We start from the raw sequence: 72,089 nt of genomic DNA, 5'->3' as shown, positions 1-72,089 counted from the left end.
GTGTTTGTGTATATCACCAGGTGTGTGTGTGTTTGTAAATCACCAGTTCAGTGTGTGTGTAAATGACCAGGCACTTTGTGTGTGTGTGTAAATCACCAGGTCAGTGTGTGTAAATCACCAGGTCAGTGTGTGTATATGTTAATCACCAGGTCCGTGTGTGTTAATCACCAGGTCCGTGTGTGTGTGCATAAATCCCCAGGTCAGTGTGTGAGTAAATCGCCAGGTCAGTGTGTGTGTAAATCACCAGGTTAGTGTATGTCTCTGTCTGTACATCACCAGGTCCGTGTGTGTGTGCATAAATCCCCAGGTCAGTGTGTGAGTAAATCGCCAGGACAGTGTGTGTGTAAATCACCAGGTCAGTGTGTGTGTGTGTACATCACCAGGTCAGTGTGTGTGTAAATCACCAGGTCAGTGTGTGTGTGTGTAAATCACCAGGTCCGTGTTTGTCTGTGTAAATCACCAGATCAGTGTGTGTTTGTGTAAATCACCAGATCAGTGTGTGTGTGTGTAAATCAGTGGGTCAGTGTGTATGTAAATCTCCAGGTCAGTGTGTGCGTGTAAATGACCAGATCAGTGTGTGTATGTGTACATCACCAGATCAGTGTGTTTGTGTAAATCAGTGGGTCAGTGTGTGCGTAAATCACCAGGTCAGAGTGTGTGCGTGTAAATCACCAGGTCAGTGTGTGTGTGTGCAATTCACCAGGTTAGTGTGTGTGTGTGTAAATCCCCAGGTCAGTGTGCACGTGTGTAAATCACCAGATCAGTGTGTGTGTAAATCACCAGGTCAGTGTTTGTTTGCGTGTAAATCACCAGGTCAGTGTGTGTATGTGTAAATCACCAGATCAGTGTGTGTGTGTAAATCACCACGCCTGTGTGTGTGTAAATCACCAGGTCAGTGTGTGTGTGAATCACCAGGTCAGTGTGTCTGCGTATAAATCACCAGGTCAGTGTGTCTGTGTGCAAATCACCAGATCAGTGTGTGTGTGTGCAATTCACCAGGTCAGTGTGTGTGCGTATAAATCACCAGGTCAGTGTGTGTGTCTAAATCACCAGGTCAGTGTGTGAGTCTGTGTGTGTGATTAAATCACCAGGAAAGTCTATGTGCGTGCAAATCACTAGGTCAGTGTGTGTGTGTAAATCACCATGTCAGTGTCTCTGTGTGTGTCTGTGTACATCACCAGGTCAGTGCATGTGTACATCACCAGGTCAGTGCATGTGTACATCACCAGGTCAGTGCATGTGTACATCACCAGGTCAGTGTGTGTGTGTTTAAATCACCAGGTCAGTGTGTGTGTGTATAAATCACCAGGTCAGTGTTTGTGTCTGTGGAAATCACCAGGTCAGTGTGTGTGTGTGCGTGCGTTCATCACCAGGTCCTTGTGTGTGTGCATAAATCACCAGGTCAGTGTGTGTGTAAATTCCCAGGTTAGTGTGTCTGTGTGTGTCTGTGTAAATCACCAGGTTAGTGTGTGTCTGTGTCTATACATCACCAGGTCAGTGTATGTGTGTACATCACCAGGTCAGTGTGTGTGTAAATCACCAGGTCAGTGTGTTTGTAAATCATCAGGTCAGTGTGTGTGTGTGTAAATCACCAGGTTAGTGTGTGTGTCTAAATCACCAGGTCAGTGTGTGAGTCTGTGTGTGATTAAATCACCAGGAAAGTCTATGATCGTGCAAATCACTAGGTCAGTGTGTGTGTGTAAATCACCATGTCAGTGTCTCTGTGTGTGTCTGTGTACATCACCAGGTCAGTGCATGTGTACATCACCAGGTCAGTGCATGTGTACATCACCAGGTCAGTGCATGTGTACATCACCAGGTCAGTGCATGTGTACATCACCAGGTCAGTGCATGTGTACATCACCAGGTCAGTGCATGTGTACATCACCAGGTCAGTGTATGTGTGCATATCACCAGATCAGTGTGTGTGTAAATCACCAGGTCAGTGTGTGTGTGTGTGTGTGTAAATCACCAGGTCAGTGTGTGTGTGTAAATCACCAGGTTAGTGTGTGTCTGTATCTGTACATCACCAGGTCAGTGCGTGTGTAAATCACCAGGTCAGTGTGTGTGTGTAAATCACCATGTCAGTGTGTATGTGTATGTAAATCCCCTGGTCAGTTTGCGCGTGTGTAAATCACCAGATCAGTGTGTGTATAAATCACTAGGTCAGTGTGTGTGTGTAAATCACCAGGTCAGTGTGTGTGTGTGTGTGTGTATAAATTACTGGTCAGTGGTATGTTTGTGTAAATCACCACGTCAATGTTTGTGTTAATCGACAGGTCAGTGTGCGCATGTAAATCACAATGTCAGTGTGTGTGTGTAAATCACCAGGTCAGTGTGTGTGTGTGTAAATCACCAGGTTAGTGTGTGTCTGTATCTGTACATCACCAGATCATTGTGTGTGTAAATCACCAGGTCAGTGTGTATGTGTAAATCACCATGTCAGTGTGTGTGTAAATCCCCAGGTCAGTGTGCACGTGTGTAAATCACCAGATCAGTGTGTGTGTAAATCACCAGGTCAGTGTTTGTTTGCGTGTAAATCACCAGGTCAGTGTGTGCATGTGTAAATCACCAGATCAGTGTGTGTGTGTAAATCACCACGCCTGTGTGTGTGTGTAAATCACCAGGTCAGTGTGTGTGTGAATCACCAGGTCAGTATATGTGTGCATATCACCAGATCATTGTGTGTGTAAATCACCAGGTCAGTGTGTGTGTGTACATCACCAGGTCAGTGTGTGTGTGTAAATCACCAGGTTAGTGTGTGTCTGTGTCTATACATCACCAGGTCAGTTCGTGTGTAAATCACCAGGTCAGTATATGTGTGCATATCACCAGATCAGTGTGTGTGTGAATCACCAGGTCAGTGTGTCTGCGTATAAAGCACCAGGTCAGTGTGTCTGTGTGCAAATCACCAGATCAGTGTGTGTGTTTGCAATTCACCAGGTTAGTGTGTGTGCGTGTAAATGACCAGGTCAGTGTGTGTGTTTGTGTTAATCACCAGATCCTTGTGTGTGTGCATAAATCACCAGGTCAGTGTGTGTTTATATTACCAGGTCAGTGTGTGTGTGTGTGTGTACATCACCACGCCACTGTGTGTGTGTAAATCACCAGGTCTGTGTGTGTGTGTGTGTAAATCACCAGGAAGTCTATGTGCGTGCAAATCACTCGGTCAGTGTGTGTGTGTAAATCACCAGGTCTGTGTGCGTGTGTGTGTGTGTTTCCACAAACTGGGGATTTAGTTCGTCAAACTAAGGATTTAGTTCCACAAACTGAGGATTTAGTTCCAGAAACTGGGGATTAATTCCACAAACCGAGGATTTAGTTCAACAAACTGAGGATTGAGTTCCAAAAATTGGGGATTCAGTTCCATAAACTGGGGATTTCGTTCTTCAAACTGAGGATTTAGTCCCACAAACTGAGGATTTAGTACCAGAAACTGGGGATTTGGTTCAACAAACTGAGGATTTAGTTCCATAAACTGGGGATTTAGTTCTTCAAACTGGGGTTTTAGTTCTTCAAACTGGGGATTTAGTTCCACAAACTGGGGATTTAGTTCCACAAACTGGGGATTTAGTTCCAGAAACTGGGGATTTTGTTCCACAAACTGAGGATTTAGTTCCACAAATTGATGATTTAGTTCCAGAAACATAGGATTGATTCCCACAAACTGAGGATTTAGTTCCAGAAACTGAGGATTTAGTTCCAGAAACTGCGGATTTAGTTCCACAAACTGAGGGTTTAGTTCTACAAACTGAGGATTTGGATCCAGAAACTGAGGATTTGGTTCCACAAACTGAGGATTTAGTTCCATAAACTGGCGATTTAGTTCCATAAACTGGGGATTTAGTTCCACGAACTGAAGATTTAGTTCCACAACCTGAAGATTTAGTTCCACAAACTGGGATTTAGTTCATCAAACTGAGGATTTCGTTCCACAAACTGTGGATTCAGTTCCACAAACTGGGGATTTATTTCGACAAACTGTGGATTTAGTTCCACAAACTGGGGATTTAGTTCCAGAAACTTAGGATTTAGTTCCACAAACTGTGGATTTAGTTCCAAAAACTGTGGATTTAGTTCCTAAAACTGGGAATTTAGTTCCATAAACTGGGGATTCAGTCCCACAAACTGAGGATTTAGTACCACAAAGTGGGGATTTAGTTCCAGAAACTGGGGATTTAGTTCCACAAACTGAGGATTTAGTTCCAGAAACTGAGGATTTAGTTCCACATACAGGGGATTTAGTTCCATAAACTGTGGATTTTGTTCCACAAACTGAAGATTTAGTTCCACAAATTGATGATTTAGTTCCAGAAACTTAGGATTTATTTCCACAAACTGAGGATTTAGTTCTACAAACTGAGGATTTAGATCCAGAAACTGGAGATGTAGATCCAGAAACTGAGGATTTGGTTCCACAAACTGAGGATTTAGTTCCATAAACTGGGGATTTAGTTCCATAAACTGGGGATTTAGTTCCACGAACTGAGGATTCAGTTCCACAAACTGGGGATTTATTTCGACAAACTGTGGATTTAGTTCCACAAACTGTGGATTTAGTTCCAGAAACTGGGAATTTAGTTCCAGAAACTGGGAATTTAGTTCCAGAAACTTAGGATTTAGTTCCACAAACTGTGGATTTAGTTCCAGAAACTGTGGATTTAGTTCCACAAACTGGGATTTCGTTCTTCAAACTGAGGATTTAGTTCCATAAACTGGGATTTGTTTCCACAAACTGAGGATTTAGTACCACAAACTGAGGATATAGTTCCAGAAACTGGGGATTTAGTTCCACAAACTGAAGATTTAGTTCCAGAAACTGGGGATTTCGTTCCACAAACTGTGGATTTAGTTCCACAAACTGAGGATTTAGTTCCACAAATTGATGATTTAGTTCCAGAAACTTAGGATTTATTTCCACAAACTGAGGATTTAGTTCTAAAAACTGAGGATTTAGATCCAGAAACTGGAGATGTAGATCCAGAAACTGAGGATTTGGTTCCACAAACTGAGGATTTAGTTCCATAAACTGGGGATTTAGTTCCACAAACTGGTGATTTAGTTCCACAAACTGAGGATTTAGTTCCACAAACTGAGGATTTAGTTCCACATACTGGGGATTTAGTTCCAAAAATTAATCATTTACTTCCACAATCTGAGTATTTAGTTCCAAAAATTGGGGATTTAGTTCCATAAACTGGGGATTTTGTTCCACAAACTGAAGATTTAGTTCCACAAACTGGGGATTTAGTTCCACAAAATGAGGATTTAGTTCCACAAATTGATGATTTAGTTTCAGAAACTTAGGATTTATTTCCACAAACTGAGGATTTAGTTCCACAAATTGATGATTTAGTTCCAGAAACTTAGGATTTATATCCACAAACTGAGGATTTAGTTCTACAAACTGAGGATTTGGATCCAGAAACTGAGGATTTGGTTCCACAAACTGAGGATTTCGTTCCACAAATTGATGATTTAGTTCCAGAAACTTAGGATTTATTTCCACAAACTGAGGATTGACTTCCACAAACTGAGGATTTAGTTCCACATACTGGGGATTCAGTCCCACAAACTGAGGATTTAGTACCACAAAGTGGGGATTTAGTTCCAGAAACTGGGGATTTAGTTCCACAAACTGGGGATTTAGTTCCACAAACTGAAGATTTAGTTCCAGAAACTGGGGATTTAGTTCCACAAACTGAGGATATAGTTCCAGAAACTGGCGATTTAGTTCCACAACCTAGGGATTTAGTTTCACAAACTGGGGATTTAATTCCACAAACTGGGGATTTAGTTTCACAAACTGAGGATTTAGTACCACAAAGTGGGGATTTAGTTCTAGAAACTGGAGATTTGGTTCCATTAACTAAGGATTTAGTTCTACATACTGGGGATTTCGTTCCTCAAACTGAGGATTCAGTTCCACAAACTGTGGATTTAATTCCACAAACTGTGGATTTAGTTCCAAAAATTGGGTATTTAGTTCCAGAAACTTGGGATTTGTTCCAGAAACTTAGGATTTAGTTCCAGGAACGGTGGATTTAGTTCCCCAAACTGAAGATTTCGTTCCACAAATTGATGATTTAGTTCCAGAAACTTAGGATTTATTTCCACAAACTGAGGATTGACTTCCACAAACTGAGGATTTAGTTCCACATACTGGGGATTTAGTTCCAGAAACTGAGGATTTAGTTCTACAAACTGAGGATTTAGATCCAGAAACTGGAGATGTAGATCCAGAAACTGAGGATTTGGTTCCACAAACTGAGGATTTAGTTCCATAAACTGAGGATTTAGTTCCACATACTGGGGATTTAGTTCCAAAAAATAATCATTTACTTCCACAATCTGAGTATTTAGTTCCAAAAATTGGGGATTTAGTTCCATAAACTGGGGATTTTGTTCCACAAACTGAAGATTTAGTTCCACAAACTGGGGATTTATTTCCACAAACAGAGGATTTAGTTCCACAAATTGATGATTTAGTTCCAGAAACTTAGGATTTATATCCACAAACTGAGGATTTAGTTCTACAAACTGAGGATTTGGATCCAGAAACTGAGGATTTGGTTCCACAAACTGAGGATTTAGTGCCATAAACTGGCGATTTAGTTCCATAAACTGGGGATTTAGTTCCACGAACTGAAGATTTAGTTCCACAACCTGAAGATTTAGTTCCACAAACTGGGATTTAGTTCATCAAACTGAGGATTTCGTTCCACAAACTGTGGATTCAGTTCCACAAACTGGGGATTTAGTTTCACAAACTGAGGATTTAGTACCACAAAGTGGGGATTTAGTTCTAGAAACTGGAGATTTGGTTCCATTAACTAAGGATTTAGTTCTACATACTGGGGATTTCGTTCCTCAAACTGAGGATTCAGTTCCACAAACTGTGGATTTAATTCCACAAACTGTGGATTTAGTTCCAAAAATTGGGTATTTAGTTCCAGAAACTTGGGATTTGTTCCAGAAACTTAGGATTTAGTTCCAGAAACGGTGGATTTAGTTCCCCAAACTGAAGATTTCGTTCCACAAATTGATGATTTGGTTCCACTAACTGAGGATTTAGTTCTACATACTGGGGATTTAGTTCCACAAACTGAGGATTTAGTTCCACATACTGGGGATTTAGTACCACAAACTGAGGATATAGTTCCAGAAACTGGCGATTTAGTTCCACAACCTAGGGATTTAGTTTCACAAACTGGGGATTTAATTCCACAAACTGGGGATTTAGTTTCACAAACTGAGGATTTAGTACCACAAAGTGGGGATTTAGTTCTAGAAACTGGAGATTTGGTTCCATTAACTAAGGATTTAGTTCTACATACTGGGGATTTCGTTCCACAAACTGAGGATTCAGTTCCACAAACTGGGGATTTAATTCGACAAACTGTGGATTTAATTCCACAAACTGTGGATTTAGTTCCAAAAATTGGGTATTTAGTTCCAGAAACTTGGGATTTGTTCCAGAAACTTAGGATTTAGTTCCAGAAACGGTGGATTTAGTTCCCCAAACTGAAGATTTAGTTCCACAAATTGATGATTTAGTTCCAGAAACTTAGGATTTATTTCCACAAACTGAGGATTGACTTCCACAAACTGAGGATTTAGTTCCACATACTGGGGATTTAGTTCCAGAAACTGAGGATTTAGTTCTACAAACTGAGGATTTAGATCCAGAAACTGGAGATGTAGATCCAGAAACTGAGGATTTGGTTCCACAAACTGAGGATTTAGTTCCATAAACTGAGGATTTAGTTCCACATACTGGGGATTTAGTTCCAAAAATTAATCATTTACTTCCACAATCTGAGTATTTAGTTCCAGAAATTGGGGATTTAGTTCCATAAACTGGGGATTTTGTTCCACAAACTGAAGATTTAGTTCCACAAACTGGGGATTTAGTTCCACAAACTGAGGATTTAGTTCCACAAATTGATGATTTAGTTTCAGAAACTTAGGATTTATTTCCACAAACTGAGGATTTAGTTCCACAAATTGATGATTTAGTTCCAGAAACTTAGGATTTATATCCACAAACTGAGGATTTAGTTCTACAAACTGAGGATTTGGATCCAGAAACTGAGGATTTGGTTCCACAAACTGAGGATTTAGTTCCATAAACTGGCGATTTAGTTCCATAAACTGGGGATTTAGTTCCACGAACTGAAGATTTAGTTCCACAACCTGAAGATTTAGTTCCACAAACTGGGATTTAGTTCATCAAACTGAGGATTTCGTTCCACAAACTGTGGATTCAGTTCCACAAACTGGGGATTTATTTCGACAAACTGTGGATTTAGTTCCACAAACTGGGGATTTAGTTCCAGAAACTTAGGATTTAGTTCCACAAACTGTGGATTTAGTTCCAAAAACTGTGGATTTAGTTCCTAAAACTGGGAATTTAGTTCCATAAACTGGGGATTCAGTCCCACAAACTGAGGATTTAGTACCACAAAGTGGGGATTTAGTTCCAGAAACTGGGGATTTAGTTCCACAAACTGAGGATTTAGTTCCAGAAACTGAGGATTTAGTTCCACATACAGGGGATTTAGTTCCATAAACTGTGGATTTTGTTCCACAAACTGAAGATTTAGTTCCACAAATTGATGATTTAGTTCCAGAAACTTAGGATTTATTTCCACAAACTGAGGATTTAGTTCTACAAACTGAGGATTTAGATCCAGAAACTGGAGATGTAGATCCAGAAACTGAGGATTTGGTTCCACAAACTGAGGATTTAGTTCCATAAACTGGGGATTTAGTTCCATAAACTGGGGATTTAATTCCACGAACTGAGGATTCAGTTCCACAAACTGGGGATTTATTTCGACAAACTGTGCATTTAGTTCCACAAACTGTGGATTTAGTTCCAGAAACTGGGAATTTAGTTCCAGAAACTGGGAATTTAGTTCCAGAAACTTAGGATTTAGTTCCACAAACTGTGGATTTAGTTCCAGAAACTGTGGATTTAGTTCCACAAACTGGGATTTCGTTCTTCAAACTGAGGATTTAGTTCCATAAACTGGGATTTGTTTCCACAAACTGAGGATTTAGTACCACAAACTGAGGATATAGTTCCAGAAACTGGGGATTTAGTTCCACAAACTGAAGATTTAGTTCCAGAAACTGGGGATTTCGTTCCACAAACTGTGGATTTAGTTCCACAAACTGAGGATTTAGTTCCACAAATTGATGATTTAGTTCCAGAAACTTAGGATTTATTTCCACAAACTGAGGATTTAGTTCTAAAAACTGAGGATTTAGATCCAGAAACTGGAGATGTAGATCCAGAAACTGAGGATTTGGTTCCACAAACTGAGGATTTAGTTCCATAAACTGGGGATTTAGTTCCACAAACTGGTGATTTAGTTCCACAAACTGAGGATTTAGTTCCACAAACTGAGGATTTAGTTCCACATACTGGGGATTTAGTTCCAAAAATTAATCATTTACTTCCACAATCTGAGTATTTAGTTCCAAAAATTGGGGATTTAGTTCCATAAACTGGGGATTTTGTTCCACAAACTGAAGATTTAGTTCCACAAACTGGGGATTTAGTTCCACAAAATGAGGATTTAGTTCCACAAATTGATGATTTAGTTTCAGAAACTTAGGATTTATTTCCACAAACTGAGGATTTAGTTCCACAAATTGATGATTTAGTTCCAGAAACTTAGGATTTATATCCACAAACTGAGGATTTAGTTCTACAAACTGAGGATTTGGATCCAGAAACTGAGGATTTGGTTCCACAAACTGAGGATTTCGTTCCACAAATTGATGATTTAGTTCCAGAAACTTAGGATTTATTTCCACAAACTGAGGATTGACTTCCACAAACTGAGGATTTAGTTCCACATACTGGGGATTCAGTCCCACAAACTGAGGATTTAGTACCACAAAGTGGGGATTTAGTTCCAGAAACTGGGGATTTAGTTCCACAAACTGGGGATTTAGTTCCACAAACTGAAGATTTAGTTCCAGAAACTGGGGATTTAGTTCCACAAACTGAGGATATAGTTCCAGAAACTGGCGATTTAGTTCCACAACCTAGGGATTTAGTTTCACAAACTGGGGATTTAATTCCACAAACTGGGGATTTAGTTTCACAAACTGAGGATTTAGTACCACAAAGTGGGGATTTAGTTCTAGAAACTGGAGATTTGGTTCCATTAACTAAGGATTTAGTTCTACATACTGGGGATTTCGTTCCTCAAACTGAGGATTCAGTTCCACAAACTGTGGATTTAATTCCACAAACTGTGGATTTAGTTCCAAAAATTGGGTATTTAGTTCCAGAAACTTGGGATTTGTTCCAGAAACTTAGGATTTAGTTCCAGGAACGGTGGATTTAGTTCCCCAAACTGAAGATTTCGTTCCACAAATTGATGATTTAGTTCCAGAAACTTAGGATTTATTTCCACAAACTGAGGATTGACTTCCACAAACTGAGGATTTAGTTCCACATACTGGGGATTTAGTTCCAGAAACTGAGGATTTAGTTCTACAAACTGAGGATTTAGATCCAGAAACTGGAGATGTAGATCCAGAAACTGAGGATTTGGTTCCACAAACTGAGGATTTAGTTCCATAAACTGAGGATTTAGTTCCACATACTGGGGATTTAGTTCCAAAAAATAATCATTTACTTCCACAATCTGAGTATTTAGTTCCAAAAATTGGGGATTTAGTTCCATAAACTGGGGATTTTGTTCCACAAACTGAAGATTTAGTTCCACAAACTGGGGATTTATTTCCACAAACAGAGGATTTAGTTCCACAAATTGATGATTTAGTTCCAGAAACTTAGGATTTATATCCACAAACTGAGGATTTAGTTCTACAAACTGAGGATTTGGATCCAGAAACTGAGGATTTGGTTCCACAAACTGAGGATTTAGTGCCATAAACTGGCGATTTAGTTCCATAAACTGGGGATTTAGTTCCACGAACTGAAGATTTAGTTCCACAACCTGAAGATTTAGTTCCACAAACTGGGATTTAGTTCATCAAACTGAGGATTTCGTTCCACAAACTGTGGATTCAGTTCCACAAACTGGGGATTTAGTTTCACAAACTGAGGATTTAGTACCACAAAGTGGGGATTTAGTTCTAGAAACTGGAGATTTGGTTCCATTAACTAAGGATTTAGTTCTACATACTGGGGATTTCGTTCCTCAAACTGAGGATTCAGTTCCACAAACTGTGGATTTAATTCCACAAACTGTGGATTTAGTTCCAAAAATTGGGTATTTAGTTCCAGAAACTTGGGATTTGTTCCAGAAACTTAGGATTTAGTTCCAGAAACGGTGGATTTAGTTCCCCAAACTGAAGATTTCGTTCCACAAATTGATGATTTGGTTCCACTAACTGAGGATTTAGTTCTACATACTGGGGATTTAGTTCCACAAACTGAGGATTTAGTTCCACATACTGGGGATTTAGTACCACAAACTGAGGATATAGTTCCAGAAACTGGCGATTTAGTTCCACAACCTAGGGATTTAGTTTCACAAACTGGGGATTTAATTCCACAAACTGGGGATTTAGTTTCACAAACTGAGGATTTAGTACCACAAAGTGGGGATTTAGTTCTAGAAACTGGAGATTTGGTTCCATTAACTAAGGATTTAGTTCTACATACTGGGGATTTCGTTCCACAAACTGAGGATTCAGTTCCACAAACTGGGGATTTAATTCGACAAACTGTGGATTTAATTCCACAAACTGTGGATTTAGTTCCAAAAATTGGGTATTTAGTTCCAGAAACTTGGGATTTGTTCCAGAAACTTAGGATTTAGTTCCAGAAACGGTGGATTTAGTTCCCCAAACTGAAGATTTAGTTCCACAAATTGATGATTTAGTTCCAGAAACTTAGGATTTATTTCCACAAACTGAGGATTGACTTCCACAAACTGAGGATTTAGTTCCACATACTGGGGATTTAGTTCCAGAAACTGAGGATTTAGTTCTACAAACTGAGGATTTAGATCCAGAAACTGGAGATGTAGATCCAGAAACTGAGGATTTGGTTCCACAAACTGAGGATTTAGTTCCATAAACTGAGGATTTAGTTCCACATACTGGGGATTTAGTTCCAAAAATTAATCATTTACTTCCACAATCTGAGTATTTAGTTCCAGAAATTGGGGATTTAGTTCCATAAACTGGGGATTTTGTTCCACAAACTGAAGATTTAGTTCCACAAACTGGGGATTTAGTTCCACAAACTGAGGATTTAGTTCCACAAATTGATGATTTAGTTTCAGAAACTTAGGATTTATTTCCACAAACTGAGGATTTAGTTCCACAAATTGATGATTTAGTTCCAGAAACTTAGGATTTATATCCACAAACTGAGGATTTAGTTCTACAAACTGAGGATTTGGATCCAGAAACTGAGGATTTGGTTCCACAAACTGAGGATTTAGTTCCATAAACTGGCGATTTAGTTCCATAAACTGGGGATTTAGTTCCACGAACTGAAGATTTAGTTCCACAACCTGAAGATTTAGTTCCACAAACTGGGATTTAGTTCATCAAACTGAGGATTTCGTTCCACAAACTGTGGATTCAGTTCCACAAACTGGGGATTTATTTCGACAAACTGTGGATTTAGTTCCACAAACTGGGGATTTAGTTCCAGAAACTTAGGATTTAGTTCCACAAACTGTGGATTTAGTTCCAAAAACTGTGGATTTAGTTCCTAAAACTGGGAATTTAGTTCCATAAACTGGGGATTCAGTCCCACAAACTGAGGATTTAGTACCACAAAGTGGGGATTTAGTTCCAGAAACTGGGGATTTAGTTCCACAAACTGAGGATTTAGTTCCAGAAACTGAGGATTTAGTTCCACATACAGGGGATTTAGTTCCATAAACTGTGGATTTTGTTCCACAAACTGAAGATTTAGTTCCACAAATTGATGATTTAGTTCCAGAAACTTAGGATTTATTTCCACAAACTGAGGATTTAGTTCTACAAACTGAGGATTTAGATCCAGAAACTGGAGATGTAGATCCAGAAACTGAGGATTTGGTTCCACAAACTGAGGATTTAGTTCCATAAACTGGGGATTTAGTTCCATAAACTGGGGATTTAATTCCACGAACTGAGGATTCAGTTCCACAAACTGGGGATTTATTTCGACAAACTGTGCATTTAGTTCCACAAACTGTGGATTTAGTTCCAGAAACTGGGAATTTAGTTCCAGAAACTGGGAATTTAGTTCCAGAAACTTAGGATTTAGTTCCACAAACTGTGGATTTAGTTCCAGAAACTGTGGATTTAGTTCCACAAACTGGGATTTCGTTCTTCAAACTGAGGATTTAGTTCCATAAACTGGGATTTGTTTCCACAAACTGAGGATTTAGTACCACAAACTGAGGATATAGTTCCAGAAACTGGGGATTTAGTTCCACAAACTGAAGATTTAGTTCCAGAAACTGGGGATTTCGTTCCACAAACTGTGGATTTAGTTCCACAAACTGAGGATTTAGTTCCACAAATTGATGATTTAGTTCCAGAAACTTAGGATTTATTTCCACAAACTGAGGATTTAGTTCTAAAAACTGAGGATTTAGATCCAGAAACTGGAGATGTAGATCCAGAAACTGAGGATTTGGTTCCACAAACTGAGGATTTAGTTCCATAAACTGGGGATTTAGTTCCACAAACTGGTGATTTAGTTCCACAAACTGAGGATTTAGTTCCACAAACTGAGGATTTAGTTCCACATACTGGGGATTTAGTTCCAAAAATTAATCATTTACTTCCACAATCTGAGTATTTAGTTCCAAAAATTGGGGATTTAGTTCCATAAACTGGGGATTTTGTTCCACAAACTGAAGATTTAGTTCCACAAACTGGGGATTTAGTTCCACAAAATGAGGATTTAGTTCCACAAATTGATGATTTAGTTTCAGAAACTTAGGATTTATTTCCACAAACTGAGGATTTAGTTCCACAAATTGATGATTTAGTTCCAGAAACTTAGGATTTATATCCACAAACTGAGGATTTAGTTCTACAAACTGAGGATTTGGATCCAGAAACTGAGGATTTGGTTCCACAAACTGAGGATTTCGTTCCACAAATTGATGATTTAGTTCCAGAAACTTAGGATTTATTTCCACAAACTGAGGATTGACTTCCACAAACTGAGGATTTAGTTCCACATACTGGGGATTCAGTCCCACAAACTGAGGATTTAGTACCACAAAGTGGGGATTTAGTTCCAGAAACTGGGGATTTAGTTCCACAAACTGGGGATTTGTTTCCACAAACTGAGGATTTAGTTCCATAAACTGGGGATTTAGTTCCACAAACTGGGGATTTAGTTCCACAAACTGAAGATTTAGTTCCAGAAACTGGGGATTTAGTTCCACAAACTGGGGATTTAGTTCCAGAAACTTAGGATTTAGTTCCAGAAACTTAGGATTTAGTTCCACAAACTGTGGATTTAGTTCCAGAAACTGTGGATTTAGTTCCACAAACTGAAGATTTAGTTCCACAAACTGGGGATTTAGTTCCACAAACTTACGGTTTAGTTCCACAAATTGATGATTTAGTTCCAGAAACTTAGGATTTATTTCCACAAACTGAGGATTTAGTTCCACAAACTAAGGATTTAATTCCACATACTGGGGATTTCGTTCCACAAACTGAAGATTTAGTTCCAGAAACTGGGGATTTAGTTCCAAAAACTAAGAATTTAGTTCCACATACTGGGGATTTTGTTCCACAAACTGGGGATTTAGTTCCATAAACTGGGGATTTGGTTCCAGAAACTGGGGATTTAGTTCCACAAACTGGGGATTTAGTTAGAGAAACTGTGGATTTAGTTCCATAAACTGAGGATCAGTCCCACAAACTGAAGATTTAGTTCCACAAACTGAGGATTTAGTTCCACAAACTAAGGTTTTAATTCCACATACTGGGGATTTCGTTCCACAAACTGAAGATTTAGTTCCACATACTGGGGATTTAGTTCCATAAACTGGGATTTGTTTCCAGAAACTTAGGATTTATATCCACAAACTGAGGATTTAGTTCTACAAACTGAGGATTTGGATCCAGAAACTGAGGATTTGGTTCCACAAACTGAGGATTTCGTTCCACAAATTGATGATCTAGTTCCAGAAACTTAGGATTTATTTCCACAAACTGAGGATTGACTTCCACAAACTGAGGATTTAGTTCCACATACTGGGGATTCAGTCCCACAAACTGAGGATTTAGTACCACAAAGTGGGGATTTAGTTCCAGAAACTGGGGATTTAGTTCCACAAACTGGGGATTTAGTTCCACAAACTGAAGATTTAGTTCCAGAAACTGGGGATTTAGTTCCACAAACTGAGGATATAGTTCCAGAAACTGGCGATTTAGTTCCACAACCTAGGGATTTAGTTTCACAAACTGGGGATTTAATTCCACAAACTGGGGATTTAGTTTCACAAACTGAGGATTTAGTACCACAAAGTGGGGATTTAGTTCTAGAAACTGGAGATTTGGTTCCATTAACTAAGGATTTAGTTCTACATACTGGGGATTTCGTTCCTCAAACTGAGGATTCAGTTCCACAAACTGTGGATTTAATTCCACAAACTGTGGATTTAGTTCCAAAAATTGGGTATTTAGTTCCAGAAACTGGGGATTTAGTTCCAGAAACTGGGGATTTAGTTCCACAAACTGGGGATTTAGTTCCAGAAACTGGGGATTTAGTTCCAGAAACTGGGGATTTAGTTCCAGAAACTTAGGATTTAGTTCCAGAAACTTAGGATTTAGTTCCACAAACTGTGGATTTAGTTCCAGAAACTGTGGATTTAGTTCCACAAACTGAAGATTTAGTTCCACAAATTGGGGATTTAGATCCACAAACCGGAGATTTAGTTCCAGAAACTGGGGATTTAGTTCCATAAACTGGGGATTTAGTTCCACACACTGAGGCTTTAGTTCCAGAAACTGGAGATTTGGTTCCACTAACTGAGGATTTAGTTCGTCAAACTGAGGATTTAGTTCCACAAACTGAGGATTTGGTTCCACAAACTGAGGATTTAGTTCCACAAACTGAGGATTTAGTTCCAGAAACTTGGGATTTAGTTCCATAAACTGAGGATTTAGTTCCAGAAACTGGGGATTTGGTTGCACTAACTGAGGATTTAGTTCCACTAAACTGGGGATTTAGTTCCACAAACTGAAGATTTAGTTCCACAAACTGGGATTTAGTTCTTCAAACTGAGGATTTAGTTCCACAAACAGGGGATTTCGTTCCACTAACTGAGGATTCAGTTCCACAAACTGTGGATTTATTTCGACAAACTGTGGATTTAGTTCCACAAACTGGGGATTTAGTTCCAGAAACTGGGGATTTAGTTCCAGAAACTGGGGATTTAGTTCCACAAACTGAAGATTTAGTTCCACAAACTGGGATTTAGTTCTTCAAACTGAGCATTTAGTTCCACAAACAGGGGATTTCGTTCCACAAACTGAGGATTCAGTTCCACAAACTGGGGATTTATTTCGACAAACTGTGGATTTAGTTCCACAAACTGGGGATTTAGTTCCAGAAACTGGGGATTTAGTTCCACAAACTGGGGATTTAGTTCCAGAAACTTAGGATTTAGTTCCAGAAACTTAGGATTTAGTTCCACAAACTGTGGATTTAGTTCCACAAACTGAAGATTTAGTTCCACAAACTGGGGATTTAGTTCCACAAACTTACGATTTAGTTCCACAAATTGATGATTTAGTTCCAGAAACTTAGGATTTATTTCCACAAACTGAGGATTTAGTTCCACAAACTAAGGATTTAGTTCCACATACTGGGGATTTCGTTCCATTAACTGAAGATTTAGTTCCACAAATTGGGGATTTAGATCCACAAACTGAAGATTTAGTTCCAGAAACTGGGGATTTAGTTCCAAAAACTAAGAATTTAGTTCCACATACTGGGGATTTTGTTCCATAAACTGGATATTTAGTTCCACATACTGGGGATTTAGTTCCATTAACTGGTGATTTGGTTCCACATTGAAGATTTATTTCCAGAAACTGGGGATTTAGTTCCATAAACTGGGGATTTGGTTCCACAAACTGAGGATTTAGTTAGAGAAACTGTGGATTTAGTTCCATAAACTGAGGATCAGTCCCACAAACTGAAGATTTAGTTCCACAAACTGAGGATTTACTTCCACAAACTGAAGATTTAGTTCCACAAACTGGGATTTAGTTCATCAAACTGAGGATTTCGTTCCACAAACTGAGGATTCAGTTCCACAAACTGGGGATTTATTTCGACAAACTGTGGATTTAGTTCCACAAACTGGGGATTTAGTTCCAGAAACTGGGGATTTAGTTCCAGAAACTGGGGATTTAGTTCCAGAAACTTAGGATTTAGTTCCAGAAACTTAGGATTTAGTTCCACAAACTGTGGATTTAGTTCCAGAAACTGTGGATTTAGTTCCACAAACTGAAGATTTAGTTCCACAAACTGGGGATTTAGTTCCACAAACTTACGATTTAGTTCCACAAATTGATGATTTAGTTCCAGAAACTTAGGATTTATTTCCACAAACTGAGGATTTAGTTCCACAAACTAAGGATTTAGTTCCACATACTGGGGATTTCGTTCCATTAACTGAAGATTTAGTTCCACAAATTGGGGATTTAGATCCACAAACTGGAGATTTAGTTCCAGAAACTGGGGATTTAGTTCCATAAACTGGGGATTTAGTTCCACACACTGAGGCTTTAGTTCCAGAAACTGGAGATTTGGTTCCACTAACTGAGGATTTAGTTCGTCAAACTGAGGATTTAGTTCCACAAACTGAGGATTTAGTTCCACAAACTGAGGATTTGGTTCCACAAACTGAGGATTTAGTTCCACAAACTGAGGATTTAGTTCCAGAAACTTGGGATTTAGTTCCATAAACTGAGGATTTAGTTCCAGAAACTGGGGATTTGGTTGCACTAACTGAGGATTTAGTTCCACTAAACTGGGGATTTAGTTCCACAAACTGAAGATATGGTTCCACAAACTGGGATTTAGTTCTTCAAACTGAGGATTTAGTTCCACAAACAGGGGATTTCGTTCCAAAAACTGAGGATTTATTTCCACAAACTGGGGATTTATTTCCAGAAACTGGGGATTTAGTTCCAGAAACTTAGGATTTAGTTCCACAAACTGTGGATTTAGTTCCAGAAACTGAAGATTTAGTTCCACAAACTGGGATTTAGTTCTTCAAACTGAGGATTTAGTTCCACAAACAGGGGATTTCGTTCCACAAACTGAGGATTCAGTTCCACAAACTGGGGATTTATTTCGACAAACTGTGGATTTAGTTCCACAAACTGGGGATTTAGTTCGAGAAACTGGGGATTTAGTTCCAGAAACTGGGGATTTAGTTCCAGAAACTTTGGATTTAGTTCCAGAAACTTAGGATTTAGTTCCACAAACTGTGGATTTAGTTCCAGAAACTGTGGATTTAGTTCCACAAACTGAAGATTTAGTTCCACAAACTGGGGATTTAGTTCCACAAACTTACGATTTAGTTCCACAAATTGATGATTTAGTTCCAGAAACTTAGGATTTATTTCCACAAACTGAGGATTTAGTTCCACAAACTAAGGATTTAGTTCCACATACTGGGGATTTCGTTCCATTAACTGAAGATTTAGTTCCACAAATTGGGGATTTAGATCCACAAACGGAAGATTTAGTTCCAGAAACTGGGGATTTAGTTCCAAAAACTAAGAATTTAGTTCCACATACTGGGGAGTTTGTTCCATAAACTGGATATTTAGTTCTACAAACTGGGGATTTAGTTCCACAAGCTGAGGATTTAGTTCCACATACTGGGGATTTAGTTCCATTAACTGGTGATTTGGTTCCACATTGAAGACTTATTTCCAGAAACTGGGGATTTAGTTCCATAAACTGGGGATTTGGTTCCACAAACTGAGGATTTAGTTAGAGAAACTGTGGATTTAGTTCCATAAACTGAGGATCAGTCCCACAAATTGAAGATTTAGTTCCACAAACTGTGGATTTAGTTCCACAAACTGTGGATTTAGTTCCAAAAACTGGGGATTTAGTTCCAGAAACTGGGGATTTAGTTCCATAAACTGAGGATTTAGTTCCACATACTGGGGATTTAGTTCCATAAACTGGGATTTGGTTCCACAAACTGAATATTTAGTTCCACAAACTGAGGATTTACTTCCACAAACTGAGGATTTAGTTCATCAAACTGAGGATTTCGTTCCACAAACTGAGGATTCAGTTCCACAAACTGGTGATTTGTTTCGACAAACTGTGGATTTAGTTCCACAAACTGGGGATTTAGTTCCAGAAACTGGGGATTTAGTTCCAGAAACTTAGGATTTAGTTCCAGAAACTTAGGATTTAGTTCCACAAACTGTGGATTTAGTTCCAGAAACTGTGGATTTAGTTCCACAAACTGAAGATTTAGTTCCACAAACTGGGAATTTAGTTCCACAAACTTACGATTTAGTTCCACAAATTGATGATTTAGTTCCAGAAACTTAGGATTTATTTCCACAAACTGAGGATTTAGTTCCACAAACTAAGGATTTAGTTCCACATACTGGGGATTTCGTTCCATTAACTGAAGATTTAGTTCCACAAATTGGGGATTTAGATCCACAAACTGAAGATTTAGTTCCAGAAACTGGGGATTTAGTTCCAAAAACTAAGAATTTAGTTCCACATACTGGGGATTTTGTTCCATAAACTGGATATTTAGTTCCATTAACTGGGGATTTGGTTCCAAAAACTGAAGATTTAGTTCCACAAACTGGGATTTCGTTCTACAAACTGAGGATTTCGTTCCACAAACTGAGGCTTCAGTTCCACAATCTGGGGATTTATTTCGACAAACTGTGGATTTAGTACCACAAAGTGGGAACTTAGTTCCATAAACTGGATATTTAGTTCCACAAACTGGGGATTTAGTTCCACAAGCTGAGGATTTAGTTCCACATACTGGGGATTTAGTTCCATTAACTGGTGATTTGGTTCCACATTGAAGATTTATTTCCAGAAACTGGGGATTTAGTTCCATAAACTGGGGATTTGGTTCCACAAACTGAGGATTTAGTTAGAGAAACTGTGGATTTAGTTCCATAAACTGAGGATCAGTCCCACAAACTGAAGATTTAGTTCCACAAACTGAGGATTTACTTCCACAAACTGAAGATTTAGTTCCACAAACTGGGATTTAGTTCATCAAACTGAGGATTTCGTTCCACAAACTGAGGATTCAGTTCCACAAACTGGGGATTTATTTCGACAAACTGTGGATTTAGTTCCACAAACTGGGGATTTAGTTCCAGAAACTGGGGATTTAGTTCCAGAAACTGGGGATTTAGTTCCAGAAACTTAGGATTTAGTTCCAGAAACTTAGGATTTAGTTCCACAAACTGTGGATTTAGTTCCAGAAACTGTGGATTTAGTTCCACAAACTGAAGATTTAGTTCCACAAACTGGGGATTTAGTTCCACAAACTTACGATTTAGTTCCACAAATTGATGATTTAGTTCCAGAAACTTAGGATTTATTTCCACAAACTGAGGATTTAGTTCCACAAACTAAGGATTTAGTTCCACATACTGGGGATTTCGTTCCATTAACTGAAGATTTAGTTCCACAAATTGGGGATTTAGATCCACAAACTGGAGATTTAGTTCCAGAAACTGGGGATTTAGTTCCATAAACTGGGGATTTAGTTCCACACACTGAGGCTTTAGTTCCAGAAACTGGAGATTTGGTTCCACTAACTGAGGATTTAGTTCGTCAAACTGAGGATTTAGTTCCACAAACTGAGGATTTGGTTCCACAAACTGAGGATTTAGTTCCACAAACTGAGGATTTAGTTCCAGAAACTTGGGATTTAGTTCCATAAACTGAGGATTTAGTTCCAGAAACTGGGGATTTGGTTGCACTAACTGAGGATTTAGTTCCACTAAACTGGGGATTTAGTTCCACAAACTGAAGATATGGTTCCACAAACTGGGATTTAGTTCTTCAAACTGAGGATTTAGTTCCACAAACAGGGGATTTCGTTCCACAAACTGAGGATTTATTTCCACAAACTGGGGATTTATTTCCAGAAACTGGGGATTTAGTTCCAGAAACTTAGGATTTAGTTCCACAAACTGTGGATTTAGTTCCAGAAACTGAAGATTTAGTTCCACAAACTGGGATTTAGTTCTTCAAACTGAGGATTTAGTTCCACAAACAGGGGATTTCGTTCCACAAACTGAGGATTCAGTTCCACAAACTGGGGATTTATTTCGACAAACTGTGGATTTAGTTCCACAAACTGGGGATTTAGTTCGAGAAACTGGGGATTTAGTTCCAGAAACTGGGGATTTAGTTCCAGAAACTTTGGATTTAGTTCCAGAAACTTAGGATTTAGTTCCACAAACTGTGGATTTAGTTCCAGAAACTGTGGATTTAGTTCCACAAACTGAAGATTTAGTTCCACAAACTGGGGATTTAGTTCCACAAACTTACGATTTAGTTCCACAAATTGATGATTTAGTTCCAGAAACTTAGGATTTATTTCCACAAACTGAGGATTTAGTTCCACAAACTGAGGATTTAGTTCCACATACTGGGGATTTCGTTCCATTAACTGAAGATTTAGTTCCACAAATTGGGGATTTAGATCCACAAACGGAAGATTTAGTTCCAGAAACTGGGGATTTAGTTCCAAAAACTAAGAATTTAGTTCCACATACTGGGGAGTTTGTTCCATAAACTGGATATTTAGTTCTACAAACTGGGGATTTAGTTCCACAAGCTGAGGATTTAGTTCCACATACTGGGGATTTAGTTCCATTAACTGGTGATTTGGTTCCACATTGAAGACTTATTTCCAGAAACTGGGGATTTAGTTCCATAAACTGGGGATTTGGTTCCACAAACTGAGGATTTAGTTAGAGAAACTGTGGATTTAGTTCCATAAACTGAGGATCAGTCCCACAAATTGAAGATTTAGTTCCACAAACTGTGGATTTAGTTCCACAAACTGTGGATTTAGTTCCAAAAACTGGGGATTTAGTTCCAGAAACTGGGGATTTAGTTCCATAAACTGAGGATTTAGTTCCACATACTGGGGATTTAGTTCCATAAACTGGGATTTGGTTCCACAAACTGAATATTTAGTTCCACAAACTGAGGATTTACTTCCACAAACTGAGGATTTAGTTCATCAAACTGAGGATTTCGTTCCACAAACTGAGGATTCAGTTCCACAAACTGGTGATTTGTTTCGACAAACTGTGGATTTAGTTCCACAAACTGGGGATTTAGTTCCAGAAACTGGGGATTTAGTTCCAGAAACTTAGGATTTAGTTCCAGAAACTTAGGATTTAGTTCCACAAACTGTGGATTTAGTTCCAGAAACTGGGGATTTAGTTCCAGAAACTTAGGATTTAGTTCCAGAAACTTAGGATTTAGTTCCACAAACTGTGGATTTAGTTCCAGAAACTGTGGATTTAGTTCCACAAACTGAAGATTTAGTTCCACAAACTGGGAATTTAGTTCCACAAACTTACGATTTAGTTCCACAAATTGATGATTTAGTTCCAGAAACTTAGGATTTATTTCCACAAACTGAGGATTTAGTTCCACAAACTAAGGATTTAGTTCCACATACTGGGGATTTCGTTCCATTAACTGAAGATTTAGTTCCAGAAATTGGGGATTTAGATCCACAAACTGGAGATTTAGTTCCAGAAACTGGGGATTTAGTTCCATAAACTGGGGATTTAGTTCCACACACTGAGGCTTTAGTTCCAGAAACTGGAGATTTGGTTCCACTAACTGAGGATTTAGTTCGTCAAACTGAGGATTTAGTTCAACAAACTGAGGATTTGGTTCCACAAACTGAGGATTTGGTTCCACAAACTGAGGATTTAGTTCCAGAAACTTGGGATTTAGTTCCATAAACTGAGGTTTTGGTTCCAGAAACTGGGGATTTGGTTGCACTAACTGAGGATTTAGTTCCACTAAACTGGGGATTTAGTTCCACAAACTGAAGATTTAGTTCCACAAACTGGGATTTAGTTCGTCAAACTGAGGATTTAGTTCAACAAACTGAGGATTTGGTTCCACAAACTGAGGATTTGGTTCCACAAACTGAGGATTTAGTTCCAGAAACTTGGGATTTAGTTCCATAAACTGAGGTTTTGGTTCCAGAAACTGGGGATTTGGTTGCACTAACTGAGGATTTAGTTCAACAAACTGAGGATTTGGTTCCACAAACTGAGGATTTGGTTCCACAAACTGAGGATTTAGTTCCAGAAACTTGGGATTTAGTTCCATAAACTGAGGTTTTGGTTCCAGAAACTGGGGATTTGGTTGCACTAACTGAGGATTTAGTTCCACTAAACTGGGGATTTAGTTCCACAAACTGAAGATTTAGTTCCACAAACTGGGATTTAGTTCTTCAAACTGAGGATTTAGTTCCACAAACTGAGGATTTAGTTCCACATACTGGTGATTTAGTTCCATAAACTGGGATTTAGTTCCACAAACTGAAGATTTAGTTCCACAAACTGGGATTTAGTTCTTCAAACTGAGGATTTAGTTCCACGAACAGGGGATTTCGTTCCACAAACTGGGGATTTAGTTCCAGAAACTGGAGATTTGGTTCCACTAACTGAGGATTTAGTTCTACATACTGGGGATTTAGTTCCACAAACTGAGGATTTAGTTCCACATACTGGGGATTTAGTACCACAAACTGAGGATATAGTTCCAGAAACTGGCGATTTAGTTCCACAACCTAGGGATTTAGTTTCACAAACTGGGGATTTAATTCCACAAACTGGGGATTTAGTTTCACAAACTGAGGATTTAGTACCACAAAGTGGGGATTTAGTTCTAGAAACTGGAGATTTGGTTCCATTAACTAAGGATTTAGTTCTACATACTGGGGATTTCGTTCCACAAACTGAGGATTCAGTTCCACAAACTGGGGATTTAATTCGACAAACTGTGGATTTAATTCCACAAACTGTGGATTTAGTTCCAAAAATTGGGTATTTAGTTCCAGAAACTTGGGATTTGTTCCAGAAACTTAGGATTTAGTTCCAGAAACGGTGGATTTAGTTCCCCAAACTGAAGATTTAGTTCCACAAATTGATGATTTAGTTCCAGAAACTTAGGATTTATTTCCACAAACTGAGGATTGACTTCCACAAACTGAGGATTTAGTTCCACATACTGGGGATTTAGTTCCAGAAACTGAGGATTTAGTTCTACAAACTGAGGATTTAGATCCAGAAACTGGAGATGTAGATCCAGAAACTGAGGATTTGGTTCCACAAACTGAGGATTTAGTTCCATAAACTGAGGATTTAGTTCCACATACTGGGGATTTAGTTCCAAAAATTAATCATTTACTTCCACAATCTGAGTATTTAGTTCCAGAAATTGGGGATTTAGTTCCATAAACTGGGGATTTTGTTCCACAAACTGAAGATTTAGTTCCACAAACTGGGGATTTAGTTCCACAAACTGAGGATTTAGTTCCACAAATTGATGATTTAGTTTCAGAAACTTAGGATTTATTTCCACAAACTGAGGATTTAGTTCCACAAATTGATGATTTAGTTCCAGAAACTTAGGATTTATATCCACAAACTGAGGATTTAGTTCTACAAACTGAGGATTTGGATCCAGAAACTGAGGATTTGGTTCCACAAACTGAGGATTTAGTTCCATAAACTGGCGATTTAGTTCCATAAACTGGGGATTTAGTTCCACGAACTGAAGATTTAGTTCCACAACCTGAAGATTTAGTTCCACAAACTGGGATTTAGTTCATCAAACTGAGGATTTCGTTCCACAAACTGTGGATTCAGTTCCACAAACTGGGGATTTATTTCGACAAACTGTGGATTTAGTTCCACAAACTGTGGATTTAGTTCCAAAAATTGGGAATTTAGTTCCAGAAACTGGGGATTTAGTTCCAGAAACTTAGGATTTAGTTCCTAAAACTGGGAATTTAGTTCCATAAACTGGGGATTCAGTCCCACAAACTGAGGATTTAGTACCACAAAGTGGGGATTTAGTTCCAGAAACTGGGGATTTAGTTCCACAAACTGAGGATTTAGTTCCACAAGCTGAAGATTTAGTTCCACAAAATGAGGATTTAGTTCCACAAACTGGGGATTTAGTTCCACAAACTGAAGATTTAGTTCCAGAAACTGGGGATTTAGTTCCACAAACTGGGGATTTAGTGCCACAAACTGGGGATTTAGTTCCACAAACTTACGATTTAGTTCCACAAATTGATGATTTAGTTCCAGAAACTTAGGATTTATTTCCACAAACTGAGGATTTAGTTCCACAAACTAAGGATTTAGTTCCACATACTGGGGATTTCGTTCCACAAACTGAAGATTTAGTTCCAGAAACTGGGGATTTAGTTCCAAAAACTAAGAATTTAGTTCCACATACTGGGGATTTTGTTCCATAAACTGGATATTTAGTTCCATTAACTGGGGATTTGGTTCCAAAAACTGAAGATTTAGTTCCACAAACTGGGATTTCGTTCTACAAACTGAGGATTTCGTTCCACAAACTGAGGCTTCAGTTCCATAATCTGGGGATTTATTTCGACAAACTGTGGATTTAGTACCACAAAGTGGGAACTTAGTTCCATAAACTGGATATTTAGTTCCACAAACTGGGGATTTAGTTCCACAAGCTGAGGATTTAGTTCCACATACTGGGGATTTAGTTCCATAAACTGGGGATTTGGTTCCACAAACTGAGGATTTAGTTAGAGAAACTGTGGATTTAGTTCCATAAACTGAGGATCAGTCCCACAAACTGAAGATTTAGTTCCACAAACTGTGGATTTAATTCCACAAACTGTGGATTTAGTTCCAAAAACTGGGGATTTAGTTCCAGAAACTGGGGATTTAGATCCACAAACTGAGGATTTAGTTCCACAAGCTGAAGATTTAGTTCCACAAAATGAGGATTTAGTTCCACAAACTGGGGATTTAGTTCCACAAACTGAAGATTTAGTTCCAGAAACTGGGGATTTAGTTCCACAAACTGGGGATTTAGTGCCACAAACTGGGGATTTAGTTCCACAAACTTACGATTTAGTTCCACAAATTGATGATTTAGTTCCAGAAACTTAGGATTTATTTCCACAAACTGAGGATTTAGTTCCACAAACTAAGGATTTAGTTCCACATACTGGGGATTTCGTTCCACAAACTGAAGATTTAGTTCCAGAAACTGGGGATTTAGTTCCAAAAACTAAGAATTTAGTTCCACATACTGGGGATTTTGTTCCATAAACTGGATATTTAGTTCCATTAACTGGGGATTTGGTTCCAAAAACTGAAGATTTAGTTCCACAAACTGGGATTTCGTTCTACAAACTGAGGATTTCGTTCCACAAACTGAGGCTTCAGTTCCATAATCTGGGGATTTATTTCGACAAACTGTGGATTTAGTACCACAAAGTGGGAACTTAGTTCCATAAACTGGATATTTAGTTCCACAAACTGGGGATTTAGTTCCACAAGCTGAGGATTTAGTTCCACATACTGGGGATTTAGTTCCATAAACTGGGGATTTGGTTCCACAAACTGAGGATTTAGTTAGAGAAACTGTGGATTTAGTTCCATAAACTGAGGATCAGTCCCACAAACTGTGGATTTAGTTCCAAAAACTGGGGATTTAGTTCCAGAAACTGGGGATTTGGTTCCACAAACTGAGGATTTAGTTAGAGAAACTGTGGATTTAGTTCCACAAACTGTGGATTTAGTTCCACAAACTGTGGATTTAGTTCCAAAAACTGGGGATTTAGTTCCAGAAACTGGGGATTTAGATCCACAAACTGAGGATTTAGTTCCACATACTGGGGATTTAGTTCCATAAACTGGGATTTGGTTCCACAAACTGAATATTTAGTTCCACAAATTGATGATTTAGTTCCAGAAACTTAGGATTTATTTCCACAAACTGAGGATTTAGTTCCACAAACTAAGGATTTAGTTCCACATACTGGGGATTTCGTTCCATTAACTGAAGATTTAGTTCCACAAATTGGGGATTTAGTTCCACAAACTGAAGATTTAGTTCCAGAAACTGGGGATTTAGTTCCACAAACTGGGGATTTAGTTCCAGAAACTTAGGATTTAGTTCCAGAAACTTAGGATTTAGTTCCACAAACTGTGGATTTAGTTCCAGAAACTGTGGATTTAGTTCCACAAACTGAAGATTTAGTTCCACAAACTGGGGATTTAGTTCCACAAACTTACGATTTAGTTCCACAAATTGATGATTTATTTCCAGAAACTTAGGATTTATTTCCACAAACTGAGGATTTAGTTCCACAAACTAAGGATTTAGCTCCACATACTGGGGATTTCGTTCCATTAACTGAAGATTTAGTTCCACAAATTGGGGATTTAGATCCACAAACTGAAGATTTAGTTCCAGAAACTGGGGATTTAGTTCCAAAAACTAAGAATTTAGTTCCACATACTGGGGATTTTGTTCCATAAACTGGATATTTAGTTCCATTAACTGGGGATTTGGTTCCAAAAACTGAAGATTTAGTTCCACAAACTGGGATTTCGTTCTACAAACTGAGGATTTCGTTCCACAAACTGAGGCTTCAGTTCCACAATCTGGGGATTTATTTCGACAAACTGTGGATTTAGTACCACAAAGTGGGAACTTAGTTCCATAAACTGGATATTTAGTTCCACAAACTGGGGATTTAGTTCCACAAGCTGAGGATTTAGTTCCACATACTGGGGATTTAGTTCCATTAACTGGTGATTTGGTTCCATATTGAAGATTTATTTCCAGAAACTGGGGATTTAGTTCCATAAACTGGTGATTTGGTTCCACAAACTGAGGATTTAGTTAGAGAAACTGTGGATTTAGTTCCATAAACTGAGGATCAGTCCCACAAACTGAAGATTTAGTTCCACAAACTGTGGATTTAGTTCCACAAACTGTGGATTTAGTTCGAAAAACTGGGGATTTAGTTCCAGAAACTGGGGATTTAGTTGCACAAACTGAGGATTTAGTTCCACATACTGGGGATTTAGTTCCATAAACTGGGATTTGGTTCCACAAACTGAAGATTTAGTTCCACAAACTGAGGGTTTACTTCCACAAACTGAGGATTTAGTTCATCAAACTGAGGATTTCGTTCCACAAACTGAGGATTCAGTTCCACAAACTGGTGATTTGTTTCGACAAACTGTGGATTTAGTTCCACAAACTGGGGATTTAGTTCCAGAAACTGGGGATTTAGTTCCAGAAACTTAGGATTTAGTTCCAGAAACTTAGGATTTAGTTCCACAAACTGTGGATTTAGTTCCAGAAACTGTGGATTTAGTTCCACAAACTGAAGATTTAGTTCCACAAACTGGGGATTTAGTTCCACAAACTTACGATTTAGTTCCACAAATTGATGATTTAGTTCCTGAAACTTAGGATTTATTTCCACAAACTGAGGATTTAGTTCCACAAACTAAGGATTTAGTTCCACATACTGGGGATTTCGTTCCATTAACTGAAGATTTAGCTCCACAAATTGGGGATTTAGATCCACAAACTGGAGATTTAGTTCCAGAAACTGGGGATTTAGTTCCATAAACTGGGGATTTAGTTCCACACACTGAGGCTTTAGTTCCAGAAACTGGAGATTTGGTTCCACTAACTGAGGATTTAGTTCGTCAAACTGAGGATTTAGTTCCACAAACTGAGGATTTGGTTCCACAAACTGAGGATTTAGTTCCACAAACTGAGAATTTAGTTCCAGAAACTTGGGATTTAGTTCCATAAACTGAGGATTTAGTTCCAGAAACTGGGGATTTGGTTGCACTAACTGAGGATTTAGTTCCACTAAACTGGGGATTTAGTTCCACAAACTGGGATTTAGTTCTTCAAACTGAGGATTTAGTTCCACAAACAGGGGATTTCGTTCCACAAACTGAGGATTCAGTTCCACAAACTGGGGATTTATTTCGACAAACTGTGGATTTAGTTCCAGAAACTGGGGATTTAGTTCCAGAAACTGGGGATTTAGTTCCAGAAACTTAGGATTTAGTTCCAGAAACTGAAGATTTAGTTCCACATACTGGGGATTTCGTTCCATTAACTGAAAATTTAGTTCCAGAAATTGGGGATTCAGTTCCACAAACTGGGGATTTATTTCGACAAACTGTGGATTTAGTTCCAGAAACTGGGGATTTAGTTCCACAAACTGTGGATTTAGTTCCAGAAACTGTGGATTTAGTTCCACAAACTGAAGATTTAGTTCCACAAACTGGGGATTTAGTTCCACAAACTGAAGATTTAGTTCCACATACTGGGGATTTCGTTCCATTAACTGAAAATTTAGTTCCAGAAATTGGGGATTTAGATCCACAAACTGGAGATTTAGTTCCAGAAACTGGGGATTTAGTTCCATAAACTGGGGATTTAGTTCCACACACTGAGGCTTTAGTTCCAGAAACTGGAGATTTGGTTCCACTAACTGAGGATTTAGTTCGTCAAACTGAGGATTTAGTTCCACAAACTGAGGATTTGGTTCCACAAACTGAAGATTTAGTTCCACAAACTGGGGATTTAGTTCCACAAACTGAAGATTTAGTTCCACATACTGGGGATTTCGTTCCATTAACTGAAAATTTAGTTCCAGAAATTGGGGATTTAGATCCACAAACTGGAGATTTAGTTCCAGAAACTGGGGATTTGGTTGCACTAACTGAGGATTTAGTTCCACTAAACTGGGGATTTAGTTCCACAAACTGAAGATTTAGTTCCACAAACTGGGATTTAGTTCTTCAAACTGAGGATTTAGTTCCACATACTGGTGATTTAGTTCCATAAACTGGGATTTAGTTCCACAAACTGAAGATTTAGTTCCACAAACTGGGATTTAGTTCTTCAAACTGAGGATTTAGTTCCACGAACAGGGGATTTCGTTCCACAAACTGGCGATTTAGTTCCACAACCTAGGGATTTAGTTTCACAAACTGGGGATTTAATTCCACAAACTGGGGATTTAGTTTCACAAACTGAGGATTTAGTACCACAAAGTGGGGATTTAGTTCAGAAACTGGAGATTTGGTTCCATTAACTAAGGATTTAGTTCTACATACTGGGGATTTCGTTCCACAAACTGAGGATTCAGTTCCACAAACTGGGGATTTAATTCGACAAACTGTGGATTTAATTCCACAAACTGTGGATTTAGTTCCAAAAATTGGGTATTTAGTTCCAGAAACTTGGGATTTGTTCCAGAAACTTAGGATTTAGTTCCAGAAACGGTGGATTTAGTTCCCCAAACTGAAGATTTAGTTCCACAAATTGATGATTTAGTTGCAGAAACTTAGGATTTATTTCCACAAACTGAGGATTGACTTCCACAAACTGAGGATTTAGTTCCACATACTGGGGATTTAGTTCCAGAAACTGAGGATTTGGTTCCACAAACTGAGGATTTAGTTCCATAAACTGAGGATTTAGTTCCACATACTGGGGATTTAGTTCCAAAAATTAATCATTTACTTCCACAATCTGAGTATTTAGTTCCAAAAATTGGGGATTTAGTTCCATAAACTGGGGATTTTGTTCCACAAACTGAAGATTTAGTTCCACAAACTGGGGATTTAGTTCCAGAAACTTAGGATTTAGTTCCACAAACTGTGGATTTAGTTCCAGAAACTGTGGATTTAGTTCCACAAACTGAAGATTTAGTTCCACAAACTGGGGATTTAGTTCCACAAACTTACGATTTAGTTCCACATACTGGGGATTTCGTTCCATTAACTGAAAATTTAGTTCCAGAAATTGGGGATTTAGATCCACAAACTGGAGATTTAGTTCCAGAAACTGGGGATTTGGTTGCACTAACTGAGGATTTAGTTCCACTAAACTGGGGATTTAGTTCCACAAACTGAAGATTTAGTTCCACAAACTGGGATTTAGTTCTTCAAACTGAGGATTTAGTTCCACATACTGGTGATTTAGTTCCATAAACTGGGATTTAGTTCCACAAACTGAAGATTTAGTTCCACAAACTGGGATTTAGTTCTTCAAACTGAGGATTTAGTTCCACGAACAGGGGATTTCGTTCCACAAACTGGCGATTTAGTTCCACAACCTAGGGATTTAGTTTCACAAACTGGGGATTTAATTCCACAAACTGGGGATTTAGTTTCACAAACTGAGGATTTAGTACCACAAAGTGGGGATTTAGTTCTAGAAACTGGAGATTTGGTTCCATTAACTAAGGATTTAGTTCTTCATACTGGGGATTTCGTTCCACAAACTGAGGATTCAGTTCCACAAACTGGGGATTTAATTCGACAAACTGTGGATTTAATTCCACAAACTGTGGATTTAGTTCCAAAAATTGGGTATTTAGTTCCAGAAACTTGGGATTTGTTCCAGAAACTTAGGATTTAGTTCCAGAAACGGTGGATTTAGTTCCCCAAACTGAAGATTTAGTTCCACAAATTGATGATTTAGTTGCAGAAACTTAGGATTTATTTCCACAAACTGAGGATTGACTTCCACAAACTGAGGATTTAGTTCCACATACTGGGGATTTAGTTCCAGAAACTGAGGATTTAGTTCTACAAACTGAGGATTTAGATCCAGAAACTGGAGATGTAGATCCAGAAACTGAGGATTTGGTTCCACAAACTGAGGATTTAGTTCCATAAACTGAGGATTTAGTTCCACATACTGGGGATTTAGTTCCAAAAATTAATCATTTACTTCCACAATCTGAGTATTTAGTTCCAAAAATTGGGGATTTAGTTCCATAAACTGGGGATTTTGTTCCACAAACTGAAGATTTAGTTCCACAAACTGGGGATTTAGTTCCACAAACTTACGATTTAGTTCCACAAATTGATGATTTATTTCCAGAAACTTAGGATTTATTTCCACAAACTGAGGATTTAGTTCCACAAACTAAGGATTTAGCTCCACATACTGGGGATTTCGTTCCATTAACTGAAGATTTAGTTCCACAAATTGGGGATTTAGATCCACAAACTGAAGATTTAGTTCCAGAAACTGGGGATTTAGTTCCAAAAACTAAGAATTTAGTTCCACATACTGGGGATTTTGTTCCATAAACTGGATATTTAGTTCCATTAACTGGGGATTTGGTTCCAAAAACTGAAGATTTAGTTCCACAAACTGGGATTTCGTTCTACAAACTGAGGATTTCGTTCCACAAACTGAGGCTTCAGTTCCACAATCTGGGGATTTATTTCGACAAACTGTGGATTTAGTACCACAAAGTGGGAACTTAGTTCCATAAACTGGATATTTAGTTCCACAAACTGGGGATTTAGTTCCACAAGCTGAGGATTTAGTTCCACATACTGGGGATTTAGTTCCATTAACTGGTGATTTGGTTCCATATTGAAGATTTATTTCCAGAAACTGGGGATTTAGTTCCATAAACTGGTGATTTGGTTCCACAAACTGAGGATTTAGTTAGAGAAACTGTGGATTTAGTTCCATAAACTGAGGATCAGTCCCACAAACTGAAGATTTAGTTCCACAAACTGTGGATTTAGTTCCACAAACTGTGGATTTAGTTCGAAAAACTGGGGATTTAGTTCCAGAAACTGGGGATTTAGTTGCACAAACTGAGGATTTAGTTCCACATACTGGGGATTTAGTTCCATAAACTGGGATTTGGTTCCACAAACTGAAGATTTAGTTCCACAAACTGAGGGTTTACTTCCACAAACTGAGGATTTAGTTCATCAAACTGAGGATTTCGTTCCACAAACTGAGGATTCAGTTCCACAAACTGGTGATTTGTTTCGACAAACTGTGGATTTAGTTCCACAAACTGGGGATTTAGTTCCAGAAACTGGGGATTTAGTTCCAGAAACTTAGGATTTAGTTCCAGAAACTTAGGATTTAGTTCCACAAACTGTGGATTTAGTTCCAGAAACTGTGGATTTAGTTCCACAAACTGAAGATTTAGTTCCACAAACTGGGGATTTAGTTCGTCAAACTTACGATTTAGTTCCACAAATTGATGATTTAGTTCCTGAAACTTAGGATTTATTTCCACAAACTGAAGATTTAGTTCCACAAACTAAGGATTTAGTTCCACATACTGGGGATTTCGTTCCATTAACTGAAGATTTAGCTCCACAAATTGGGGATTTAGATCCACAAACTGGAGATTTAGTTCCAGAAACTGGGGATTTATTTCCATAAACTGGGGATTTAGTTCCACACACTGAGGCTTTAGTTCCAGAAACTGGAGATTTGGTTCCACTAACTGAGGATTTAGTTCGTCAAACTGAGGATTTAGTTCCACAAACTGAGGATTTGGTTCCACAAACTGAGGATTTAGTTCCACAAACTGAGAATTTAGTTCCAGAAACTTGGGATTTAGTTCCATAAACTGAGGATTTAGTTCCAGAAACTGGGGATTTGGTTGCACTAACTGAGGATTTAGTTCCACTAAACTGGGGATTTAGTTCCACAAACTGAAGATTTAGTTCCACAAACTGGGATTTAGTTCTTCAAACTGAGGATTTAGTTCCACAAACAGGGGATTTCGTTCCACAAACTGAGGATTCAGTTCCACAAACTGGGGATTTATTTCGACAAACTGTGGATTTAGTTCCAGAAACTGGGGATTTAGTTCCAGAAACTGGGGATTTAGTTCCAGAAACTTAGGATTTAGTTCCAGAAACTGAAGATTTAGTTCCACATACTGGGGATTTCGTTCCATTAACTGAAAATTTAGTTCCAGAAATTGGGGATTCAGTTCCACAAACTGGGGATTTATTTCGACAAACTGTGGATTTAGTTCCAGAAACTGGGGATTTAGTTCCACAAACTGTGGATTTAGTTCCAGAAACTGTGGATTTAGTTCCACAAACTGAAGATTTAGTTCCACAAACTGGGGATTTAGTTCCACAAACTGAAGATTTAGTTCCACATACTGGGGATTTCGTTCCATTAACTGAAAATTTAGTTCCAGAAATTGGGGATTTAGATCCACAAACTGGAGATTTAGTTCCAGAAACTGGGGATTTAGTTCCATAAACTGGGGATTTAGTTCCACACACTGAGGCTTTAGTTCCAGAAACTGGAGATTTGGTTCCACTAACTGAGGATTTAGTTCGTCAAACTGAGGATTTAGTTCCACAAACTGAGGATTTGGTTCCACAAACTGAAGATTTAGTTCCACAAACTGGGGATTTAGTTCCACAAACTGAAGATTTAGTTCCACATACTGGGGATTTCGTTCCATTAACTGAAAATTTAGTTCCAGAAATTGGGGATTTAGATCCACAAACTGGAGATTTAGTTCCAGAAACTGGGGATTTGGTTGCACTAACTGAGGATTTAGTTCCACTAAACTGGGGATTTAGTTCCACAAACTGAAGATTTAGTTCCACAAACTGGGATTTAGTTCTTCAAACTGAGGATTTAGTTCCACATACTGGTGATTTAGTTCCATAAACTGGGATTTAGTTCCACAAACTGAAGATTTAGTTCCACAAACTGGGATTTAGTTCTTCAAACTGAGGATTTAGTTCCACGAACAGGGGATTTCGTTCCACAAACTGGCGATTTAGTTCCACAACCTAGGGATTTAGTTTCACAAACTGGGGATTTAATTCCACAAACTGGGGATTTAGTTTCACAAACTGAGGATTTAGTACCACAAAGTGGGGATTTAGTTCTAGAAACTGGAGATTTGGTTCCATTAACTAAGGATTTAGTTCTACATACTGGGGATTTCGTTCCACAAACTGAGGATTCAGTTCCACAAACTGGGGATTTAATTCGACAAACTGTGGATTTAATTCCACAAACTGTGGATTTAGTTCCAAAAATTGGGTATTTAGTTCCAGAAACTTGGGATTTGTTCCAGAAACTTAGGATTTAGTTCCAGAAACGGTGGATTTAGTTCCCCAAACTGAAGATTTAGTTCCACAAATTGATGATTTAGTTGCAGAAACTTAGGATTTATTTCCACAAACTGAGGATTGACTTCCACAAACTGAGGATTTAGTTCCACATACTGGGGATTTAGTTCCAGAAACTGAGGATTTAGTTCTACAAACTGAGGATTTAGATCCAGAAACTGGAGATGTAGATCCAGAAACTGAGGATTTGGTTCCACAAACTGAGGATTTAGTTCCATAAACTGAGGATTTAGTTCCACATACTGGGGATTTAGTTCCAAAAATTAATCATTTACTTCCACAATCTGAGTATTTAGTTCCAAAAATTGGGGATTTAGTTCCATAAACTGGGGATTTTGTTCCACAAACTGAAGATTTAGTTCCACAAACTGGGGATTTAGTTCCAGAAACTTAGGATTTAGTTCCACAAACTGTGGATTTAGTTCCAGAAACTGTGGATTTAGTTCCACAAACTGAAGATTTAGTTCCACAAACTGGGGATTTAGTTCCACAAACTTACGATTTAGTTCCACATACTGGGGATTTCGTTCCATTAACTGAAAATTTAGTTCCAGAAATTGGGGATTTAGATCCACAAACTGGAGATTTAGTTCCAGAAACTGGGGATTTGGTTGCACTAACTGAGGATTTATTTCCACTAAACTGGGGATTTAGTTCCACAAACTGAAGATTTAGTTCCACAAACTGGGATTTAGTTCTTCAAACTGAGGATTTAGTTCCACATACTGGTGATTTAGTTCCATAAACTGGGATTTAGTTCCACAAACTGAAGATTTAGTTCCACAAACTGGGATTTAGTTCTTCAAACTGAGGATTTAGTTCCACGAACAGGGGATTTCGTTCCACAAACTGGCGATTTAGTTCCACAACCTAGGGATTTAGTTTCACAAACTGGGGATTTAATTCCACAAACTGGGGATTTAGTTTCACAAACTGAGGATTTAGTACCACAAAGTGGGGATTTAGTTCTAGAAACTGGAGATTTGGTTCCATTAACTAAGGATTTAGTTCTTCATACTGGGGATTTCGTTCCACAAACTGAGGATTCAGTTCCACAAACTGGGGATTTAATTCGACAAACTGTGGATTTAATTCCACAAACTGTGGATTTAGTTCCAAAAATTGGGTATTTAGTTCCAGAAACTTGGGATTTGTTCCAGAAACTTAGGATTTAGTTCCAGAAACGGTGGATTTAGTTCCCCAAACTGAAGATTTAGTTCCACAAATTGATGATTTAGTTGCAGAAACTTAGGATTTATTTCCACAAACTGAGGATTGACTTCCACAAACTGAGGATTTAGTTCCACATACTGGGGATTTAGTTCCAGAAACTGAGGATTTAGTTCTACAAACTGAGGATTTAGATCCAGAAACTGGAGATGTAGATCCAGAAACTGAGGATTTGGTTCCACAAACTGAGGATTTAGTTCCATAAACTGAGGATTTAGTTCCACATACTGGGGATTTAGTTCCAAAAATTAATCATTTACTTCCACAATCTGAGTATTTAGTTCCAAAAATTGGGGATTTAGTTCCATAAACTGGGGATTTTGTTCCACAAACTGAAGATTTAGTTCCACAAACTGGGGATTTAGTTCCAGAAACTTAGGATTTAGTTCCACAAACTGTGGATTTAGTTCCAGAAACTGTGGATTTAGTTCCACAAACTGAAGATTTAGTTCCACAAACTGGGGATTTAGTTCCACAAACTTACGATTTAGTTCCACATACTGGGGATTTCGTTCCATTAACTGAAAATTTAGTTCCAGAAATTGGGGATTTAGATCCACAAACTGGAGATTTAGTTCCAGAAACTGGGGATTTAGTTCCATAAACTGGGGATTTAGTTCCACACACTGAGGCTTTAGTTCCAGAAACTGGAGATTTGGTTCCACTAACTGAGGATTTAGTTCGTCAAACTGAGGATTTAGTTCCACAAACTGAGGATTTCGTTCCACAAACTGAGGATTTAGTTTCAGAAACTTGGGATTTAGTTCCATAAACTGAGGATTTAGTTCCAGAAACTGGGGATTTGGTTGCACTAACTGAGGATTTAGTTCCACTAAACTGGGGATTTAGTTCCACAAACTGAAGATTTAGTTCCACAAACTGGGATTTAGTTCTTCAAACTGAGGATTTAGTTCCACAAACTGAGGATTTAGTTCCACATACTGGTGATTTAGTTCCATAAACTGGGATTTAGTTCCACAAACTGAAGATTTAATTCCACAAACTGGGGATTTAGTTTCACAAACTGAGGATTTAGTGCCACAAAGTGGGGATTTAGTGCTAGAAACTGGAGATTCGGTTCCATTAACTAAGGATTTAGTTCTACATACTGGGGATTTCGTTCCACAAACTGAGGATTCAGTTCCACAAACTGGGGATTTAATTCGACAAACTGTGGATTTAATTCCACAAATTGGGTATTTAGTTCCAGAAACTTGGGATTTGTTCCAGAAACTTAGGATTTAGTTCCAGAAACGGTGGATTTAGTTCCCCAAACTGAAGATTTAGTTCCACAAATTGATGATTTAGTTCCAGAAACTTAGGATTTATTTCCACAAACTGAGGATTGACTTCCACAAACTGAGGATTTAGTTCCACATACTGGGGATTTAGTTCCAGAAACTGAGGATTTAGTTCTACAAACTGAGGAATTAAATCCAGAAACTGGAGATGTAGATCCAGAAACTGAGGATTTGGTTCCACAAACTGAGGATTTAGTTCCATAAACAGAGGATTTAGTTCCACATACTGGGGATTTAGTTCCAAAAATTAATCATTTACTTCCACAATCTGAGTATTTAGTTCCAAAAATTGGGGATTTAGTTCCATAAACTGGGGATTTTGTTCCACAAACTGAAGATTTAGTTCCACAAACTGGGGATTTAGTTCCACAAACTGAGGATTTAGTTCCACAAATTGATGATTTAGTTTCAGAAACTTAGGATTTATTTCCACAAACTGAGGATTTAGTTCCACAAATTGATGATTTAGTTCCAGAAACTTAGGATTTATATCCACAAACTGAGGATTTAGTTCTACAAACTGAGGATTTGGATCCAGAAACTGAGGATTTGGTTCCACAAACTGAGGATTTAGTTCCATAAACTGGCGATTTAGTTCCATAAACTGGGGATTTAGTTCCACGAACTGAAGATTTAGTTCCACAACCTGAAGATTTAGTTCCACAAACTGGGATTTAGTTCATCAAACTGAGGATTTCGTTCCACAAACTGTGGATTCAGTTCCACAAACTGGGGATTTATTTCGACAAACTGTGGATTTAGTTCCACAAACTGTGGATTTAGTTCCAAAAATTGGGAATTTAGTTCCAGAAACTGGGGATTTAGTTCCAGAAACTTAGGATTTAGTTCCACAAACTGTGGATTTAGTTCCAAAAACTGTGGATTTAGTTCCTAAAACTGGGAATTTAGTTCCACAAACTGAAGATTTAGTTCCACAAACTGGGATTTAGTTCTTCAAACTGAGGATTTAGTTCCACAAACAGGGGATTTCGTTCCACAAACTGAGGATTCAGTTCCACAAACTGGGGATTTATTTCGACAAACTGGGGATTTATTTCGACAAACTGTGGATTTAGTTCCACAAACTGAGGATTTAGTTCCAGAAACTGGGGATTTAGTTCCAGAAACTGGGGATTTAGTTCCAGAAACTTAGGATTTAGTTCCACAAACTGTGGATTTAGTTCCACAAACTGTGGATTTAGTTCCAGAAACTGTGGATTTAGTTCCACAAACTGAAGATTTAGTTCCACAAACTGGGGATTTAGTTCCACAAACTTACGATTTAGTTCCACAAATTGATGATTTAGTTCCAGAAACTTAGGATTTATTTCCACAAACTGAGGATTTAGTTCCACAAACTAAGTATTTAGTTCCACATACTGGGGATTTCGTTCCATTAACTGAGGATTTAGTTCCAGAAACTTGGGATTTAGTTCCATAAACTGAGGATTTAGTTCCAGAAACTGGGGATTTGGTTGCACTAACTGAGGATTTAGTTCCACTAAACTGGGGATTTAGTTCCACAAACTGAAGATTTAGTTCCACAAACTGGGATTTAGTTCTTCAAACTGAGGATTTAGTTCCACAAACTGAGGATTTAGTTCCACATACTGGTGATTTAGTTCCATAAACTGGGATTTAGTTCCACAAACTGAAGATTTAGTTCCACAAACTGGGATTTAGTTCCACAAACTGAGGATTTAGTTCCACATACTGGGGATTTAGTACCACAAACTGAGGATATAGTTCCAGAAACTGGCGATTTAGTTCCACAACCTAGGGATTTAGTTTCACAAACTGGGGATTTAATTCCACAAACTGGGGATTTAGTTTCACAAACTGAGGATTTAGTACCACAAAGTGGGGATTTAGTTCTAGAAACTGGAGATTTGGTTCCATTAACTAAGGATTTAGTTCTACATACTGGGGATTTCGTTCCTCAAACTGAGGATTCAGTTCCACAAACTGTGGATTTAATTCCACAAACTGTGGATTTAGTTCCAAAAATTGGGTATTTAGTTCCAGAAACTTGGGATTTGTTCCAGAAACTTAGGATTTAGTTCCAGAAACGGTGGATTTAGTTCCCCAAACTGAAGATTTCGTTCCACAAATTGATGATTTAGTTCCAGAAACTTAGGATTTATTTCCACAAACTGAGGATTGACTTCCACAAACTGAGGATTTAGTTCCACATACTGGGGATTTAGTTCCAGAAACTGAGGATTTAGTTCTACAAACTGAGGATTTAGATCCAGAAACTGGAGATGTAGATCCAGAAACTGAGGATTTGGTTCCACAAACTGAGGATTTAGTTCCATAAACTGAGGATTTAGTTCCACATACTGGGGATTTAGTTCCAAAAATTAATCATTTACTTCCACAATCTGAGTATTTAGTTCCAAAAATTGGGGATTTAGTTCCATAAACTGGGGATTTTGTTCCACAAACTGAAGATTTAGTTCCACAAACTGGGGATTTAGTTCCACAAACTGAGGATTTAGTTCCACAAATTGATGATTTAGTTTCAGAAACTTAGGATTTATTTCCACAAACTGAGGATTTAGTTCCACAAATTGATGATTTAGTTCCAGAAACTTAGGATTTATATCCACAAACTGAGGATTTAGTTCTACAAACTGAGGATTTGGATCCAGAAACTGAGGATTTGGTTCCACAAACTGAGGATTTAGTTCCATAAACTGGCGATTTAGTTCCACAACCTAGGGATTTAGTTTCACAAACTGGGGATTTAATTCCACAAACTGGGGATTTAGTTTCACAAACTGAGGATTTAGTACCACAAAGTGGGGATTTAGTTCTAGAAACTGAAGATTTGGTTCCATTAACTAAGGATTTAGTTCTACATACTGGGGATTTCGTTCCTCAAACTGAGGATTCAGTTCCACAAACTGTGGATTTAATTCCACAAACTGTGGATTTAGTTCCAAAAATTGGGTATTTAGTTCCAGAAACTTGGGATTTGTTCCAGAAACTTAGGATTTAGTTCCAGAAACGGTGGATTTAGTTCCCCAAACTGAAGATTTCGTTCCACAAATTGATGATTTAGTTCCAGAAACCTAGGATTTATTTCCACAAACTGAGGATTGACTTCCACTAACTGAGGATTTAGTTCCACATACTGGGGATTTAGTTACAGAAACTGAGGATTTAGTTCTACAAACTGAGGATTTAGATCCAGAAACTGGAGATGTAGATCCAGAAACTGAGGATTTGGTTCCACAAACTGAGGATTTAGTTCCATAAACTGAGGATTTATTTCCACATACTGGGGATTTAGTTCCAAAAATTAATCATTTACTTCCACAATCTGAGTATTTAGTTCCAAAAATTGGGGATTTAGTTCCATAAACTGGGGATTTTGTTCCACAAACTGAAGATTTAGTTCCACAAACTGGGGATTTAGTTCCACAAACTGAGGATTTAGTTTCAGAAACTTAGAATTTATTTCCACAAACAGAGGATTTAGTTCCACAAATTGATGATTTAGTTCCAGAAACTTAGGATTTATATCCACAAACTGAGGATTTAGTTCTACAAACTGAGGATTTGGATCCAGAAACTGAGGATTTGGTTCCACAAACTGAGGATTTAGTTCCACAAACTGGCGATTTAGTTCCATAAACTGGGGATTTAGTTCCACAACCTGAAGATTTAGTTCCACAAACTGGGATTTAGTTCATCAAACTGAGGACTTCGTTCCACAAACTGTGGATTCAGTTCCACAAACTGGGGATTTATTTCGACAAACTGTGCATTTAGTTCCACAAACTGTGGATTTAGTTCCAAAAACTGTGGATTTAGTTCCTAAAACTGGGAATTTAGTTCCACAAACTGAAGATTTAGTTCCACAAACTGGGATTTAGTTCTTCAAACTGAGGATTTAGTTCCACAAACAGGGGATTTCGTTCCACAAACTGAGGATTCAGTTCCACAAACTGGGGATTTATTTCGACAAACTCGGGATTTATTTCGACAAACTGTGGATTTAGTTCCACAAACTGAGGATTTAGTTCCAGAAACTGGGGATTTAGTTCCAGAAACTGGGGATTTAGTTCCAGAAACTTAGGATTTAGTTCCACAAACTGTGGATTTAGTTCCACAAACTGTGGATTTAGTTCCAGAAACTGTGGATTTAGTTCCACAAACTGAAGATTTAGTTCCACAAATTGATGATTTAGTTCCAGAAACTTAGGATTTATTTCCACAAACTGAGGATTTAGTTCCACAAACTAAGGATTTAGTTCCACATACTGGGGATTTCGTTCCATTAACTGAGGATTTAGTTCCAGAAACTGGGGATTTGGTTGCACTAACTGAGGATTTAGTTCCACTAAACTGGGGATTTAGTTCCACAAACTGAAGATTTAGTTCCACAAACTGGGATTTAGTTCTTCAAACTGAGGATTTAGTTCCACAAACTGAGGATTTAGTTCCACATACTGGTGATTTAGTTCCATAAACTGGGATTTAGTTCCACAAACTGAAGATTTAGTTCCACAAACTGGGATTTAGTTCTTCAAACTGAGGATTTAGTTCCACGAACAGGGGATTTCGTTCCACAAACTGGGGATTTAGTTCCAGAAACTGGAGATTTGGTTCCACTAACTGAGGATTTAGTTCTACATACTGGGGATTTAGTTCCACAAACTGAGGATTTAGTTCCACATACTGGGGATTTAGTACCACAAACTGAGGATATAGTTCCAGAAACTGGCGATTTAGTTCCACAACCTAGGGATTTAGTTTCACAAACTGGGGATTTAATTCCACAAACTGGGGATTTAGTTTCACAAACTGAGGATTTAGTACCACAAAGTGGGGATTTAGTTCTAGAAACTGGAGATTTGGTTACATTAACTAAGGATTTAGTTCTACATACTGGGGATTTCGTTCCTCAAACTGAGGATTCAGTTCCACAAACTGTGGATTTAATTCCACAAACTGTGGATTTAGTTCCAAAAATTGGGTATTTAGTTCCAGAAACTTGGGATTTGTTCCAGAAACTTAGGATTTAGTTCCAGGAACGGTGGATTTAGTTCCCCAAACTGAAGATTTCGTTCCACAAATTGATGATTTAGTTCCAGAAACTTAGGATTTATTTCCACAAACTGAGGATTGACTTCCACAAACTGAGGATTTAGTTCCACATACTGGGGATTTAGTTCCAGAAACTGAGGATTTAGTTCTACAAACTGAGGATTTAGATCCAGAAACTGGAGATGTAGATCCAGAAACTGAGGATTTGGTTCCACAAACTGAGGATTTAGTTCCATAAACTGAGGATTTAGTTCCACATACTGGGGATTTAGTTCCAAAAAATAATCATTTACTTCCACAATCTGAGTATTTAGTTCCAAAAATTGGGGATTTAGTTCCATAAACTGGGGATTTTGTTCCACAAACTGAAGATTTAGTTCCACAAACTGGGGATTTATTTCCACAAACAGAGGATTTAGTTCCACAAATTGATGATTTAGTTCCAGAAACTTAGGATTTATATCCACAAACTGAGGATTTAGTTCTACAAACTGAGGATTTGGATCCAGAAACTGAGGATTTGGTTCCACAAACTGAGGATTTAGTGCCATAAACTGGCGATTTAGTTCCATAAACTGGGGATTTAGTTCCACGAACTGAAGATTTAGTTCCACAACCTGAAGATTTAGTTCCACAAACTGGGATTTAGTTCATCAAACTGAGGATTTCGTTCCACAAACTGTGGATTCAGTTCCACAAACTGGGGATTTAGTTTCACAAACTGAGGATTTAGTACCACAAAGTGGGGATTTAGTTCTAGAAACTGGAGATTTGGTTCCATTAACTAAGGATTTAGTTCTACATACTGGGGATTTCGTTCCTCAAACTGAGGATTCAGTTCCACAAACTGTGGATTTAATTCCACAAACTGTGGATTTAGTTCCAAAAATTGGGTATTTAGTTCCAGAAACTTGGGATTTGTTCCAGAAACTTAGGATTTAGTTCCAGAAACGGTGGATTTAGTTCCCCAAACTGAAGATTTCGTTCCACAAATTGATGATTTAGTTCCAGAAACTTAGGATTTATTTCCACAAACTGAGGATTGACTTCCACAAACTGAGGATTTAGTTCCACATACTGGGGATTTAGTTCCAGAAACTGAGGATTTAGTTCTACAAACTGAGGATTTAGATCCAGAAACTGGAGATGTAGATCCAGAAACTGAGGATTTGGTTCCACAAACTGAGGATTTAGTTCCATAAACTGAGGATTTAGTTCCACATACTGGGGATTTAGTTCCAAAAATTAATCATTTACTTCCACAATCTGAGTATTTAGTTCCAAAAATTGGGGATTTAGTTCCATAAACTGGGGATTTTGTTCCACAAACTGAAGATTTAGTTCCACAAACTGGGGATTTATATCCACAAACTGAGGATTTAGTTCTACAAACTGAGGATTTGGATCCAGAAACTGAGGATTTGGTTCCACAAACTGAGGATTTAGTTCCACAAACTGGCGATTTAGTTCCATAAACTGGGGATTTAGTTCCACAACCTGAAGATTTAGTTCCACAAACTGGGATTTAGTTCATCAAACTGAGGACTTCGTTCCACAAACTGTGGATTCAGTTCCACAAACTGGGGATTTATTTCGACAAACTGTGCATTTAGTTCCACAAACTGTGGATTTAGTTCCAAAAACTGTGGATTTAGTTCCTAAAACTGGGAATTTAGTTCCACAAACTGAAGATTTAGTTCCACAAACTGGGATTTAGTTCTTCAAACTGAGGATTTAGTTCCACAAACAGGGGATTTCGTTCCACAAACTGAGGATTCAGTTCCACAAACTGGGGATTTATTTCGACAAACTCGGGATTTATTTCGACAAACTGTGGATTTAGTTCCACAAACTGAGGATTTAGTTCCAGAAACTGGGGATTTAGTTCCAGAAACTGGGGATTTAGTTCCAGAAACTTAGGATTTAGTTCCACAAACTGTGGATTTAGTTCCACAAACTGTGGATTTAGTTCCAGAAACTGTGGATTTAGTTCCACAAACTGAAGATTTAGTTCCACAAATTGATGATTTAGTTCCAGAAACTTAGGATTTATTTCCACAAACTGAGGATTTAGTTCCACAAACTAAGGATTTAGTTCCACATACTGGGGATTTCGTTCCATTAACTGAGGATTTAGTTCCAGAAACTGGGGATTTGGTTGCACTAACTGAGGATTTAGTTCCACTAAACTGGGGATTTAGTTCCACAAACTGAAGATTTAGTTCCACAAACTGGGATTTAGTTCTTCAAACTGAGGATTTAGTTCCACAAACTGAGGATTTAGTTCCACATACTGGTGATTTAGTTCCATAAACTGGGATTTAGTTCCACAAACTGAAGATTTAGTTCCACAAACTGGGATTTAGTTCTTCAAACTGAGGATTTAGTTCCACGAACAGGGGATTTCGTTCCACAAACTGGGGATTTAGTTCCAGAAACTGGAGATTTGGTTCCACTAACTGAGGATTTAGTTCTACATACTGGGGATTTAGTTCCACAAACTGAGGATTTAGTTCCACATACTGGGGATTTAGTACCACAAACTGAGGATATAGTTCCAGAAACTGGCGATTTAGTTCCACAACCTAGGGATTTAGTTTCACAAACTGGGGATTTAATTCCACAAACTGGGGATTTAGTTTCACAAACTGAGGATTTAGTACCACAAAGTGGGGATTTAGTTCTAGAAACTGGAGATTTGGTTACATTAACTAAGGATTTAGTTCTACATACTGGGGATTTCGTTCCTCAAACTGAGGATTCAGTTCCACAAACTGTGGATTTAATTCCACAAACTGTGGATTTAGTTCCAAAAATTGGGTATTTAGTTCCAGAAACTTGGGATTTGTTCCAGAAACTTAGGATTTAGTTCCAGGAACGGTGGATTTAGTTCCCCAAACTGAAGATTTCGTTCCACAAATTGATGATTTAGTTCCAGAAACTTAGGATTTATTTCCACAAACTGAGGATTGACTTCCACAAACTGAGGATTTAGTTCCACATACTGGGGATTTAGTTCCAGAAACTGAGGATTTAGTTCTACAAACTGAGGATTTAGATCCAGAAACTGGAGATGTAGATCCAGAAACTGAGGATTTGGTTCCACAAACTGAGGATTTAGTTCCATAAACTGAGGATTTAGTTCCACATACTGGGGATTTAGTTCCAAAAAATAATCATTTACTTCCACAATCTGAGTATTTAGTTCCAAAAATTGGGGATTTAGTTCCATAAACTGGGGATTTTGTTCCACAAACTGAAGATTTAGTTCCACAAACTGGGGATTTATTTCCACAAACAGAGGATTTAGTTCCACAAATTGATGATTTAGTTCCAGAAACTTAGGATTTATATCCACAAACTGAGGATTTAGTTCTACAAACTGAGGATTTGGATCCAGAAACTGAGGATTTGGTTCCACAAACTGAGGATTTAGTGCCATAAACTGGCGATTTAGTTCCATAAACTGGGGATTTAGTTCCACGAACTGAAGATTTAGTTCCACAACCTGAAGATTTAGTTCCACAAACTGGGATTTAGTTCATCAAACTGAGGATTTCGTTCCACAAACTGTGGATTCAGTTCCACAAACTGGGGATTTAGTTTCACAAACTGAGGATTTAGTACCACAAAGTGGGGATTTAGTTCTAGAAACTGGAGATTTGGTTCCATTAACTAAGGATTTAGTTCTACATACTGGGGATTTCGTTCCTCAAACTGAGGATTCAGTTCCACAAACTGTGGATTTAATTCCACAAACTGTGGATTTAGTTCCAAAAATTGGGTATTTAGTTCCAGAAACTTGGGATTTGTTCCAGAAACTTAGGATTTAGTTCCAGAAACGGTGGATTTAGTTCCCCAAACTGAAGATTTCGTTCCACAAATTGATGATTTAGTTCCAGAAACTTAGGATTTATTTCCACAAACTGAGGATTGACTTCCACAAACTGAGGATTTAGTTCCACATACTGGGGATTTAGTTCCAGAAACTGAGGATTTAGTTCTACAAACTGAGGATTTAGATCCAGAAACTGGAGATGTAGATCCAGAAACTGAGGATTTGGTTCCACAAACTGAGGATTTAGTTCCATAAACTGAGGATTTAGTTCCACATACTGGGGATTTAGTTCCAAAAATTAATCATTTACTTCCACAATCTGAGTATTTAGTTCCAAAAATTGGGGATTTAGTTCCATAAACTGGGGATTTTGTTCCACAAACTGAAGATTTAGTTCCACAAACTGGGGATTTAGTTCCACAAACTGAGGATTTAGTTCCACAAATTGATGATTTAGTTTCAGAAACTTAGGATTTATTTCCACAAACAGAGGATTTAGTTCCACAAATTGATGATTTAGTTCCAGAAACTTAGGATTTATATCCACAAACTGAGGATTTAGTTCTACAAACTGAGGATTTGGATCCAGAAACTGAGGATTTGGTTCCACAAACTGAGGATTTAGTTCCACAAACTGAGGATTTAGTTCCACATACTGGTAATTTAGTTCCATAAACTGGGATTTAGTTCCACAAACTGAAGATTTAGTTCCACATACTGGGATTTAGTTCTTCAAACTGAGGATTTAGTTCCACGAACAGGGGATTTCGTTCCACAAACTGGGGATTTAGTTCCAGAAACTGGAGATTTGGTTCCACTAACTGAGGATTTAGTTCTACATACTGGGGATTTAGTTCCACAAACTGAGGATTTAGTTCCACATACTGGGGATTTAGTACCACAAACTGAGGATATAGTTCCAGAAACTGGCGATTTAGTTCCACAACCTAGGGATTTAGTTTCACAAACTGGGGATTTAATTCCACAAACTGAGGATTTAGTACCACAAAGTGGGGATTTAGTTCTAGAAACTGGAGATTTGGTTCCATTAACTAAGGATTTAGTTCTACATACTGGGGATTTCGTTCCTCAAACTGAGGATTCAGTTCCACAAACTGTGGATTTAATTCCACAAACTGTGGATTTAGTTCCAAAAATTGGGTATTTAGTTCCAGAAACTTGGGATTTGTTCCAGAAACTTAGGATTTAGTTCCAGGAACGGTGGATTTAGTTCCCCAAACTGAAGATTTCGTTCCACAAATTGATGATTTAGTTCCAGAAACTTAGGATTTATTTCCACAAACTGAGGATTGACTTCCACAAACTGAGGATTTAGTTCCACATACTGGGGATTTAGTTCCAGAAACTGATGATTTAGTTCTACAAACTGAGGATTTAGATCCAGAAACTGGAGATGTAGATCCAGAAACTGAGGATTTGGTTCCACAAACTGAGGATTTAGTTCCATAAACTGAGGATTTAGTTCCACATACTGGGGATTTTGTTCCACAAACTGAAGATTTAGTTCCACAAACTGTGGATTTAGTTCCACAAACTGAGGATTTAGTTCCGCAAATTGATGATTTAGTTCCAGAAACTTAGGATTTATATCCACAAACTGAGGATTTAGTTCTACAAACTGAGGATTTGGATCCATAAACTGGGGATTTAGTTCCACGAACTGAAGATTTAGTTCCACAACCTGAAGATTTAGTTCCACAAACTGGGATTTAGTTCATCAAACTGAGGATTTCGTTCCACAAATTGATGATTTAGTTCCAGAAACTTAGGATTTATATCCACAAACTGAGGATTTAGTTCTACAAACTGAGCATTTGGATCCAGAAACTGAGGATTTGGTTCCACAAACTGAGGATTTCGTTCCACAAATTGATGATTTAGTTCCAGAAACTTAGGATTTATTTCCACAAACTGAGGATTGACTTCCACAAACTGAGGATTTAGTTCCACATACTGGGGATTCAGTCCCACAAACTGAGGATTTATTACCACAAAGTGGGGATTTAGTTCCAGAAACTGGGGATTTAGTTCCACAAACTGGGGATTTAGTTCCACAAACTGAAGATTTAGTTCCAGAAACTGGGGATTTAGTTCCACAAACTGAGGATATAGTTCCAGAAACTGGCGATTTAGTTCCACAACCTAGGGATTTAGTTTCACAAACTGGGGATTTAATTCCACAAACTGGGGATTTAGTTTCACAAACTGAGGATTTAGTACCACAAAGTGGGGATTTAGTTCTAGAAACTGGAGATTTGGTTCCATTAACTAAGGATTTAGTTCTACATACTGGGGATTTCGTTCCTCAAACTGAGGATTCAGTTCCACAAACTGTGGATTTAATTCCACAAACTGTGGATTTAGTTCCAAAAATTGGGTATTTAGTTCCAGAAACTTGGGATTTGTTCCAGAAACTTAGGATTTAGTTCCAGAAACGGTGGATTTAGTTCCCCAAACTGAAGATTTCGTTCCACAAATTGATGATTTAGTTCCAGAAACTTAGGATTTATTTCCACAAACTGAGGATTGACTTCCACAAACTGAGGATTTAGTTCCACATACTGGGGATTTAGTTCCAGAAACTGAGGATTTAGTTCTACAAACTGAGGATTTAGATCCAGAAACTGGAGATGTAGATCCAGAAACTGAGGATTTGGTTCCACAAACTGAGGATTTAGTTCCATAAACTGAGGATTTAGTTCCACATACTGGGGATTTAGTTCCAAAAATTAATCATTTACTTCCACAATCTGAGTATTTAGTTCCAAAAATTGGGGATTTAGTTCCATAAACTGGGGATTTTGTTCCACAAACTGAAGATTTAGTTCCACAAACTGGGGATTTAGTTCCACAAACTGAGGATTTAGTTCCACAAATTGATGATTTAGTTTCAGAAACTTAGGATTTATTTCCACAAACAGAGGATTTAGTTCCACAAATTGATGATTTAGTTCCAGAAACTTAGGATTTATATCCACAAACTGAGGATTTAGTTCTACAAACTGAGGATTTGGATCCAGAAACTGAGGATTTGGTTCCACAAACTGAGGATTTAGTTCCACAAACTGAGGATTTAGTTCCACATACTGGTAATTTAGTTCCATAAACTGGGATTTAGTTCCACAAACTGAAGATTTAGTTCCACATACTGGGATTTAGTTCTTCAAACTGAGGATTTAGTTCCACGAACAGGGGATTTCGTTCCACAAACTGGGGATTTAGTTCCAGAAACTGGAGATTTGGTTCCACTAACTGAGGATTTAGTTCTACATACTGGGGATTTAGTTCCACAAACTGAGGATTTAGTTCCACATACTGGGGATTTAGTACCACAAACTGAGGATATAGTTCCAGAAACTGGCGATTTAGTTCCACAACCTAGGGATTTAGTTTCACAAACTGGGGATTTAATTCCACAAACTGAGGATTTAGTACCACAAAGTGGGGATTTAGTTCTAGAAACTGGAGATTTGGTTCCATTAACTAAGGATTTAGTTCTACATACTGGGGATTTCGTTCCTCAAACTGAGGATTCAGTTCCACAAACTGTGGATTTAATTCCACAAACTGTGGATTTAGTTCCAAAAATTGGGTATTTAGTTCCAGAAACTTGGGATTTGTTCCAGAAACTTAGGATTTAGTTCCAGAAACGGTGGATTTAGTTCCCCAAACTGAAGATTTCGTTCCACAAATTGATGATTTAGTTCCAGAAACTTAGGATTTATTTCCACAAACTGAGGATTGACTTCCACAAACTGAGGATTTAGTTCCACATACTGGGGATTTAGTTCCAGAAACTGAGGATTTAGTTCTACAAACTGAGGATTTAGATCCAGAAACTGGAGATGTAGATCCAGAAACTGAGGATTTGGTTCCACAAACTGAGGATTTAGTTCCATAAACTGAGGATTTAGTTCCACATACTGGGGATTTTGTTCCACAAACTGAAGATTTAGTTCCACAAACTGTGGATTTAGTTCCACAAACTGAGGATTTAGTTCCGCAAATTGATGATTTAGTTTCAGAAACTTAGGATTTATTTCCACAAACAGAGGATTTAGTTCCACAAATTGATGATTTAGTTCCAGAAACTTAGGATTTATATCCACAAACTGAGGATTTAGTTCTACAAACTGAGGATTTGGATCCATAAACTGGGGATTTAGTTCCACGAACTGAAGATTTAGTTCCACAACCTGAAGATTTAGTTCCACAAACTGGGATTTAGTTCATCAAACTGAGGATTTAGTTCCATAAACTGGCGATTTAGTTCCATAAACTGGGGATTTAGTTCCACGAACTGAAGATTTAGTTCCACAACCTGAAGATTTAGTTCCACAAACTGGGATTTAGTTCATCAAACTGAGGATTTCGTTCCACAAACTGTGGATTCAGTTCCACAAACTGGGGATTTATTTCGACAAACTGTGGATTGACTTCCACAAACTGAGGATTTAGTTCCACATACTGGGGATTCAGTCCCACAAACTGAGGATTTATTACCACAAAGTGGGGATTTAGTTCCAGAAACTGGGGATTTAGTTCCACAAACTGGGGATTTAGTTCCACAAACTGAAGATTTAGTTCCAGAAACTGGGGATTCAGTCCCACAAACTGAGGATTTAGTACCACAAAGTGGGGATTTAGTTCCAGAAACTGGGGATTTAGTTCCACAAACTGAGGATTTAGTTCCACAAACTGGGGATTTAGTTTCACAAACTGAGGATTTAGTACCACAAAGTGGGGATTTAGTTCTAGAAACTGGAGATTTGGTTCCAGAAACTGGGGATTTAGTTCCACAAACTGAGGATTTAGTTCCACATACTGGGGATTTCGTACCACAAAGTGGGGATTTAGTTCCTAAAACTGGGAATTTAGTTCCATAAACTGGGGATTCAGTCCCACAAACTGAGGATTTAGTACCACAAAGTGGGGATTTAGTTCCAGAAACTGGGGATTTAGTTCCACAAACTGAAGATTTAGTTCCACAAACTGGGATTTAGTTCTTCAAACTGAGGATTTAGTTCCACAAACTGAGGATTTAGTTCCACATACTGGTAATTTAGTTCCATAAACTGGGATTTAGTTCCACAAACTGAAGATTTAGTTCCACATACTGGGATTTAGTTCTTCAAACTGAGGATTTAGTTCCACGAACAGGGGATTTCGTTCCACAAACTGGGGATTTAGTTCCAGAAACTGGAGATTTGGTTCCACTAACTGAGGATTTAGTTCTACATACTGGGGATTTAGTTCCACAAACTGAGGATTTAGTTCCACATACTGGGGATTTAGTACCACAAACTGAGGATATAGTTCCAGAAACTGGCGATTTAGTTCCACAACCTAGGGATTTAGTTTCACAAACTGGGGATTTAATTCCACAAACTGGGGATTTAGTTTCACAAACTGAGGATTTAGTACCACAAAGTGGGGATTTAGTTCTAGAAACTGGAGATTTGGTTCCATTAACTAAGGATTTAGTTCTACATACTGGGGATTTCGTTCCTCAAACTGAGGATTCAGTTCCACAAACTGTGGATTTAATTCCACAAACTGTGGATTTAGTTCCAAAAATTGGGTATTTAGTTCCAGAAACTTGGGATTTGTTCCAGAAACTTAGGATTTAGTTCCAGAAACGGTGGATTTAGTTCCCCAAACTGAAGATTTCGTTCCACAAATTGATGATTTAGTTCCAGAAACTTAGGATTTATTTCCACAAACTGAGGATTGACTTCCACAAACTGAGGATTTAGTTCCTCATACTGGGGATTTAGTTCCAGAAACTGAGGATTTAGTTCTACAAACTGAGGATTTAGATCCAGAAACTGGAGATGTAGATCCAGAAACTGAGGATTTGGTTCCACAAACTGAGGATTTAGTTCCATAAACTGAGGATTTAGTTCCACATACTGGGGATTTAGTTCCAAAAATTAATCATTTACTTCCACAATCTGAGTATTTAGTTCCAAAAATTGGGGATTTAGTTCCATAAACTGGGGATTTTGTTCCACAAACTGAAGATTTAGTTCCACAAACTGGGGATTTAGTTCCACAAACTGAGGATTTAGTTCCGCAAATTGATGATTTAGTTTCAGAAACTTAGGATTTATTTCCACAAACAGAGGATTTAGTTCCACAAATTGATGATTTAGTTCCAGAAACTTAGGATTTATATCCACAAACTGAGGATTTAGTTCTACAAACTGAGGATTTGGATCCATAAACTGGGGATTTAGTTCCACGAACTGAAGATTTAGTTCCACAACCTGAAGATTTAGTTCCACAAACTGGGATTTAGTTCATCAAACTGAGGATTTCGTTCCACAAACTGTGGATTCAGTTCCACAAACTGGGGATTTATTTCGACAAACTGTGGATTTAGTTCCACAAACTGTGGATTTAGTTCCAAAAATTGGGAATTTAGTTCCAGAAACTGGGGATTTAGTTCCAGAAACTTAGCATTTAGTTCCACAAACTGTGGATTTAGTTCCAAAAATTGTGGATTTAGTTCCTAAAACTGGGAATTTAGTTCCATAAACTGGGGATTCAGTCCCACAAACTGAGGATTTAGTACCACAAAGTGGGGATTTAGTTCCAGAAACTGGGGATTTAGTTCCACAAACTGAGGATTTAGTTCCACAAGCTGAAGATTTAGTTCCACAAAATGAGGATTTAGTTCCACAAACTGGGGATTTAGTTCCACAAACTGAAGATTTAGTTCCAGAAACTGGGGATTTAGTTCCACAAACTGAGGATTTAGTTCCACATACTGGGGATTTCGTACCACAAAGTGGGGATTTAGTTCCTAAAACTGGGAATTTAGTTCCATAAACTGGGGATTCAGTCCCACAAACTGAGGATTTAGTACCACAAAGTGGGGATTTAGTTCCAGAAACTGGGGATTTAGTTCCACAAACTGAGGATTTAGTTCCACAAGCTGAAGATTTAGTTCCACAAAATGAGGATTTAGTTCCAGAAACTGGGGATTTAGTTCCACGAACTGAAGATTTAGTTCCACATACTGGGGATTTAGTTCCATAAACTGGGGATTCAGTTCCAGACACTGCGGCTTTAGTTCCAGAAACTGGAGATTTGGTTCCACTAACTGAGGATTTATTTCGACAAACTGTGGATTTAGTACCACAAAGTGGGGATTTAGTTCCATCAACTGGATATTTAGTTCCACAAACTGGGGATTTAGTTCCACAAACTGGGGATTTAGTTCCACAAACTGAGGATTTAGTTCCACAAACTGACGATTTAGTTAGAGAAACTGAGGATTTAGTTCCAAAAATAGGGATTTAGTTCCAGAAACTGAGGATTTAGTTCCACAAACTGAGGATTTAGTTCCAGAAACTGAGGATTTAGTTCCAGAAACTGAGGATTTAGTTCCACAAACTGAAGATTTAGTTCCATAAAATGAGGATTTAGTTCCACATACTGGGGATTTAGTTCCAAAAATTAATCATTTACTTCCACAATCGGAGTATTTAGTTCCAGAAATTGGGGATTTAGTTCCATAAACTGGGGATTTTGTTCCACAAACTGAAGATTTAGTTCCACAAACTGGGGATTTAGTTCCACAAACTGAGGATTTAGTACCACAAATTGATGATTTCGTTCCAGAAACTTAGGATTTATTTCCACAAACTGAGGATTTAGTTCTACAAACTGAGGATTTAGATCCAGAAACTGGAGAGGTAGATCCAGAAACTGAGGATTTGGTTCCACAAACTGAGGATTTAGTTCCATAAACTGGCGATTTAGTTCCATAAACTGGGGATTTAGTTCAATAAATTGTGGATTCAGTTCCATAAACTGAGGATTTAGTTCCACAAACTGCGGATTTAGTTCCACATACTGGGGATTTAGTTCCATAAACTGGGGATTTAGATCCACAAGCTGAGGATTTAGTTCCACGAACTGAAGATTTAGTTCCACATACTGGGGATTTAGTTCCATTAACTGGGGATTTGGTTCCACAAACTGAGGATTTAGTTCAATAAATTGTGGATTCAGTTCCATAAACTGAGGATTTAGTTCCACAAACTGCGGATTTAGTTCCACATACTGGGTATTTAGTTCCACAAACTGGGATTTAGTTCTTCAAACTGAGGATTTCGTTCCACAAACTGAGGATTCAGTTCCACAAACTGCGGATTTAGTTCCAAAATTTGGAGATTCAGTTCCACAAACTGGAGATTTAGTTCCAGAAACTGGGATTTAGTTCCAGAAACTGAGGATTTAGTTCCACAAAGTGAGGATTTAGTTCCAGAAACTGAAGATTTAGTTCCACAAACTGGGGATTTGGTTTCTCAAATCGAAGATTTAGTTCCACAACCTTGGCATTTACTTCCACAAACTAGGGATTTAGTTCCACAAACTGGGGATTTAGTTCCACAAACTGAGGATTTAGTTCCACAAACTGAGGATTTAGTTCCAGAAACTGGGGATTTGGTTCCACAAATCGAAGATTTAGTTCCACAACCTTGGGATTTACTTCCACAAACTAGGGATTTAGTTCAACAAACTGGGGATTTAGTTCCAGAAACTGGGGATTTAGTTCCACAAACTGGGATTTAGTTCTTCAAACTGAGGTATTCGTTCTTCAAACTGAACATTTCATTCCACCATCTGAGGATTTAGTTCCAGAAACTTAGGATTTAGTACCACAAACTGAAGATTTAGTTCCACAAACTGGGGATTTGGTTCCACAAATCGAAGATTTAGTTCCACAACCTTGGGATTTACTTCCACAAACTAGGGATTTAGTTCAACAAACTGGGGATTTAGTTCCACAAACTGGGAATTTAGTTCCAAAATTTGGGGATTTAGTTACATAAACTGGGGATTTAGTTCCAAAAACTGAAGAATTAGTTCCACAAACTGGGATTTAGTTCTTCAAACTGAGGATTTCGTTCCACAAACTGAGGATTCAGTTCCACAAACTGAGGATTTAGTTCCATACACTGGGGATTCAGTTCCACAAACTGAAGATTTAGTACCACAAAGTGGGCATTTAGTTCCAAAAACTGAACATTTAGTTCCACCATCTGAGGATTTAGTTTCACAAACTGGGAATTTAGTTCCAAAATTTGGGGATTTAGTTCCATAAACTGGAGAATTAGTTACACAAACTGAAGATTTAGTTCCACAAACTGGGATATAGTTCATCAAACTGAGGATTTCGTTCCATAAACTGGGATTTAGTTCCACAAACTGAGGATTTAGTACCACAGTGGGGATTTAGTTCCAGAAACTGGGGATTTGGTTCCACTAACTGGGGATTTAGATCCACAAACTGGGATTTAGTTCTTCAAACTGAGGATTTCGTTCTTCAAACTGAACATTTCGTTCCACAATCTGAGGATTTAGTTCCACAAACTGGGGATTTAGTTCTACAAACTGTAGATTTAGTTCCAAAAATTGGGATTTAGTTCCAGAAACTGAGGATTTAGTTTCACAAATTGAGGATTTAGTTCCAGAAACTGAGGATTTAGTTCCACAAACTGAAGATTTAGTTCCACAAACTGGGGATATGGTTCCACAAATCGAAGATTTAGTTCCATAACCTTGGGATTTACTTCCACAAACTAGGGATTTAGTTCAACAAACTAGGGATTTAGTTCAACAAACTGGGGATTTAGTTCCACAAACTGGGGATTTAGTTCCACAAACTGGGGATTTAGTTCCACAAATTGAGGATTTAGTTAGAGAAACTGAGGATTTAGTTCCATAAACTGAGGATTTAGTTCCACATAATGGGGATTTAGTTCCACAAACTGAGGATTTACATCCACAAACTGTGGATTTAGTTCCATAAACTGGATATTTAGTTCCACAAACTGAGGATTTAGTTAGAGAAACTGAGGATTTAGTTCCACAAACTGGGGATTTGGTTCCACAAATCGAAGATTTAGTTCCACAACCTTGGGATTTACTTCCACAAACTTGGGATTTAGTTTCACAAACTGGGGATTTAGTTCCAGAAACTGGGGATTTAGTTCCACAAACTGGGGATTTAGTTCCACAAACTGGGGATTTAGTTCCACAAACTGGGGATTTAGTTAGAGAAACTGAGGATTTAGTTCCATAAACTGAGGATTTAGTTCCACATAATGGGGATTTACTTCCACAAACTGAGGATTTAGTTAGAGAAACTGAGGATTTAGTTCCACAAACTGGGGATTTGGTTCCACAAATCGAAGATTTAGTTCCACAACCTTGGGATTTACTTCCACAAACTTGGGATTTAGTTCCACAAACTTGGGATTTAGTTCCACAAACTGGGGATTTAGTTCCACAAACTGAGGATTTAGTTCCACAAACTGTGGATTTAGTTCCACAAACTGGGGATTTAGTTCCACAAACTGAGGATTTAGTTAGAGAAACTGAGGATTTAGTTCCACATAATGGGGATTTAGTTCCACAAACTGAGGATTTAGTTCCACAAACTGTGGATATAGTTCCATAAACTGGGTATTTAGTTCCACGAACTGAAGATTTAGTTCCACAAACTGAGGATTTAGTTCAATAAATTGTGGATTCAGTTCCATAAACTGAGGATTTAGTTCCACAAACTGCGGATTTAGTTCCACATACTGGGGATTTAGTTCCATAAACTGGGATTTAGTACCACAAACTGGGATTTAGTTCTTCAAACTGAGGATTTCGTTCCACAAACTGAGGATTCAGTTCCACAAACTGGAGATTTAGTTCCATACACTGGGGATTCAGTCCCACAAACTAAGGATTTAGTACCACAAAGTGGGGATTTAGTTCCAGAAACTGGAGATTTGGTTCCACTAACTGAGGATGTGGTTCTGCATACTGGGGATTTAGTTCCACAAACTAAGGATTTAGTTCCACAAACTGAAGATTTAGTTCCAGAAACTGGGGATTTAGTACCACAAACTGAGGATATAGTTCCAGAAACTGAGGATTTAGTTCCACAAACTGGGGATTTAGTTCCACAAACTGAAGATTTACTTCCACAACCTTCGGATTTACTTCCACAAACTAGGGATTTAGTTCCACAAACTGGGGATTTAGTTCCACAAACTGGGGATTTAGTTCCACAAACTGAGGATTTAGTTCCACAAACTGAGGATTTAGTTAGAGAAACTGAGGATTTAGTTCCATAAACTGAGGATTTAGTTCCACAAAATGGGGATTTAGTTCCACAAGCTGAGGATTTAGTTCCACGAACTGAAGATTTAGTTCCACATACTGGGGATTTAGTTCCATTAACTGGGGATTTGGTTCCACAAACTGAGGATTTAGTTCAATAAATTGTGGATTCAGTTCCATAAACTGAGGATTTAGTTCCTCAAACTGCGGATTTAGTTCCACATACTGGGGATTTAGTTCCATAAACTGGCATTTAGTTCCACAAACTGGGATTTATTTCTTCAAACAGAGGATTTCGTTCCACAAACTGAGGATTCAGTTCCACAAACTGGAGATTTAGTTCTTCAAACTGAGGATTTCGTTCCACAAACTGAGGATTCAGTTCCACAAACTGCGGATTTAGTTCCATACACTGGGGATTCAGTTCCACAAACTGAAGATTTAGTGCCACAAAGTGGGCATTTAGTTCCAAAAACTGAACATTTAGTTCCACCATCTGAGGATTTAGTTTCACAAACTGGGGATTTAGTTCCACAACTGGAGATTTAGTTCCAGAAACTGAGGATTTAGTTCCAGAAACTGGGGATTTGGTTCCACTAACTGAGGATGTGGTTCTGCATACTGGGGATTTAGTTCCACAAACTAAGGATTTAGTTCCACAAACTGAAGATTTAGTTCCAGAAACTGGGGATTTAGTACCACAAACTGAGGATATAGTTCCAGAAACTGAGGATTTAGTTCCACAAACTGGGGATTTAGTTCCACAAACTGAAGATTTACTTCCACAACCTTCGGATTTACTTCCACAAACTAGGGATTTAGTTCCACAAACTGGGGATTTAGTTCCACAAACTGGGGATTTAGTTCCACAAACTGAGGATTTAGTTCCACAAACTGAGGATTTAGTTAGAGAAACTGAGGATTTAGTTCCATAAACTGAGGATTTAGTTCCACAAAATGGGGATTTAGTTCCACAAGCTGAGGATTTAGTTCCACGAACTGAAGATTTAGTTCCACATACTGGGGATTTAGTTCCATTAACTGGGGATTTGGTTCCACAAACTGAGGATTTAGTTCAATAAATTGTGGATTCAGTTCCATAAACTGAGGATTTAGTTCCTCAAACTGCGGATTTAGTTCCACATACTGGGGATTTAGTTCCATAAACTGGCATTTAGTTCCACAAACTGGGATTTATTTCTTCAAACAGAGGATTTCGTTCCACAAACTGAGGATTCAGTTCCACAAACTGGAGATTTAGTTCTTCAAACTGAGGATTTCGTTCCACAAACTGAGGATTCAGTTCCACAAACTGCGGATTTAGTTCCATACACTGGGGATTCAGTTCCACAAACTGAAGATTTAGTGCCACAAAGTGGGCATTTAGTTCCAAAAACTGAACATTTAGTTCCACCATCTGAGGATTTAGTTTCACAAACTGGGGATTTAGTTCCACAACTGGAGATTTAGTTCCAGAAACTGAGGATTTAGTTCCAGAAACTGGGGATTTGGTTCCACTAACTGGGAATTTAGTTCCACAAACTGAAGATTTAGTTCCACAAACTGGTATTTAGTTCTTCAAACTGAGGATTTCGTTCTTCAAACTGAACATTTCGTTCCACAATCTGAGGATTTAGTTCCACAAACTGGGGACTTAGTTCTACAAACTGTGGATTTAGTTCCAAAAATAGGGATTTAGTTCCAGAAACTGAGGATTTAGTTCCAGAAACTGAGGATTTAGTTCCAGAAACTGAGGATTTCGTTCCATAAACTGGGATTTAGTTCCACAAACTGAGGATTTAGTACCACAGTGGGGATTTAGTTCCAGAAACTGGGGATTTGGTTCCACTAACTGGGGATTTAGATCCACAAACTGGGATTTAGTTCTTCAAACTGAGGATTTCGTTCTTCAAACTGAACATTTCGTTCCACAATCTGAGGATTTAGTTCCACAAACTGGGGATTTAGTTCTACAAACTGTAGATTTAGTTCCAAAAATTGGGATTTAGTTCCAGAAACTGAGGATTTAGTTTCACAAATTGAGGATTTAGTTCCAGAAACTGAGGATTTAGTTCCACAAACTGAAGATTTAGTTCCACAAACTGGGGATATGGTTCCACAAATCGAAGATTTAGTTCCATAACCTTGGGATTTACTTCCACAAACTAGGGATTTAGTTCAACAAACTAGGGATTTAGTTCAACAAACTGGGGATTTAGTTCCACAAACTGGGGATTTAGTTCCACAAACTGGGGATTTAGTTCCACAAACTGAGGATTTAGTTAGAGAAACTGAGGATTTAGTTCCATAAACTGAGGATTTAGTTCCACATAATGGGGATTTAGTTCCACAAACTGAGGATTTACATCCACAAACTGTGGATTTAGTTCCATAAACTGGATATTTAGTTCCACAAACTGAGGATTTAGTTAGAGAAACTGAGGATTTAGTTCCACAAACTGGGGATTTGGTTCCACAAATCGAAGATTTAGTTCCACAACCTTGGGATTTACTTCCACAAACTTGGGATTTAGTTTCACAAACTGGGGATTTAGTTCCACAAACTGGGGATTTAGTTCCACAAACTGGGGATTTAGTTCCACAAACTGGGGATTTAGTTAGAGAAACTGAGGATTTAGTTCCATAAACTGAGGATTTAGTTCCACATAATGGGGATTTACTTCCACAAACTGAGGATTTAGTTAGAGAAACTGAGGATTTAGTTCCACAAACTGGGGATTTGGTTCCACAAATCGAAGATTTAGTTCCACAACCTTGGGATTTACTTCCACAAACTTGGGATTTAGTTCCACAAACTTGGGATTTAGTTCCACAAACTGGGGATTTAGTTCCACAAACTGAGGATTTAGTTCCACAAACTGAGGATTTAGTTCCACAAACTGGGGATTTAGTTCCACAAACTGAGGATTTAGTTAGAGAAACTGAGGATTTAGTTCCACATAATGGGGATTTAGTTCCACAAACTGAGGATTTAGTTCCACAAACTGTGGATATAGTTCCATAAACTGGGTATTTAGTTCCACGAACTGAAGATTTAGTTCCACAAACTGAGGATTTAGTTCAATAAATTGTGGATTCAGTTCCATAAACTGAGGATTTAGTTCCACAAACTGCGGATTTAGTTCCACATACTGGGGATTTAGTTCCATAAACTGGGATTTAGTTCCACAAACTGGGATTTAGTTCTTCAAACTGAGGATTTCGTTCCACAAACTGAGGATTCAGTTCCACAAACTGGAGATTTAGTTCCATACACTGGGGATTCAGTCCCACAAACTGAGGATTTAGTACCACAAAGTGGGGATTTAGTTCCAGAAACTGGAGATTTGGTTCCACTAACTGAGGATGTGGTTCTACATACTGGGGATTTAGTTCCACAAACTAAGGATTTAGTTCCACAAACTGAAGATTTAGTTCCAGAAACTGGGGATTTAGTACCACAAACTGAGGATATAGTTCCAGAAACTGAGGATTTAGTTCCACAAACTGGGGATTTAGTTCCACAAACTGAAGATTTACTTCCACAACCTTCGGATTTACTTCCACAAACTAGGGATTTAGTTCCACAAACTGGGGATTTAGTTCCACAAACTGGGGATTTAGTTCCACAAACTGAGGATTTAGTTCCACAAACTGAGGATTTAGTTAGAGAAACTGAGGATTTAGTTCCATAAACTGAGGATTTAGTTCCACAAAATGGGGATTTAGTTCCACAAGCTGAGGATTTAGTTCCACGAACTGAAGATTTAGTTCCACATACTGGGGATTTAGTTCCATTAACTGGGGATTTGGTTCCACAAACTGAGGATTTAGTTCAATAAATTGTGGATTCAGTTCCATAAACTGAGGATTTAGTTCCTCAAACTGCGGATTTAGTTCCACATACTGGGGATTTAGTTCCATAAACTGGCATTTAGTTCCACAAACTGGGATTTATTTCTTCAAACAGAGGATTTCGTTCCACAAACTGAGGATTCAGTTCCACAAACTGGAGATTTAGTTCTTCAAACTGAGGATTTCGTTCCACAAACTGAGGATTCAGTTCCACAAACTGCGGATTTAGTTCCATACACTGGGGATTCAGTTCCACAAACTGAAGATTTAGTGCCACAAAGTGGGCATTTAGTTCCAAAAACTGAACATTTCGTTCCACAATCTGAGGATTTAGTTCCACAAACTGGGGACTTAGTTCTACAAACTGTGGATTTAGTTCCAAAAATAGGGATTTAGTTCCAGAAACTGAGGATTTAGTTCCAGAAACTGAGGATTTAGTTCCAGAAACTGAGGATTTAGTTCCACAAACTGAAGATTTAGTTCCATAAACTGAGGATTTAGTTCCACATACTGGGGATTTAGTTCCAAAAATTAATCATTTACTTCCACTATCGGAGTATTTAGTTCCAAAAATTGGGGATTTAGTTCCATAAACTGGGGATTTAGTTCCACAAACTGGGGATTTAGTTAGAGAAACTGAGGATTTAGTTCCATAAACTGAGGATTTAGTTCCAGAAACTGGGGATTTAGGTTCCATAAACTGAGGATTTAGTTGCAAAAATTGGGGATTTAGTTCCAGAAACTGGGGATTTAGTTCTTCGAACTGAGGATTTAGTTCAATAAACTGGGCATTCAGCTACATAAACTGAGGATTTAGTTACCGAAACTGAGGATTTAGTTCCATAAACTGAGGATTTAGTTCCAGAAACTGGGCATTTGGTTCCAATAACTGGGGATTTAGTTCCACAAACTGAAGATTTAGTTCCACAAACTGGGATTTAGTTCTTCAAACTGAGGATTTCGTTCCGCAAACTGAACATTTCGTTCCACAATCTGAGGATTTAGTTCCACAAACTGGGGATTTAGTTCCACAAACTGTGGATATAGTTCCAAAAATTGGGGATTTAGTTCCACAAACTGAGGATTTACTTCCACAAACTGAAGATTTAGTTCAATAAACTGGGGATTCCGTTCCAGAAACTGAAGAATTAGTTCCACAAACTGGGGATTTAGTTCCATAAACTGGGGATTCAATTCCACAAACTGAAGATTTAGTACCACAAAGTGGGCATTTAGTTCCAAAAACTGAACATTTAGTTCCACCATCTGAGGATTTAGTTTCACAAACTGGGATTTAGTTCTTCAAACTGAGGATTTCGTTCTTTAAACTGAACATTTCGTTCCACAATCTGAGGATTTAGTTCCACAAACTGGGGATTTAGTTCTACAAACTGTGGATTTAGTTCTAAAAATTGGGATTTAATTCCACAAACTGAGGATTTAGTTCCACAAACTGGGGATTTAGTACCATAAATCGAAGATTTAGTTCCACATAATGGGGATTTAGTTCCACAAACTGGGGATTTAGTTACATAAATCGAAGATTTAGTTCCACAACCTTGGGATTTACTTCCACAAACTAGGGATTTAGTTCCACAAACTGAGGATTTAGTTCCAGAAACTGAGGATTTAGTTTCACAAACTGAGGATTTAGTTCCAGAAACTGAGGATTTAGTTCCACAAACTGAAGATTTAGTTCTACAAACTGGGGATTTGGCTCCACAAATCGAAGATTTAGTTCCACAACCTTGGGATTTACTTCCACAAACTGGGGATTTAGTTCCACAAACTGGGGATTTAGTTCCACAAACTGAGGATTTAGTTAGAGAAACTGAGGATTTAGTTAGAGAAACTGAGGATTTAGTTCCACATAATGGGGATTTAGTTAGAGAAACTGAGGATTTAGTTCCGTAAACTGAGGATTTAGTTAGAGAAACTGGGGATTTAGGTTCCATAAATTGAGGATTTAGTTGCAAAAATTGGGGATTTAGTTCCAGAAACTGGAGATTTAGTTCTTCGAACTGAGGATTTAGTTCAATAAACTGGGCATTCAGCTCCATAAACTGAGGATTTAGTTCCAGAAACTGGGGAGTTAGGTTCCATAAACTGAGGATTTAGTTCCAAAAATTGGGGATTTAGTTCCAGAAACTGGGGATTTAGTTCTTCAAACTGAGGATTTAGTTCAATAAACTGGGGATTCAGTTCCATAAACTGAGGATTTAGTTCCCGAAACTGAGGATTTAGTTCCACAAACTGAGGATTTAGTTCCAGAAACTGAAGAATTAGTTCCACAAACTGGGGATTTAGTTCCATAAACTGGGGATTCAATTCCACAAACTGAAGATTTAGTACCACAAAGTGGGCATTTAGTTCCAAAAACTGAACATTTAGTTCCACCATCTGAGGATTTAGTTTCACAAACTGGGATTCAGTTCTTCAAACTGAGGATTTCGTTCTTCAAACTGAACATTTCGTTCCACAATCTGAGGATTTAGTTCCACAAACTGGGGATTTAGTTCTACAAACTGTGGATTTAGTTCCAAAAATTGGGATTTAGTTCCAGAAACTGAGGATTTAGTTTCACAAACTGAGGATTTAGTTCCAGAAACTGAGGATTTAGTTCCACAAACTGAAGATTTAGTTCTACAAACTGGGGATTTGGTTCCACAAATCGAAGATTTAGTTCCACAACCTTGGGATTTACTTCCACAAACTGGGGATTTAGTTCCACAAACTGGGGATTTAGTTCCACAAACTGGGGATTTAGTTAGAGAAACTGAGGATTTAGTTAGAGAAACTGAGGATTTAGTTCCATAAACTGAGGATTTAGTTCCACATAATGGGGATTTAGTTCCACAAACTGAGGATTTAGATCCACAAACTGTGGATTTAGTTCCATAAACTGGATAGTTAGTTCCACAAACTGAGGATTTAGTTAGAGAAACTGAGGATTTAGTTCCACAAACTGGGGATTTGGTTCCACAAATCGAAGATTTAGTTCCACAACCTTGGGATTTACTTCCACAAACTTGGGATTTAGTTCCACAAATGGGGATTTAGTTCCACAAACTGGGGATTCAATTCCACAAACTGGGGATTTAGTTCCACAAACTGGGGATTTAGTTAGAGAAACTGAGGATTTAGTTCCATAAACTGAGGATTTAGTTCCAGAAACTGGGGATTTAGGTTCCATAAACTGAGGATTTAATTGCAAAAATTGGGGATTTAGTTCCAGAAACTGGGGATTTAGTTCTTCGAACTGAGGATTTAGTTCAATAAACTGGGCATTCAGCTCCATAAACTGAGGATTTAGTTCCAGAACCTGAGGATTTAGTTCCATAAACTGAGGATTTAGTTCCAGAAACTGGGGAGTTAGGTTCCATAAACTGAGGATTTAGTTCCAAAAATTGGGATTTAGTTCCACAAACTGGGGATTCAGTTCCACAAACTGGGGATTCAGTTCCACAAACTGGGGATTTAGTTAGAGAAACTGAGGATTTAGTTCCTTAAACTGAAGATTTAGTTCCAGAAACTGGGGATTTAGGTTCCATAAACTGAGGATTTAGTTGCAAAAATTGGGGTTTAGTTCCAGAATCTGGGGATTTAGTTCTTCGATCTGAGGATTTAGTTCAATAAACTGGGCATTCAGCTCCATAAACTGAGGATTTAGTTCCAGAAACTGAGGATTTAGTTCCATAAACTGAGGATTTAGTTCCAGAAACTGGGGAGTTAGGTTCCATAAACTGAGGATTTAGTTCCAAAAATTGGGGATTTAGTTCCAGAAACTGGGGATTTAGTTCTTCAAACTGAGGATTTAGTTCTACAAACTGGGGATTTGGTTCCACAAATCGAAGATTTAGTTCCACAACCTTGGGATTTACTTCCACAAACTGGGGATTTAGTTCCACAAACTGAGGATTTAGTTAGAGAAACTGAGGATTTAGTTAGAGAAACTGAGGATTTAGTTCCATAAACTGAGGATTTAGTTCCATATAATGGGGATTTAGTTCCACAAACTGAGGATTTAGATCCACAAACTGTGGATTTAGTTCCATAAACTGGATATTTAGTTCCACAAACTGAGGATTTAGTTAGAGATACTGAGGATTTAGTTCCACAAACTGGGGATTTGGTTCCACAAATCGAAGATTTAGTTCCACAACCTTGGGATTTACTTCCACAAACTGGGGATTTAGTTCCACAAACTGGGGATTTAGTTCCACAAACTGGGGATTTAGTTCCACAAACTGGGGATTTAGTTCCACAAACTGGGGATTTAGTTAGAGAAACTGAGGATTTAGTTCCATAAACTGAGGATTTAGTTCCAGAAACTGGGGATTTAGTTCTTCGAACTCAGGATTTAGTTCAATAAACTGGGCATTCAGCTCCATAAACTGAGGATTTAGTTCCAGAACCTGAGGATTTAGTTCCATAAACTGAGGATTTAGTACCAGAAACTGGGGAGTTAGGTTCCATAAACTGAGGATTTAGTTCCAAAAATTGGGATTTAGTTCCACAAACTGGGGATTTAGTTCCACAAACTGGGGATTTAGTTCCACAAACTGGGGATTCAGTTCCACAAACTGGGGATTTAGTTCCAGAAACTGGGGATTTAGTTCTTCGAACTGAGGATTTAGTTCAATAAACTGGGCATTCAGCTCCATAAACTGAGGATTTAGTTCCAGAAACTGAGGATTTAGTTCCATAAACTGAGGATTTAGTTCCAGAAACTGGGGAGTTAGGTTCCATAAACTGAGGATTTAGTTCCAAAAATTGGGGATTTAGTTACAGAAACTGGGGATTTAGTTCTTCAAACTGAGGATTTAGTTCAATAAACTGGGGATTCAGTTCCATAAACTGAGGATTTAGTTCCCGAAACTGAGGATTTAGTTCCATAAACTGAGGATTTAGTTCCAGAAACCGGGCATTTGGTTCCAATAACTGGGGATTTAGTTCCACAAACTGAAGATTTAGTTCCACAAACTGGGATTTAGTTCTTCAAACTGAGGATTTCGTTCCGCAAACTGAACATTTCGTTCCACAATCTGAGGATTTAGTTCCACAAACTGAGGATTTACTTCCACAAACTGAAGATTTAGTTCCAGAAACTGGGGATTTAGTTCCACAAACTGGGGATTTAGTTCCATAAACTGGGGATTCAATTCCACAAATTGAAGATTTAGTACCACAAAGTGGGCATTTCGTTCCAAAAACTGAACATTTAGTTCCACCATCTGAGGATTTAGTTTCACAAACTGGGATTTAGTTCTTCAAACTGAGGATTTCGTTCTTCAAACTGAACATTTCGTTCCACAATCTGAGGATTTAGTTCCACAAACTGGGGATTTAGTTCTACAAACTGTGGATTTAGTTCTAAAAATTGGGATTTAGTTCCACAAACTGAGGATTTAGTTCCACAAACTGAAGATTTAGTTCCACAAACTGGGGATTTAGTTCCATAAATCGAAGATTTAGTTCCACAACCTTGGGATTTACTTCCACAAACTAGGGATTTAGTTCCACAAACTGAGGATTTAGTTCCATAAACTGAGGATTTAGTTCCACATAATAGGGATTTAGTTCCACAAACTGAGGATTTAGTTCCACAAACTGTGGATTTAGTTCCATAAACTGGATATTTAGTTCCACAAACTGGGGATTTAGTTCCACAAGCTGAGGATTTAGTTCCACGAACTGAAGATTTAGTTCCACATACTGGGGATTTAGATCCATTAACTGGGGATTTGGTTCCACAAACTGAGGATTTAGTTCAATAAATTGTGGATTCAGTTTCATAAACTGAGGATTTAGTTCCACAAACTGCGGATTTAGTTCCACATACTGGGGATTTAGTTCCATAAACGGATTTAGTTCCACAAACTGGGATTTAGTTCTTCAAACTGAGGATTTCGTTCCACAAACTGAGGATTCAGTTCCACAAACTGGAGATTTAGTTCCATACACTTGGGGATTCAGTCCCACAAACTGAGGGTTTAGTACCACAAAGTGGGGATTTAGTTCCAGAAATTGGAGATTTGGTTCCACTAACTGAGGATGTGGTTCTACATACTGGGGATTTAGTTCCACAAACTAAGGATTTAGTTCCACAAACTGAAGATTTAGTTCCAGAAACTGGGGATTTAGTACCACAAACTGAGGATATAGTTCCAGAAACTGAGGATTTAGTTCCACAACCTTGGGATTTAGTTCCACAAACTGGGGATTCAATTCCACAAACTGGGGATTTAGTTTCACAAACTGAGGATTTAGTACCACAAACTGAGGATATAGTTCCAGAAACTGGAGATTTGGTTCCACTAACTGTGGATTTAGTTCGTCAAACTGAGGATTTAGTTCCACAAACTGAGGATTTGGTTCCACAAACTGAGGATTCAGTCCCACAAACTGAGGATTTAGTACCACAAAGTGGGGATTTAGTTCGAGAAACTGGAGATTTGGTTCCATTAACTGAGGATTTATTTCTACATACTTGTGATTTAGTTCCACAAACTGGGGATTTAGTTTTACAAACTGAGGATTTAGTTTCACAAACTGAGGATTTAGTTCCACAAACTGAGGATTTAGTTCGAGAAACTGTGAATTTAGTTCCATAAACTGAGGATTTAGTTCCACATACTGGGGATTTATCTCCACAATCTGAGGATTTAGTTCCACAAACTGGGGATTTAGTTCCATAAACTGATTTAGTTCCAGAAACTGAGGATTTAGTTCCAGAAACTGGGGAGTTAGGTTCCATAAACTGAGGATTTAGTTCCAAAAATTAGGGATTTAGTTCCAGAAACTGGGGATTTAGCTCTTCAAACTGAGGATTTAGTTCAATAAACTGGGGATTCAGTTCCATAAACTGAGGATTTAGTTCCCGAAACTGAGGATTTAGTTCCATAAACTGAGGATTTAGTTCCAGAAACTGAGGATTTAGTTCCAATAACTGGGGATTTCGTTCCACAATCTGAGGATTTAGTTCCACAAACTGGGGATTTAGTTCCACAAACTGTGGATTTAGTTCCAAAAATTGGGGATTTAGTTCCACAAACTGAGGATTTACTTCCACAAACTGAAGATTTAGTTCAATAAACTGGGGATTCAGTTCCATAAACTGAGGATTTAGTTCCACAAACTGCGGATTTAGTTCCACAAACTGAGGATTTAGTTCCAGAAACTGAAGAATTAGTTGCACAAACTGGGGATTTAGTTCCATAAACTGGGGATTCAATTCCACAAACTGAAGATTTAGTACCACAAAGTGGGCATTTAGTTCCAAAAACTGAACATTTAGTTCCACCATCTGAGGATTTAGTTTCACAAACTGGGATTTAGTTCTTCAAACTGAGGATTTCGTTCTTCAAACTGAACATTTCGTTCCACAATCTGAGGATTTAGTTCCACAAACTGGGGATTTAGTTCTACAAACTGTGGATTTAGTTCTAAAAATTGGGATTTAGTTCCACAAACTGAAGATTTAGGTCCACAAACTGGGGATTTAGTTCCATAAATCGAAGATTTAGTTCCACAACCTTGGGATTTACTTCCACAAACTAGGGATTTAGTTCCACAAACTGAGGATTTAGTTCCACATAATGGGGATTTAGTTCCACAAACTGAGGATTTAGTTCCACAAACTGTGGATTTGGTTCCATAAAGTGGATATTTAGTTCCACAAACTAAGGATTTAGTTCCACAAATTGAAGATTTACTTCCAGAAACTGGGGATTTAGTACCACAAACTGAGGATATAGTTCAAGAAACTGAGGATTTAGTTCCACAACCTTGGGATTTAGTTCCACAAACTGGGGATTTAATTCCACAAACTGGGGATTTAGTTTCACAAACTGAGGATTTAGTACCACAAACTGAGGATTTAGTTCCAGAAACTGGAGATTTGGTTCCACTAACTGTGGATTTAGTTCGTCAAACTGAGGATTTAGTTCCACAAACTGAGGATTTGGTTCCACAAACTGAGGATTCAGTCCCACAAACTGAGGATTTAGTACCACAAAGTGGGGATTTAGTTCGAGAAACTGGAGATTTGGTTCCATTAACTGAGGATTTAGTTCTACATACTTGTGATTTAGTTCCACAAACTGAGGATTTAGTTCCACAAACTGAGGATTTAATTTCACAAACTGAGGATTTAGTTCCACAAACTGAGGATTTAGTTCGAGAAACTGGAGATTTGGTTCCATTAACTGAGGATTTAGTTCTACATACTTGTGATTTAGTTCCACAAACTGGGGATTTAGTTTCACAAACTGAGCAGTTAGTTTCACAAACTGAGGATTTAGTTTCACAAACTGAGGATTTAGTTCCACAAACTGAGGATTTAGTTCGAGAAACTGTGAATTTAGTTCCATAAACTGAGGATTTAGTTCCACATACTGGGGATTTAGCTCCACAATCTGAGGATTTAGTTGCAAAAATTGGGGATTTAGTTCCATAAACTGATTTAGTTCCAGAAACTGAGGATTTAGTTCCAGAAACTGGGGAGTTAGGTTCCATAAACTGAGGATTTAGTTCCAAAAATTGGGGATTTAGTTCCAGAAACTGGGGATTTAGTTCTTCAAACTGAGGATTTAGTTCAATAAACTGGGGATTCAGTTCCATAAACTGAGGATTTAGTTCCCGAAACTGAGGATTTAGTTCCATAAACTGAGGATTTAGTTCCAGAAACTGGGCATTTGGTTCCAATAACTGGGGATTTAGTTCCACAAACTGAGGATTTAGTTCCACAAACTGGGATTTAGTTCTTCAAACTGAGGATTTCGTTCCACAAACTGAAGATTTAGTTCCACAAACTGGGATTTGGTTCCGCTAACTGAGGATTTAGTTCCACAATCTGAGGATTTAGTTCCACAAACTGGGGATTTAGTTCTACAAACTGGGGATTTAGTTCCAAAAATTGGGATTTAGTTCCACAAACTGGGGATTTAGTTCCACAAACTGGGGATTCAGTTCCACAAACTGGGGATTCAGTTCCACAAACTGGGGATTCAGTTCCACAAACTGGGGATTTAGTTCCACAAACTGGGGATTTAGTTAGAGAAACTGAGGATTTAGTTCCATAAACTGAGGATTTAGTTCCAGAAACTGGGGATTTAGGTTCCATAAACTGAGGATTTAGTTACAAAAATTGGGGATTTAGTTCCAGAAACTGGGGATTTAGTTCTTCGAACTGAGGATTTAGTTCAATAAACTGGGCATTCAGCTCCATAAACTGAGGATTTCGTTCCAGAAACTGAGGATTTAGTTCCATAAACTGAGGATTTAGTTCCAGAAACTGGGGAGTTAGGATCCATAAACTGAGGATTTAGTTCCAAATATTGGGGATTTAGTTCCAGAAACTGGGGATTTAGTTCTTCAAACTGAGGATTTAGTTCAATAAACTGGGGATTCAGTTCCATAAACTGAGGATTTAGTTCCCGAAACTGAGGATTCAGTTCCATAAACTGAGGATTTAGTTCCACAAACTGAGGATTTAGTTCTACAAACTGGGATTTAGTTCTTCAAACTGAGGATTTCGTTCCACAAACTGAAGATTTAGTTCCACAAACTGGGATTTGATTCCACTAACTGAGGATTTAGTTCCACTAACTGAGGATTTAGTTCCACAAACTGGGGATTTAGTTCCACAAACTGGGGATTTAGTTCCAAAAATTGGGATTTAGTTCCACAAACTGGGGATTCAGTTCCACAAACTGGGGATTTAGTTCCACAAACTTGGGATTTAGTTAGAGAAACTGAGGATTTAGTTCCATAAACTGAGGATTTAGTTCCAGAAACTGGGGATTTAGGTTCCATAAACTGAGGATTTAGTTGCAAAAATTGGGGATTTAGTTCCAGAAACTGGGGATTTAGTTCTTCGAACTGAGGATTTAGTTCAATAAACTGGGCATTCAGCTCCATAAACTGAGGATTTAGTTCCAGAAACTGAGGAGTTAGTTCCATAAACTGAGGATTTAGTTCCAGAAACTGGGCATTTGGTTCCACAAACTGGGATTTAGATCTTCAAACTGAGGATTTCGTTCCATAAACTGGGATTTAGTTCCACAAACTGAGGATTTAGTACCACAAAGTGGGCATTTAGTTCCAGAAACTGGGGATTTGGTTCCACTAACTGGTGATTTCGATCCACAAACTGGGATTTAGTTGTTCAAACTGAGGATTTCGTTCTTCAAACTGAACATTTCGTTCCACAATCTGAGGATTTAGTTCCACAAACTGGGGATTTAGTTCTACAAACTGTGGATTTAGTTCCAAAAATTGGGATTTAGTTCCAGAAACTGAGGATTTAGTTTCACAAACTGAGGATTTAGTTCCAGAAACTGGGGAGTTAGGTTCCATAAACTGAGGATTTAGTTTCATAAACTGAGGATTTAGTTCCAGAAACTGGGGATTTAGTTCCAGAAACTGGGGATTTAGTTCTTCAAACTGAGGATTTAGTTCAATAAACTGGGGATTCAGTTCCATAAACTGAGGATTTAGTTCCCGAAACTGAGGATTTAGTTCCATAAACTGAGGATTTAGTTCCAGAAACTGGGCATTTGGTTCCAATAACTGGGGATTTAGTTCCACAAATTGAAGATTTAGTTGCACAAACTGGGATTTAGATC

The sequence above is a fragment of the Pristiophorus japonicus genome, chromosome 23, assembly GCF_044704955.1.
Source record: "Pristiophorus japonicus isolate sPriJap1 chromosome 23, sPriJap1.hap1, whole genome shotgun sequence".
Lineage (NCBI taxonomy): Eukaryota > Metazoa > Chordata > Chondrichthyes > Pristiophoridae > Pristiophorus > Pristiophorus japonicus.
This window is presented reverse-complemented; position numbering follows the sequence as displayed.